The sequence below is a fragment of the Trematomus bernacchii genome, unplaced genomic scaffold (genome assembly GCF_902827165.1).
Source record: "Trematomus bernacchii unplaced genomic scaffold, fTreBer1.1, whole genome shotgun sequence".
Lineage (NCBI taxonomy): Eukaryota > Metazoa > Chordata > Actinopteri > Perciformes > Nototheniidae > Trematomus > Trematomus bernacchii.
Window position 1 is genome coordinate 1,236,516 of NW_022987581.1, and position 60,612 is coordinate 1,297,127.

At 41.7% G+C, this 60,612-nt stretch overlaps 1 protein-coding gene across 4 annotated transcripts; it reads left to right on the plus strand.

Annotated features, from left to right (window-relative positions):
• Window positions 1-477: 477 nt before the first annotated feature.
• pkn1b (protein kinase N1b) lies at window positions 478-57,849 on the plus strand. Of its 4 annotated transcripts, none has more exons than XM_034127091.1 (22): window positions 478-948; window positions 31,083-31,383; window positions 31,544-31,689; window positions 33,045-33,165; window positions 35,164-35,312; window positions 36,337-36,550; window positions 37,181-37,375; window positions 38,904-39,013; window positions 39,898-40,041; window positions 41,071-41,146; window positions 44,354-44,495; window positions 45,651-45,732; window positions 50,698-50,780; window positions 51,490-51,562; window positions 51,800-51,891; window positions 51,985-52,161; window positions 52,311-52,373; window positions 53,616-53,692; window positions 55,187-55,329; window positions 56,029-56,136; window positions 56,259-56,339; window positions 56,971-57,849. In XM_034127091.1, exons 1-22 carry the CDS (start codon window positions 922-924, stop codon window positions 57,172-57,174), a joined length of 2,808 nt encoding a protein of 935 aa, XP_033982982.1. In that variant the 5' UTR covers window positions 478-921; the 3' UTR covers window positions 57,175-57,849. The 4 variants fall into 4 exon arrangements, with proteins under 4 accessions (XP_033982982.1, XP_033982981.1, XP_033982978.1 ...); XM_034127090.1 differs by lacking the exon at window positions 478-948 and adding an exon at window positions 23,916-24,066; XM_034127087.1 differs by lacking the exon at window positions 478-948 and adding an exon at window positions 26,412-26,748.
• The last annotated feature ends 2,763 nt before the right edge of the window (window positions 57,850-60,612 follow it).

A 60,612-nucleotide genomic window follows, 5' to 3' on the forward strand; every position in this document is an offset into this window, starting at 1 on the left:
TAAAAAATGCATTTGAGGCAAATCCATATTTGAGCTTTGATTGATTTGTACATTTTTTGAGCACAGGATATCATTGACTTTATATCTTGATCGCTTCCATAGATTCAAAAGGATTGTCATATGCATAATAAATACAGCGTAGTTTGGCAATGAAAAGTGAACGTGGAGGCTCCTCAAAAAACTGCAACATACAAAATACGTAGATATGATAATGTAAGAAAGTTGCAGGAATAAGGGAAATAAAATCGTCTAAAAAGGATTCCCCATGTTGTTTTTTGTTAGCTAACAAATGATGGATAATGTTTCCATACCACCATCATTTTAAATTGTAAACATGCGCTGTCATTAATTGACAGGTTTTATTTTGAAGCGTGTAACCGGAAGTTGCACTCTTTATTCTGAAACCCACTTTACCACCCCTCCTGTCTCTCTCTCCAGCATCACCGGCTCTCACAGTGACCCGCAGAGCCGAGCAACAGAGCACCTCGGCGGGGAGACATGGCCTCAGTCTCCCGTAGTAACCGGAGCTCAGTGTGGAGCTGAATCCTAGGGGAATATCTGGATTTTTCTAGCGGTGTTTTCCTCCCTAAACTCGGGGAAACAGCCTCCAGCAGCAGCAGCGTCTGTTTCTGACTCCTAAAGGACAGACTGCAGATCAGAGTCCAGGAGTTCCTGCAGGAGGTGATGCTCTCCAAACGTCACCATGTTAACAATTAATCCATCCGACGTTTGGTGCGTCAAATTGCGCATTTACCGGGGCTTTTGATCGGTTTTAATTAACGCTACAGGTCATTTAACACTGGACTTGTTGTATGTAATCCCCGGAGGAGTGTACCTGTGATTTCTACCATGATCTGAGGGCAGTGAAGTGAGACAAACATTTGCAGAAGTCACCTGGCCTCGCCATCTGATTGGCTGTCCATGATGGCGAATAACAACGAGCTACAGGTGAGTTTCCAAACTTGAGCTTTTTCATTACATGCTGTGTTAGTGTGCATATTAGAGCAAACAAACTACATACACTCATGCATGTAAAGATCAATTGTTGGGGAAACATTGGAAACATCGTGTTAATTGATTCTGAAGTGGTGGTAGGAAATATGTTATGGATGTACTTTGATGATGTTCTGAAAAAAGGTTGTTGGTACTTCACTTCCAAAGGCTGGGGAATTTGCAAAAGACAGCTTTCAAAATTATGTAAGGCTCTAAATTGAAGCTGCAGCCTGATTTTGAGTCCTTAGAATGGGTTAAAGTCCAAAAATGCTTAATCCTACAGCTCCCATAATGCAACTGGATAGTGTCTTTCATTAAAGCTTATATGCCTAGTAAATACCAATCTCATTCAAAGTGCACATTTGAGTTACAAATCAGTTCAAAATGTGTGGTCTTCACTTCCACCTTCTCATAATTGGATTAAGCCAGATATGGGAATGGTACTCATGTTTACCAATTACTTAGGAGGTACTATGTCTGAGCTTTTGTCAATTATTTGCTTTTTTGGGACCTATCATGCAAAATGCACTTTTTGATGTCTTTTATACATCAACACGTGTCCCCGGTGTGTCGGGGAACTCACGCAGCGTCAGAAAATAAAACCCTCTCTCTTTTCCTCCGTACCCAAATCTCTAAAAACGGGGCTACAACGGAGCTGATCCAGATTTGCGTCCGATATGACGTAATATCTGAAATGTGGACCCACGGCCCTATCAGAAAGTTGCTATCAGAAACAATGCCCGACTGTTTTGGACGTAATATGGTCGGTGTTTACATTAGCATCGCTAACACTCAGAGCTAACCTGTACTGGAGAGCATGTGTGTGAAGAAGCAGGAAATAAAAAGGAACTCACCTTGTGGTATAACCGGCAAGAGAGAAAGCCTTTGAGCTCCATACTGTTTCAGAGATAATCCTTGATAATCCATGATATGGCGTTTCATCACGGCAGTATTTAGTTTAGACAGTAGCTGCCGGGTCCCGCATGAGCTCAGCCCCCTCCTTTTTTATTTGTATACATTTTTTTTTTTTTTTAAAGCTTTATACCCCAAATCAGCACTTTTGAAACAGGAAGTGAAATAGAGGGATATGAGGCATGGCTAGAATGGGTGATCTGTTTGGTATTTTGAGCAAAACACTTCATAGACATGTTTTTTATATATTTTTATATATCTGAGACCTATGCTATTGCCTCAGAATAGCATGAAAGGTGACCTTTAATTATTTGAGGGTCTCAAAAGTAACTAATACCCTGTCAAATAAATATAGTGGCGTAAAAAGGACAATATTAGGAATATTCGTCGAAGATTATTGACAACTTCACAAAGTGTGAATGCCTAAAATCTTACTTAATATTGCAACTGTAGTACATTTAAAGTTGCTTTCCACCATTAAAGACTATTATTATTATTGAACATCGAGAACATTTTGATAAAACACAGACTAAAACTTTATGAAAGTCTACAGGTTTTCCTTTTCTTAACAAAGCATCAATTAGAAAAATTGTAAAACAGAGTAAATGTGTGTTCCCCAATCATTGATAGAGGTAAACAAACAACTAATGGACAAAACCAACAACAACATGAGCTGTATTTCTTACACAATAAGTGGATAAACTGTTTATTTCACAGATAAAATCACAGCTATAGCCTCCACTTCCTCCACAGCATTGATACAGATTAGATTTCCCAGATGAAATGCGATGATTTCCCGATTGTGACGCAGCAGTTCCCCTCAGGTGGGTCTGAGGTGAGTCACGGACGGTGTTCAGCCTCAGGTAATAATTTAGAGGAGGTCGAGTTACAATTCCTCTGTTGTGGTGTCAGAGTAGCTCAGGACGCATTAGAGGGAAATGTTAAAAACCAAAGGCTGACTGTAGAGAGACTGTGCAGTTGACATTACATTTTTACAGTATAAGTACATTTATTTGGTGAAGTTGTACGGAGCTCAGATGAGACGATTGCAAGACATTAGTGCTGCAAAATTAATAAGAAATGTATAAAAATCGCAGCCCTTCAAGACACCTATTGTGATTTATGTGTGACAGCTTCTAATAACCACCTCAACTCACTCATATCTCCTGAATGTATCTACACCTGTTCACAGCAGCCTAAAAGCAACACGTGTAGAGACAGAACAGACACAGCCATATCTTCATAAGTTGTCTCACACTCCAACAGTATTTTTAACACTATGTCGCCACTGTTTCCTTTGTTATGAGTGAAAACTGGCTTCTTCATATGAGTTTCTCTGAACATGAAGGTGCCTCTAGTGTTTCTTGGAAAGCTGTGTTTCCTATGTGGGTCATCAGTAACATCCGATATGGGCCATAGTTCATACTCATTTGTTCAAAGTGCAAAATAAACATGCTTATTATGCACAAGAGGAACTTCTCCCATTTGTTCGAGACATGGAAATCTTCCTGGACTTTGTTTTTCACGACAAGTGTCATATGCCCACAATTCGATATAGATTTCTCCTTCTCTAAACACCTTCATGGCCTCATAACTGAATATATAACACCTCGATGATTGTGATTGCCTGCAATTGAGCAGTTTCTGCCCGGTCTGTGGTTAGGGTTATTGAGATCAAAACGCTGCGTTGATAATGATCTCAATCTGTAAGACAGACCGCCGTGTGATGACTGAGCTCGCTTGATGATTTCACCTTAGTACCTCATTCTATAGAGCGGTGCAGGGATGATGTTTATTTGTAGGCCGAACCGAAAGTTAGCATCTCCCTAGTTCCCTCAACAAAAAGCCAATGGGATTTTTCCATTGGATTGTGAATTACTGCTGAAAATAATCTGTGTCAAACAAATGTTTATGATACTTACACGTCTTGTTCAGCAGGATAATCTCCATTACCCCACTTTATGATTTTTTTTAAGTTAAAAGCTAACCAATAAAGGAACTACATCACGGTCACATGACCTCACGTCACCACCGCTAAGCTAAAGGCAGCTAATGACCTAACAATCAACATCGGCACCTCTATTGTTTCCCCGACTCAGACTGCAAGGAATCTGGGTGTGACCCTAGATAACAAACTGTCCTTCACTGCAAACATCACTGCAACAACCCGCTGCTGCAGATACACGCTTTAAAACATCAGGAGGATACGTCCCCTCCTGATCCAGAAAGCGACGCAGCTTCTGGTCCAGGCTCTCGTCATCTCACGCCTAGACTACTGCAACTCCCTCCTGGCTGGTCTACCTGCATGTGCCATCCGACCTCTGCAGCTCATCCAGAATGCAGCGGCTCGTCTGGTCTTCAACCTTCCTAAATTCTTCCACACCGCTCCTCCGCTCCCTTCACTGGCTTCCAGTAACTGCTAGAATCCACTTCAAGACACTGGTACTTGAAAACCTGATGTACTTATATGATTCTGTTTTCTTCAAGTTTGTATCTTCTTGGTCGAATGCACTTATTGTAAGTCGCTTTGGATAAAAGCGTCAGCTAAATGCAATGTAATGTAATGTAATGTTGGGCGTGATGACGTTTAGTCGTCTCATTTAGACACTTGTTAGCAACCGCTGTTTTAAAATTCACCAGAGGGGTATTTACTCACATATTTTATGTTAAAATCTCTTCATCTGTTGTTAACCACAGACCTTATTTCAGGCTTCTAAACAACAAGCATTGACGTTGAGGGGGCTCTGAAAGGCTAAAAAGTGCTCATATTTGGGTTTTAGGACTCATTCCTGCACCACTCTTTTAGAGGTCATGACTGCTGGGTCACAGAGGAAAACATCTCTCTTCCTCCCCCCCACCTCCTTTAAAAACACATTATCCATACATGCACATAAACTGACCATCAGTGTAATGTAATGTAATGCTTCTCTGAGCTGTTCGCTAAGCTAACAACATAGCATACACTTTGAAGTAGCTACATACTTAGCGGGCGCCTTCTCATGAATTCTTTATTTCGGTTGGTTTCCTGTAGTTATTATCTGTAGGAGTCGGAGGATCTTCTTTCAGTGGTGAGGAGTGCAAGGCAACTCCTTCTCTTCTCAACCAAATTACTTTTTATTGATCATCAAAGAGAGTGAGGGCAGCTGGGTTAATGTCCTTAATGGCATCTGAGTACAGACAGCAGTACTGGCATGTTATAATACACAGACATATCTTGCATGGCACGCACCGTAATGTGTGTCTCCAGCTGCCACTGCCATGGATAATAGGATTAGAGGAGTGGACTTCACTGGGTCTGACCTCCTATGAGGGTGGCATTAGTTCACACACACACACACACAACCCCCCCCAACATCCAGCCTCCTCCACCCTGAATCCAGGATTACACGGCGTCTGCAGAAATCTGTCTCTGCCCAGACACACGAGATCAAAACTGCTGCATCGATGGGACATCTTAATGACCGTCATCAATAAAACCAACCGGTGCATCGTGCCTGAAGCTTGTTGTTCGGGTGCGAAGCAATCACGATTCACTCCAGAGATGAGTGATGATAAGTAAAATGCCAACCCAGAAAACAAATCAAAACTAGAACGGGAGAGTAGACCAAAGCCGATGATGCCTTCACTTGAGGCCGAATGGTGCCATTTTCCTTAGTTGTTATTCTGAATTTGGTGGTGCAGTAATGAGTCCTAAAATCCGGAAAATACTTGGCGTTAACCTCTTCCGGTTCCCTCGTCTCAAAGTGAATGTTTTTTTACAATTTTCTTTGGTTGTTAGCCTGAAATAAGGTCTGTGGTTAAAACAAGCTGAGGACATTTTCACGCTTTGTTCTACGACATAAAATACGTCAGTAAATACCCCACTGGTGAATTTAAAAATGGCGGTTGCTAACAAGTGTCCAAATGAGACGACTAAACGTCATCACGCCCCAACATTAGCCACTTTTAGCTTAGCGGTGGTGACGTGCAAACCAGAAATACTACAAGTAAACTGGTGAAGGTTAGAAATAATTGCTAGTTTTACTGGTTTTCAGCTACATGAAGTATTTCATGTAGCTGGTTGTGTGAGTATATTAGGGATTGTAGTACCACAGGATTGAAGAATGTGTTGCCAAGAAGGACAAGTTAGAGAAACAGGGTGACGCAAAATAACCTACATTCAGTCTCGATTTGATATTTCTCTCCACATGACTCGGGGGGGATATGAAGGTCACACAGGAAGGCAGCCTTGTGTCCGCATTGATTGGTTGCTAAAGTATTTTAGTAAAGCCAGTGGGCACTGAGGCTCAGCGGTGTTGTGAAATATCTTGTGGTGTTTGGTCTGTGTTTGTGGCTTAAAGATCAGCCAGAGGTAAAAGGGACAAACAAGAAGTAGTTCATCAACAGAATATATTAAAGGTAGACAAAATCAAACTAGGATGAATTGTAGGGCTGCATGATTTGGACAAAACAACGTATTGCATTTGGGAATTATGCATTTTGTAAACATTATTCACATAATCAAAAATATAATAAACTTCGATAGTTAGAATCAGGTTTATTATTATTATTATTATTATTATTATTATTATTATTATTATTATTATTATTATTATTATTATTATTATTATTATTATTATTATTATTATTAAGTAGGTGTACACATATAAGACATTTGCTTTGGTGCATTATGGAGCATACCATTTGTAAAACAGGAGAGAATGTACAACTTCTTTAAAAACTATTATCAAATTAAGAGTCAGGTCAGAAACCAGAGGAGACTGTGAGGTCCACCGTAGACGGACCACTTTTGGACAAAATGTACTTTCCATTAAAGGCAGCTCATTGTGGAACAGCCTCCCAACTGAGTTACGGGATTGTCCCACTCTCAATAGTTTTAAAGGTCAACTCAAAGAATGGTTGAGAAACAAACGGACGTGCAATCACCGCTAAATGCACTTTAACACAGGGGTATCTCCTCTTGCACTTTGTGTATCTCTTGTATCATCTCTTGCACTTAATATGTCGTTGCTGCTATAGTGTACTGCCATGTGGTAAATACTTGTGTGTGCTGCTCTTGCTCTTTTGCATATCATGTATTTATTTTTGCCATATATATAAATGTCATGTTCTTTTCTTTTTCTTTTCTTTTTGCCGCTGCTTTTAATTGAACTATTCACATCTTAAACTGCACTGTAACTTTTAACTTTTATCCATGTATTTTTTCTTTTAATGTTTATTTTATTATCTTTTCTTTTTAATGACTGATTTTAAATGCCATTTTCATAATGTCTTCCATTTTTGTAAAGCACTTTGAATTGCCTTGTGTTGAAAGGTGCTATATAAATAAACTTGCCTTGCCTTGCCTTGCCTTGCCTTATATGTTGTATGTGAGGGACTACGGATGGAAATGAGCTCAAAGCTCAAATCCGGCATATTTACACTTGAAGCATTATTTGTCTAAAGTGTTCATTAATGTGCATTGTCCCTATTCAAATAAACGATTAAATGAAATGTTAAAAATAATTATAAATATTAACAAAACTGAGTGCAATGAGAATAGCACAAATAAAATATGTGCAACATGTCAGGATTTGAAAATGGAGCAATTTTAGAAGCGGTAGCATTGAACAGAAATGTGCAAAATCTATGTGCGAGGTTCACATTATGGAAAAGGACAGCATGTGCTCACACGATGTAACACATACTCAACATATGACGCTTGTCACTACGTCAGTAAGCCTCTTAAACCTGGTATTAATATATTATATAGGCGCCCTGATTGACTTCGCACTTATAGTTATGGTGTGACCAGGCCATCATTCAAGAAGGCAGCTACACAGAGATGTAAAATAAGTTGTACACGATTTTAAAGCATGATGCCTGTCGTTCCTTCCTTCCTTGTTTTTCTATCAAGCCACTAGACGCCTTAAACAGAAATGTTTTAACTCGTTTTCTTTCCTTTATATTACTTACAGTTGAAGAGCTGCTTGGCCTCCGATGGTTTGGATCAGGGGTGTCAAACTCAAATACACAGTGGGCCAAAATAAAAAAATGGGTACTAGTCGAGGGCCGGACTGGTTCAATGTTTATTGCAGAACGTATTGAAATGAACTTATTGCACATATTAAACCTGGAACTAGCAAAGCTTACATTATTGCCTATAAAAACAACATTAAACATTAAATAATCAGTTGCATTCATTTCTTATGGCTCTATCTGCAGATTTTCCAGAGTCATTTCTTATGATTACATTTTTCCAGAGGCCAACAACAGCTTCAAAAAAACAATTCCCCTCAAAGAGAAAACCAAACATGCCCTGTTGTCGTGAGAGAAAAAGTGCAGAAGGAAACATCCATGTAAACTCAGTGTGCTGCTCTGTGATGCTAGCTCAAGCCAGATACTTGGCATCTCATCTTGGGTGCAAGTTCATCAATGTTTGGGCTCAGGCTCTGAGCTGAGGAAACCCTCAGGATTGAGTGAAGGTGTGCGTGCAATATACCGGCGGGCCAGATCTAATAGTAATTAGAAATTATCCTGCGGGCCGAAATTAAATCCACCAAGGGCCTGATTTGGCCCCCGGGCCTTGAGTTTGACACATGTGGTTTAGATGATATTATGCGATGTGTTTGCTCAAAATAAAATAACAAACTTTTACACATGCAACAAAGAAAAGAGGCTTTTACAATATTAAAAAAAAAAAAAGACACAAAACTCAAATAAAATAACAAACAACTTAGGTGTTCTTTCTTTCTTGATGAGGCTTATATAACTTAATAACTTAAAGGGTAATTGGACGGTTAAAAACTGTCTCGACGACGTCTTTCTAGCAGGTTGCTGCCCATCACTGTCACTTTAGCGCAGGCGCCGTGGGAATTGTAGTCTTTTATAGTGTGTTGACTACAGACGTCACAATTAGGTGGCCTTTCTTATAAAAACGAAATACTGGCTCTAACAGTGCCATTGATGCCGTTTGAGTAGAAAGTAGAGGGACATCGAAGAACCTGCACTGTGTGACTGGATGGTTGTTTCACCTGAGGCAGATGAGATGAGGTCATGTGATACCCTGCATGTTGTGGTGTTGGGTTTAAGGGGAGCGAAGGCATGAGGCTTTACGTCCTCAACAGTGGACGGTCTGTTGTGTCAGCCCAGAGGCTTTAGGGAAGAGAAACTGCTATTATTAACCTTATTGAGCAGGAGATACAGAGGGTAGCTCAACAACGAGCTTAGCCTCCAAAATGTAACCCAAACTGGAGCCATTGAAGATTGAAGATTCAAGGCTTTTATTGTCATTTGTACATTAGCTACAGTGTAGTTATGACAATGAAAATCTGAGGTCACAGGCTCCTCCAACAGTGTAACACAATAAAACAGATAATAGTGCAAGTCAATACTATCAAATAGAATATAATAGAAATAGTGCAGAATAGTCTATATACAAGTAATTGGAAGTATATATATAAGTTGCAAACAGATGAATGTTATGGATGTTCTTTCAAAAGTCCAGGTGTTTAACAGTCTTGTGGCCTGTGGGATGAAACTGTCCCTTAGGTTTAGTCTACAACAAGCTTAGCCTCCAAAATGTAACCCAAACTGGAGCCATTGAAGTCTCTGAGGCTGAGTAACTGAACAGTAGCCAGGTGCTATTGTGAGTTTGGCTTCTTTTATTCAGTGTCAATGTGTGGCAGATTATGAGAGTTGTAATAGAAGCTGGAGTGATACTAGTATTACATGGAACTACAAGACCTAAGGAATCCACTACCAACCAGGAAATATAGTGGTAAAGGGATGATGTTTTTTTCGAGATTGATCGTAACGTTAGCATCTCCCTGGTTCCCTCCACAAAAAGCCAATGGGATTTCTCCATTGGCTTTTGGATTATTGCAGAAAATAAGCTCTATGGCAAACAAACGTTTATAATACTTACATATTAATCTCCACATATTAACACCACTTTATGATTTTTAAAAAAGCTCACGTTATGCTTAACGGCTATAAAGGGACTACATCTTGGTCACATGAGTTCACGTCACCACCGCTAAGCTAAAGGCGGCTAATGTTGGTCTATAAAGGAACTACAGCACGGTCACATGACTTCACGTCACCACCGCTAAGCTAAAGGCGGCTAATGTTGGTCTATAAAGGAACTACAGCACGGTCACATGACTTCACGTCACCACCGCTAAGCTAAAGGTGGCTAATGTTGGGCTATAAAAGGAACTACAGCACGGTCACATGACTTCACGTCACCACCGCTAAGCTAAAGGTGGCTAATGTTGGGCTATAAAGGAACTACAGCACGGTCACATGACTTCACGTCACCACCGCTAAGCTAAAGGTGGCTAATGTTGGGCTATAAAGGAACTACAGCACGGTCACATGACTTCACGTCACCACCGCTAAGCTAAAGGCGGCTAATGTTGGGCTATAAAGGAACTACAGCACGGTCACATGACTTCACGTCACCACCGCTAAGCTAAAGGTGACTAATGTTTGGCTATAAAGGAACTACAGCACGGTCACATGACTTCACGTCACCACTGCTAAGCTAAAGGTGGCTAATGTTTGGCTATAATGGAACTACAGCACGGTCACATGACTTCACATCACCACCGCTAAGCTAAAGGCGGCCAATGTTTGTCGTGATGACCTTTTTAGTAGTTTATTTTAGACACTTTGCAACCGGCGATACATAGAAGCTTCAGAAGTGGGTTATTTACTGACGTATTTTATGTTGTTGAAAATCTCTTTAGGCAAACAAGCTTAAAAAACCATTGACTTCCAGGCGAGCGAACAGGAAGAGCTAAAATGCGGACTAATTTCCTGATTTTAGGACTCATTCCTGCACCATCCTATTGCTTGTTAGATATATGAATGGAACTGGGTTCTATAGATATCCACAGTTCTCCCGTTTACAGACCATGCATTTTTTTCCCGGTACAATTGGGTTATTCTAGCCTCTTATAAAATGGTGTATTTGAACATTTCTTCATACTGGGGTCCCTAAACAGTCTTGTAATTGCACAAGTTGGGTACGTCTTGAAAGTCAAGACACCTGTGGATCCAATGAGGACCAATTGTATTCAATGTAAAGATGCACGTCTCGGTAAAAGCCATTTCATTGTAGTAAGACCATTTGAAAGTTGACCTAACTGTAGAAAGGGACCTGTAACATAATCGTAACCTCGTGAAACTTTACAACCACTAACTAGAGACTCGGGGCAATCAGAGAGCTAATCGCTAGGGATAGGCTTTCCTTGGTATATTGACAATAAGGAGTTTTCTTAGCAGTTTGCAGAACAGAAGTTATATCAATCCTGAAACTCAAAACTCTTGTAGTAATGTCAAAAAAAGTTGATACTACAGTAACTCACTGCATGGATTTTTCCATTGTGTTCCTCAAGGTCTTTGTGTCTTAATGTTGCATTTTGGTGAGATTTAAAGGGACAGACATGTTCTTAATGATATTCTAATGGAAGTTGTGATACTTTCCTGCATTCCTAGCCATTGCAACAGTTTTATGAACACTATCTGGATCCTCTTCTTTCACATGACTTTAATTCTGAGCTTATTACATTTGTAGGTCGTTATCCAAAACATTTTTACAGCAGTGCTTCTCTAAGAAATCAAAGATCCAGGACACACCGGGACAATGGGGACTTCGATATTTAACTTTGACTAAAATAACACTTATTGTAAACATTCACCACTTGTCCTCTGTTTATGAGTGCCATGCTATCGTAATAAACGCCATCAGTAACGGGGGATAATCGTCCTCTTATCCTCCTCAGCCCTTCTGCCATAATCATTTTTAATCTGCTTTCCATGTCCATTACCATCATGCCTGCTCAACCCATCCATTACACAGCGGGGCTCTTTCTGCCCCCCCGCCCCCCCCCCCTCAGCACTGTAGGTGACTCGCGGGCATATTGCACGTAGAATAAAACATCTGCCGTAAAGCGTGTAACCTGTTATCTGCTGGATTGATGAAAATCTCAATAACTACAGATTTAAATGCATCATGGGTGGATTTACTGGTCAAAGTCTCCCATGCAGATCGGCGCATGATTTACGCAACATCTGAGTTTGGATTTGTCCCAGAGAATGGGGGAGGTTATATTCTAACGGGTAAAATCTGGAGTGAACATTAGCTTGGTTAGATTTCTTGAAATAAGAAGGGATATTTAGATAAATCAGATCTTGTAATTAGCTGGGAGAACTCATTTTGAAATATATTTGACCAGAATTAGGAAATGTTGTGTTACAATATAAGCCACAAATGCTCAAAAGTGTTCTGTTTTGGTGATTTTCCAATAAATATATATTAAAGGGCCCATGTCATGCTTTTCTGGTTATTACCCACGGTCTGCAGAGTCAAAAACCCTCAAAGTACACCCTGTAGCGAGTAAAACTCTAACACAGAATGCTGCCCCAGAACGCCTCGTTGGAGATTTCTCTTTTTCCATTGTTTGCTTCCTGGGTTCTGTGACGTGTGAACACCCAAATCAACAACAAATGACCGGATTGGCCCAAATGGACCAATCCGCGGAGCACCTCACACACCAGGATCCCTTGGCTAACTAACAGGGAGTCCCCATTGACTTGCATAGAGCTCCCTGAATGCTGGTAATAGACGAGTTGGGATGGCGGAGAAATGCTCTCCGCAGACCCATTCTCACAGCGTTATAAACCTTTTTCTTTCTCAATATCAAGCCACACTTATTGTTTTTACTTCGGCTGTGAGTGTTTGTGTGTGCTCAGGATGAGTTTCGCTTGTTCTCGCTGCATCGCCGACCCAGGAAAGCTGTCCGCTCCTCGCAGCAGATCGCAGCAGCGGCGAGCAGCAACGAGCCTCGCAACGTCCCGACCAATCAGAGCACACTGGGCTCACAGGGAGGGGGGGGCAGGAGCTCCAACAAGCCGTTTAGGACAGAGAGTGAATACCTGGTGAATACACATACTATACAGAGATGCTGTATGAGAAACCAATGTGTGTTTGGAAAATTGCACAATTTAAATCTATTCTAGACCTCAACAATGGAAATATGATCAGTAGAAATGGCCATGACATGGGACCTTTAAAAAAAAAAAAAAAAGAAAAAAAAAGAAAAGTTTCGTCTGAGATGCAACTCAAAATAAGATTATTTGACTCAACAAGATGACGCATTTTCTAAAAACAAGACCCTTTATCTCACTGCGTTGTTACTTCTGAAGTTATTATGTCTTATATCAGCTGTAAAGACACATTCTGACTAGATATTAGACAAATATACTGGGCAAGATTTCGAGTTTTTGTAGTGCACATATAAAAGACATTTGGTACATTGATACGAACCACAAATGTTCAACAGTTCAAAGCTACTAGTGTTCAGCTTAGTCTCTACTATTGTACATCAATTGACAAGCCATACATAGTTGATCTTCAATTCAATATTTAAACAACACAATTATAACCAAAACAGACCATGTAGCCAAAATGTGATTCCAGGGAGGTTTGATGGATGTAAAACACGTGGATCATTCATGAGGAACACAACAAGTGCATCATGTGACCCTTTGTCTTGCTTCCAAAAAAAGACTTCCTCTTACTAAGTGCTATCCTAAAACAGTGTGCATGTTTATGTATGCATGTGTGTCTGTTTACCCATAGAGTGAAAGAGTCAGCTTCTTAGCCAGACAACATAGAATAGAATAAATCTTTATTGTCATCATACAATTTATTTGGCAACTCTCACTGCAGTAAAAAATAGACAATACAAATAAATAAGAGTGGTAAAAGCAGAGGTAGTAGCGATGGCAGTGCAACGAGAAAAAATTCAATGTCAATGTGCATATTTACACTTACAGTCTAAACACGTTAAATGTACAAAACTGTATACATGTAGTGTATTTCTAACTGTGTGTTCATAAAGGGTTATAGTAAGCAAAGGATGCGAGTAAAATAGCCATACATATTTCTAAATAGTCCACCACTCCAACCCTCAGTCAATCCCATGGATGTATAAAGAGAACTGGATACAGCGTTGGAGTCGTAGCCCTTTTCCTACCTTTCCTTGAAGTTGCTCAGTGGTACATGAAGCCAACAATGGGCTGCATATAGGTACAACAAGTACCCAGACTTTAGCCATAAGAGCATGTGTACACTGGTACTTGCGTACCATGCAGTGAATGGATCTGGCCCTTCCTACATCCAGGACATGGTTAAACCATACACCCCAGCACGTGCACTCCGCTCTGCATCAGCCAAACGGCTCGCTGCACCCGCACTGCGAGGGGGACCCAAGTTCCCATCAGCAAAAACACGTGGGTTTGCTATCCTGGCTCCAAAATGGTGGAATGAGCTCCCCATTGAAATCAGGACAGCAGAAAGCTTACACATCTTCCGGCGCAGACTAAAAACCCATCTCTTTCGACTCCACTTCGAGCGATTACTATCAAAGCACTTATATACTAACAAAGGACTGGCTTATCTAAAGCCTGTTGAGTAGCACTTGAAATGTTTTGGCTCTATGAAACCTGATGTACTTATATGATTCTGTTTTCTTCAAGTTTGTATCTTCTTGGTCGAATGCACTTATTGTAATTCGCTTTGGATAAAAGCGCCAGCTAAATCCAATGTAATGTGTATTTGAGTTTTCCTTAAGCCCCGCCTCCCATTATTAGGTCCAGTCTCTGGATTTGTCTTGTAGCACATTTTACAACTTTTATGTCATAAATATTTTAATAAGGGCTTTTCAAGTATTCGTACTAGATAGGTTAATCTAAATAAATTAGATGCTGATTTACAGACATCTTTCACGATGTAAGTTAACGGGAAAACTTTTTTTTCGGCCCCATGACGTCACAAACTGACACAGAAGTTGTAGTACCACCGTTTGGCCACTTGGAACATTTGCTTCAACGCCTGGCGTACTTTTTGGCTGCTCCCTCGATCCCTGTGGGATAAGAAAGAAGTGCAGGCTGCAGGAAAAAAAAACGTATCGTGTCAGTTAGGCTTAAGGAGAAATAACAGCTTGAACTGATATTATCATAATTTTTAAGTCCATTTTATGCCTCTGATATTATGATTTTGTTTGACTTTTTAGACATTGGAGAGCAAAATAACAATAAAAAAGCCAAACACAAACAAATATGCATAATGCCCTAAGTTTGGGTAAACCTTGCTGATTATTCTTGCATCATGTTGGCTTAAATATTGGTGACGTTCTTATGTAAACACAACGGACAGCATTGAAGTTATTTAAAAATGATCGACGTCATGTCCATATATCGTGCTAGAATCCGCTAACAAAAATGATTAAAAGTCATATCGTTATATGATATAAGACAAAAATGTAATTATTCATTATAGTTTCCATATATAATACGATAAATGGATAACGTAATGATCTAGTTTCAGTCTCTGCTGCTCCATCCAGTTCTTATCAGACATCACAGCCCCATCACACTGTGCAGGCCTCACACTTAAACTGGTAGCAACCAAATCTAAAATCACACCATCACACATTTAACATCCTTTCCAGATTACTGTCCTCTCCGTTCAGGCTCCTGTCTTCATGCATTCTGATTAATTCAGGCTGCAGTCACATGTACTCAAATGGCTTCACTACAAGATAATGTGATTCTTTAATCCATTGTGAGCTATTGTATACCTTCATTTTACACTTTGATGTATTCTCTATTCAGAAGCTATGCCTGCAGAGCCTCATTAGTTCTCCCTTTTGTAACGCCCTTATCCAGGTTGACTGTTGTAGGTCAACAACTTTGTTTGCTGCCTTTTTAATATGCAGGTGGTGTTCACTGGAGCATTCAAAGAAAAGTGGGTTATGTGTGTTAGACCGAGGACCTTTTTACAATGTCAGTTTCTAGTTAGTAAAATACTTCAGTAAATACCCCACTGGTGTCTAAATGAGACGACTAAACGTCATCACGCCGAAAAATAGCCGCCTTTAGCTTAGCAGTGGTGACGTGAAGTCATGTGACCGTGCTGTAGTTCCTCTATAGCCCAACATTAGCCTCCTTTAGCTTAGCGGTGGTGACGTGAAGTCATGTGACCGTGCTGTAGTTCCTCTATAGCCCAACATTAGCCTCCTTTAGCTTAGCGGTGGTGACGTGAAGTCATGTGACCGTGCTGTAGTTCCTTTATAGACCAACATTAGCCTCCTTTAGCTTAGCGGTGGTGACGTGAAGTCATGTGACCGTGCTGTAGTTCCTTTATAGCCCAACATTAGCCACCTTTAGCTTAGCGGTGGTGACGTGAAGTCATGTGACCGTGCTGTAGTTCCTTTATAGCCCAACATTAGCCTCCTTTAGCTTAGCGGTGGTGACGTGAAGTCATGTGACCGTGCTATAGTTCCTTTATAGCCCAACATTAGCCTCCTTTAGCTTAGCGGTGGTGACGTGAAGTCATGTGACCGTGCTGTAGTTCCTTTATAGCCCAACATTAGCCTCCTTTAGCTTAGCGGTGGTGACGTGAAGTCATGTGACCGTGCTGTAGTTCCTTTATAGCCCAACATTAGCCTCCTTTAGCTTAGCGGTGGTGACGTGAAGTCATGTGACCGTGCTTTAGTTCCTTTATAGCCCAACATTAGCCTCCTTTAGCTTAGCGGTGGTGACGTGAAGTCATGTGACCGTGCTGTTGTTCCTTTATAGCCAAACGTTAGCTTTTTACTTCAGAAATCATAAAGTGGTGTTAATGTGTGGAGATTATCCTGCTGAACAAAACGTGTAAGTAATTTAACAACTAAACAAAATCCAATGAAATATTCCCATTGGCTCTTTGTCGAGGGAGCTCCCCAGCAGCCTGGACAGAGAGACTGTTTGTTGTCGAGTTCACAAAGGACAAAGCCGGGGACACAAACACATAAATGTTTTCCGAAGTCTTTGGAGAAAATAGACCCTTTCACAAAGATGCCATTCAGGCCGACCTGCTCCTCTCCAGCTGTGGAGCGGACACTGCTGCCACACACACACACACACACACACACACACACACACACACACACACACACACACACACACACACACACACACAGTCAGATGTGCACACAGAGTCAGATGTGCACACACACACAGAGTCAGATGTGCACACACACACAGTCAGATGTGCACACACAAGATACACTTTATCACCTAACCTACTGCACAGTCTTTCTGCTGTTTACAATCCTCTCTCATCGTGTACGTCAGGGGTTCCCAACCCTTATTGTGCCAAGGACCGGTAGATACATTAAAAAAAAATCGCGGACCGGTTGTCAATTTTAACTGATTTTAATATTTACTCACCACCAGCAGGTAGCAACAGAGGCTAATTGTATGTAACAGCCTGAACAAATACTAGAACAATATGCATCCAAAACATATTAACAAAGTTTAAAAAATAACCGGTGTTGTTTTTTGGTTTTTCGGAAAACCAAAAAACCGACGTTATTCAGTTTTTAAACCAAAACAGATAAATCAACGTTTTGGTTTTGTTTGTATGATTTACGGATAATCCAGTGAATGCTGGGAAAACGAGGAGAAGGCGCATTGTGTGTGTGTGTGTGTGTGTGTGTGTGTGTGTGTGTGTGTGTGTGTGTGTGTGTGTGTGTGTGTGTGTGTGTGTGTGTGTGTGTGTGTGTGTGTGTGTGTGTGTGTGTGTGTGTGTGTGTGTGTGTGTGTGTGTGTGTGTGTGTGGTGTGTGTGTGTGTGTGTGGTGTGTGTGTGTGTGTGTGTGTGTGTGTGTGTGTGTGTGTGTGTGTGTGTGTGTGTGTGTGTGTGTGTGTGTGTGTGTGTGTGTGTGTGTGTGTGTGTGTGTGTGTGTGTGTGTGTGTGTGTGTGTGTGTGTGTGTGTGTGTGTGTGTGTGTGTGTGTGTGTGTGTGTGTGTGTGTGTGTGTGTGTGTGTGTGTGTGTGTGTCACTGGCATTTGTTTTCAGAAGATATTATGATAGTGTCGTTCGTTCCGGTGCACTCCCGACAGCATTTAGCACTACATCGAGATTAAGATTAAACTAATTTATTTTGGGAACAGCCGCATATATGCCGGTGTCGGACACATCATGCGCCTTGGTGACTGACTGGACATCTCCTTCATAAAACTAATAAAAGGGGGAGTAATCGGGCAGTTCGATGTGTGTAGATGTGTGTGTGGTTAACACGTAGCAGCCTGCAGTCACTCTTAAACTGTTCTAATTAAGTTAAACACAGCGAAGGCGGTGCGTAAAAAGGCACAGCTCTTTACCGAGTATACGTCCCGCTGCCTCCTGATGTTGCAGCCATTTCATGAAGTGAAGGAGGTTTTCCTTCTATAAAACAGCTGCGGGCAGCAGATCGTGAGAGTCCCGGACATTAATTCATAGATCAAGGCAGACTGGTTTACTCTCCTGTTTTGCCAATCCAGTGCTTAAACAAATAGCTCTACACCCCTGGCCGACATGTCCTTAAAATGAAGTCCGAGTTTGAAATATATCTCAAATAATGTATGCACCACCATTTCCCCACATAAACATAACAGTCTGCAATCAAACGGTTGTCTCCTGTGCGCTCCTCTTCCTACTTGGCGCACCGGTAACATGCTCGTGCGCACAAGAGGCTGAGACCTTAGGCTGAGCCGCCGAAGCCCTCGGAACATCATAAAAGCCATTTTCAACGGTTTTCTGGTGAAAGATTAACTAGCTACTGGATGAAATAATATGACTGGTGGCATAGGTGCGAAAATTAAACACTTTTTGAAAAAAATATTATGATAAAATATTTTTATATATTTATAATTCTGCAAATATTACGATAAACTCACAGCTATTTCGCGGCCCGGCAGTAACACCTCCGCGGCCCGGTACCGGTCCGCGGACCGGGGGTTGGGAACCCCTGGTGTACGTGACTGCCTTATGAAGCTCAGTTGATATACTTGCAGCCATGTTGCATTGTAAGAGGAGATTTGGCAACTCTGGAATATTACGGATTTTAAGAGATTACCGAGCAACACACAGAGTCCAAAGTAGGGATGCCAGCGATTATTCGATTATTCGATTATTCGTTACAGTCTCCATAATCGAATATTATTTTTAAAAATCGATTTTATTAATATATTTTTTTATTAATATTTATGTTTTTCTTTTTTTTCCTGGTTTGGTTTCAACCAAAATATAGACTAATGCTAATAATAGTAATAGTATTAATAATTGTAAATGACCATTGATCACACCACCAGTTTGTTTTACTGTAAACTTGGAGGAAGCCAGCAGCGCAGAGTGCAGACTGCTGCTGCAGCCTGGTACACACCGACCCCGCCCCGCCCCCTCCGTCGTGGAAGGAGGCGGTTTCCTTGAGTTTATGGCAAGCGTGGAACCAGATTACAGGGTCCCGGGCCGTACTCTTATCAACTGTCTCAAAGGTGTCGATAACCACCGACGGGTGGACGGCACTTACAACTAAATCCTATCTTACCATAACCTGCCATTATATCGATAGTGAATGGGAGATGAAGAGTGCGGTTAATTTAGCTGAGGGGCTCCGCAGTGCTCTGTGCCCTCGGAAAGGGTTTTTTCGGCGGCAGGACTAATCCTTAACCGGCTGCGCTCTCGCCTACACCCATACATACATACACATAAAGTAGGCTATTTATTTAATTTATTTCAATGATGCTATTATTAATACTGTTCTACCTGAAGAGCCCTTTTGTACCATGTACACGTTCCAGTAAAAGAAAACAACGGAATACCATTTGTCAGTGTTTTTTTTTTCCTCCTCCCGGGAGGGGGGAGGGGGAGGGGGGGTGGCGATTAATCGATTAATATTCGCCAGGGCTGTCCGATCTTCGATTTTGGTCATGGTCAGTTTCTGGCATCCCTAGTCCAAAGTACACGCTGTAAGCCGTGAGAGAGAGTTCAGACAGGGCCAAAGTTTAAATCATAATATTAGCTGGGAATTTCTCTGGTAATTCTTTGATTTTATTTATTTGTTTGTCTTTCATGGAGAACTGCAGAGATTTAGTATTTCACTTTTGGACTTGGACTCCTTTGTATACTTCCAGAACATAATGACACCACTATGTAACACTAGCGTTTCTATTGGCTTCCAACACATTGTACGTGATAGGCTAAGGGGCGGGACATCTCTAAGCGGTTGACCAATCACAACAGAGCCGGCCAGCTAACCAATCAGAGCAGACTGGGCTCTGGTTTCAGACAGGGGGTGAAAAGAGGTGCTGCAGCACAGGCAGTATGAGAAAAATAAAGAGCTTTTTGAACATTTAAGCATGGAGACATGTCCCAGTAGAGACACTACATACTGATATACACCTGAACATCAGCAGGAGAGGACTCTTTAAAGGAGAGACACTACATACTGATATACACCTGAACATCAGCAGGAGAGGACTCTTTAAAGTAGAGACACTACATACTGATATACACCTGAACATCAGCAGGAGAGGACTCTTTAAAGTAGAGACACTACATACTGATATACACCTGAACATCAGCAGGAGAGGACTCTTTAAAGTAGAGACACTACATACTGATATACACCTGAACATCAGCAGGAGAGGACTCTTTAAAGTAGAGACACTACATACTGATATACACCTGAACATCAGCAGGAGAGGACTCTTTAAAGTAGAGACACTACATACTGATATACACCTGAACATCAGCAGGAGAGGACTCTTTAAAGTAGAGACACTACATACTGATATACACCTGAAAAGCAGCAGGAGAGGACTCTTTAAAGTAGAGACACTACATACTGATATACACCTGAACACCAGCAGGAGAGGACTCTTTAAAGTAGAGACACTACATACTGATATACACCTGAACACCAGCATAATATGTCCTCTTTAACAAGACATATTTATAAGCTAAACAAATCTTAACACTAACCAAATACCCTAAACCAAACGGTGCCAAAACATTTATTTCAACAGTCTTAACATTGAGTAACGGTGTCCTGAAGTTAACTCTGGTGTGTGTGTGTGTGTGTGTGTGTGTGTGTGTGTGTGTGTGTGTGTGGTGTGTGTGTGTGTGTGTGTGTGTGTGTGTGTGTGTGTGTGTGTGTGTGTGTGTGTGTGTGTGTGTGTGTGTGTGTGTGTGTGTGTGTGTGTGTGTGTGTGTGTGTGTGTGTGTGTGTGGTGTGTGTGTGTGTGTGTGTGTGTGTGTGTGTGTGTGTGTGTGTGTGTGTGTGTGTGTGTGTGGTGTGTGTTGTGTGTGTGTGTGTGTGTGTGTGTGTGTGTGTGTGTGTGTGTGTGTGTGTGTGTGTGTGTGTGTGTGTGTGTGTGTGTGTGTGTGTGTGTGTGTGTGTGTGTGTGTGTGTGTGTGTGTGTGTGTGTGTGTGTGTGCGCTAACCCCTCCCTCTTAACCCAATCCACTGTCTGCTGCTGAATGAGGCTGTGTGCAGACATCAGGATGTGAGGGGAATTTAAAGTTGTTCCTCCTAGAGTCTGTCTGTCTCACTCTGTCTTTCACATGTTTTTTTAAACATAGAACAAGTGGGGACTGGGCCAATACAGTACAATCAGTGAAAATATATTTGAAGAAAACTCAAATATGCAAAGTTTACAATGCATAAAAAAGAGGTCAGACAAGGAAATAAGACATTGTTAAGATCCTAGAGGTTCAGAACAATCCCAATTCTCCCAATAGTCCCAACCCTCTCTCCTTTCGAGTCCATAGGGTTAAATATGTTGTCGTATTTTTGTAGGTTGACCTTGAAGTTAGCATCTCCCTAGATCCCCTCGACAAAAAGCCAATGGGATTTTTCCTTTGGATTTTTGCAGAAAAATAAAATCTATGGAAAACAAACGTTTATGATAGTTACAGGTTTTGTCCAGCAGGATGATCTCCACATATTAACACCACTTTATGATTTTAGAAGTAAAAATCTAATGCTGGGCTATGAAGGAACTACAGCACGGTCACATGACTTCACGTCACCAACGCTAAGCTAAAGGTGGCTAATGTTGGGTATCGGTACATTTGGGTATTTATTGACGTATTTAATGTCTTCAGCTTGTGTTAACCACAGACCTTATTCCAGGAGTCTAACCAAAAACGAGTAAAAACAAATGTTGCCTTTGACAGAAACCGATCCATACAGTTGCCAAAACCAACTTTTTTGGCTTTCTGGTTGGAAGTGAAAAAGAAACTTGTAAACATGCAGTGTTTTTATGTACCACACACACACACACACACACACACACACACACACACACACACACACACACCGTAAAAGGGATGAATGACCCTATTTATTTTAATCCAACCTCTTAACTCTCCTCTTTCTCTTTTCGTTTCTCCCTCTCTTTATGCTCATCTGTTGGCGCTGAAACAAGAATTCAGTTCGGTCTGCTGAAGTCATCTTTGCCTTTCTTTGTCCCTACAGCTTCCCACAACATCTACACTGCCAAAAAAACACCCATTTACATGCACTTAATCTCACACCATGACCTTTTGTTACACTGTTTAAATCCTACAATAAAACGCTTCCAAGTAATATCCTGGAAATCCCAATCCCTGTTTCTCCCCCCTGAAAAAGCATTGCTCCATGCTAGCTTAGGGTGCATCTGTTAAATTACTGCTATTTTTGGCAACACTATGCTATAACAATTAGGTTAAAAGTCCGGTCTCATTGATATTGCTGCGTGTGAAATGCAGGTGTTGGTGAGTAATTGATTGAATGAGTTATAAAATGACTGGAGAACTTCCTCACTGTCCCCACGTTACCCTCATAATATGGACTAAATCTCTATATATAGAATCAGATCAGAGTCAGAAACAGTAGGTTGACATGTACGAGGAATTTTACTTGGTGTTGTGGTGTATACATAAAAGTAAAACAAACATTTAAAACACAGAGAAATCTATTTTAAGAAAACTATAATAACATTACAAAATATAGTAAAATATAGCAGTATTTACATTGAAGTAGAATTGGTATAAAATATGTGCAGTAATGAAAAACATAACGACACAGATGAGCCAAGTTGAGCTGACTTAATCAAAGGGAAGGCAGATGATACGGTATCTTTGAAGGCAAGTAAGCATCGCAAAGGTTCCCTTGACAAAAGCCAATAGCCGCTTTCACACCAAGTACTTTGCCGCACTTAGTTCCCAGCACTTAGTTCCCAGCACTTAGTTCCCCCATGGAACTAAAGAGCCGATCGCGTTCACACCGGAATAAGTTCCCTGAGGGAAGATTACGCAAATGAAGCCGCTGACGTCACTTCTTCTTCTTCTGCTTTGGGTTTACTGGCAGGCCGCAATTAACTTCACGGCGTATACTGCCACCCGAAGTCCCCGGAGTTGGGGACTGGCTTCAGTAGAAGCTGCTGGGACTCCCAGCAGCTTCTACTGAAGCCTTCAGAGGAAATCGCCAGAAGCGCCGACACCTCCTCATCACTCCACCGCTCCCATGTTTTTTTTTTGTGTTGCCATAAGTTAGTCTCTCTCCGTTGGTGCGCGGGGCTAATGCTAATAATGCTAATGCCAGCAAATACAATGGCGGCAAGTTTTACGGGGCGTGGTTTGCAATTCGCCCAGCCAATCAGAAATTGGTACTTTTTTCTCCCCAGGAAAGTACCACCTCTCTAGCAGGCACTGAAAAGGGGGTACAAGTTCTCATGAACTAAGTTCTCTTTTTGGTGTGAACGCAAAATCCCAGGAACTATCGGAACTAAACGGGAAAAGTACGGGTAAAAGTACTAAAACGCCTATTGGGATTTTTTCCATTGGATTTGGAAATATTGCAGAAAATAAGATCTGTGGCAAAAAAAAATGAACTGAAAGTATCAAAAGTAAAAGTTGCCATTATGCAGAATGTCTCTTTCTACAGTCTTATATTATTTTCTAATATCATAATGTTCTGTTAAAGGACAAAATAGTTTGTCGTGAGTCAATGTACTTATAATTGTACTATAAGAATTGTTCATTACTCGTCAGCCGTAACCAGGTGAACTGTGACTTTAAGAGCTGTACTTTTACACCGATATGATCTTAGTTCCTGATACTGTGGTCAGCACGCTTTTAGAAAACAGCCTCTCTTTCACCGGACACAATGACAGCTTGGCATCACAGCAGCTCAGCTTTAGGTTAGAAATGTTGAGTTTTCAATGACAGCCGAGCCGTGTTTATAGAGGGGAGAAACGGTATGGATGCATGGGGGCGGCCAAATCTGCAGCCACCAGTCCACAGCTCTGCGACTGCTCGGTAAGAAACACTCAGAAATATAGATATTGGAGCTGCAGAGTGGTGCAGGAATGAGTCCTAAACCTGGAAATTAGCACTTCCTGTTCCCTCGTATCGAAGTCAATGTTCTTTTGGATATGTTTTTGGTTTCTTAGCCTCAGTAAATAACCCACTGGTGAATTACAAAACTGCCAATTAAACGTCATCAGGCCCATCATTAGCCGCCTTTAGCATTGCTGACGTGAAGTCATGTGACCTGGATGTTTTTAAGTTAGCTTTTAACTTCTGGAGATAGAATTTACGCTTCTAAATAAAATAAAAAGTGGTGTTAATATGTGGAGATAATCCTTCTGAACAAAGTGTGTAAGTATAAAAAAATTAATATTTTCTGCAATTTTCCACAAACAGCCAATGGAAAAATCCCATTGGCTGTTTGTGGAGGGAACCAATGAGATGCTGCCTTTAGGGTCGGACTACAAAAGTATTTCATCACTGCACCGCTCAAAAACAACTGCCTGTGTTTTGCAGATATTGGCTTTAACTTCCTATTATAGCAGTGTGGGAGAATAAGGAAGAACTAGACCTGGTGTGTGTGTGTCCTTTGCCCCCTGTGTGTGTTCTCCTGTGAAAGTGTGTGTGGTACGACAGAAAGGGATACTGTGCCATCTGCCCACACAGCGTGGAGTGTGTGTGTGTGTGTGTGTGTGTGTGTGTGTGTGTGTGTGTGTGTGTGTGTGTGTGTGTGTGTGTGTGTGTGTGTGTGTGTGTGTGTGTGTGTGTGTGTGTGTGTGTGTGTGTGTGTGTGTGTGTGTGTGTGTGTGTGTGTGTGTGTGTGTGTGTGTGTGTGTGTGTGTGTGTGTGTGTGTGTGTGTGTGTGTGTGTGTGTGTGTGTGTGTGTGTGTGTGTGTGTGTGTGTGTGTGTGTGTGTGTGTGTGTGTGTGTGTGTGTGTGTGTGGACCAGTGTATTCATGTCTCAGAGGGGACGACTGAGCTGGTTTTGTGTATTTAGATTTTGTGAATAAGCACCGTTAAAAAAAAAAAAGCCAATTTATCTTTCAGTCTACTTAATTTTTTTCTGAGAGGATCTGTACTTAACAATTAGGTCTGTAGAACATGATTTGTAGGACTGGATTTCTCTGCAATACTTGATTCACTATTTTAACACATATTTAATCTTTAACACTTGTGCAGATTGTGCTTCCTGTTTCCTGCGATTTAAAGATTGCACTAGACTAGTCCATATTGCATTTACCACCAAATGTATTGTGCAGCCCTAGAGTCCACTCGCTGCGTCCAGTTTGTCTTCATACTATATGTCTTGTGATCTTTAAGAGGATTTTTGCCTCATGTTATGCATTTCTTTGTTGCAGAGCATTGAATCTCTTACACACGATTTCTCTTATTCCTGACTCAGTGCCCTCGCGAGAAATGTTTGGCTATAGCTCATAGCATAACTCATTCTCATGTGTTCTTTTAAAGTCCATTTAGATGTCAAGTCCCTTGGAGCAAAAGGTGTTTCTAGTGGGGATGCTTAATAATTCAAATCCGTCTCTAAGTGGAACATTTTTAAGATTCTGGCTTTTACCTTCATGTCTGATTGCATTAATTATATGTTGCTGTAGATTAAACTGTCAGATATGGCTCACAGGATTAATTTGCAGATCTATCAATCAGAGGGTCAGTGGTTGAATCCCACCCTCTGCAATCAATAGAATAGAATAGGGAGGGATGAAACCCTCTTTAATGGTCACACATGCAGAGCACACAGCACACACAGTGAAATTTGGCCTCTGCTTTTAACCCATCCTAGTACAAGGAGTCTAGTACTAGGAGCAGTGGGCAGCTATTGTACAGCGCCCGGGGAGCAATGGGAGTGGGGGGGAAGGGGGGTGTCCGGTGCCTTGCTCAAGGGCACCACGGCAGGGCAGGAGGTGAACTGGGACCTCTCCAAGTAGAAGTCCACACTCCATATTTAGGTCTGGTCGGGGACTTGAACCAGCGACCCTACGGCTCCCAGTCCAAGCCCCTACTGACTGAGCCACTGCCGGACTAGTCGATCAAGTCAAAAATGTTGTAACCCCAAACTTCTCCCATAGGCACATGTAAACAGTATTGAAGTGAATGCAAGATACATTGTAATTTAATGAAATGTAATGCTGTGTCATTTCTTAATTCAGCTGCATATAAATACTGCACATGTTAGCGGACGTTCACACAAAGACACACACTCTCTGATTAATGGTCCCTTAAAGATGACCACACTCTATGACAGCAGGAAGCAGAGCGGCTGTGAGCTCTGTCACTTACAAAACCACCCGTGTGTGTGTCTGTGTGTCTGTATTTGTGTGTGTGTGTTTGTACAAAGTGCATGACGCCTCGCTCTCTCTCTACAGAACAGGAAGCAGTGAGGTGGGGCTCGGCCTGATCTCTCTTCCTCTCCTCGTTCAATTGCTCTGGGTTTTACAACTGGCTTTTGATTCCTGAGCAGGAAGCACATCCTGGTTTTTTTTTTTTAACAGGAGGCAGGAATATTGCTCGGTGAAGCCTGATTGGTGCTGAGTGAGTGTGTGAGGGAGGGGGGGGATCGGGATTGAAGCCAGAAGGAGGCCCAACATGGCCAGTGAGGACGGGCTGGAGGACTTGGCGGGGGATCAGCCGGTGGATTCCCCGGTCCAAACTGAGCAGAGTGACACCGAGTCAGCGGTAGGCATCTGTCCCCACAGCAGGCCTTAATCTCAGCCGCCTTTTAATGTTCTTTACATCCATTATACTCTGTTCTGTCAGCTTCCTCGTTCACTTCCTGTAAAAACATCTCCTCTCTGGCGGCGAATTCTAATTCCGTCGTGATTTTTTCGCCCTGCGTTGCGAGCTTTATTGCACTTGTTTCCGAGTTGTTTGTTGTAAAAACACAAGGGATAAAGTTGTATTGTGTCATGGCACAAACGCTCACTTCCTGTTGTTCATGGTGCGTTTTACTGCCTCTGCTCTCTTTTCTGCCTTCATTAGCACCTGCTACTGCTCGCACTGAGACGATCTCAGGCCTTCTCCCCCAATGGGCCCTATCATTCTCATGTTCAGGTGTATATTAGTATGTAGTGTCTCTACTTTAAAGAGTCCTCTCCTGACGATGTTCAGGTGTATATCAGTATGTAGTGTCTCTACTTTAAAGAGTCCTCTCCTGCTGATGTTCAGGTGTATATCAGTATGTAGTGTCTCTACTTTAAAGAGTCCTCTCCTGCTGATGTTCAGGTGTATATCAGTATGTAGTGTCTCTACTTTAAAGAGTCCTCTCCTGCTGATGTTCAGGTGTATATCAGTATGTAGTGTCTCTACTTTAAAGAGTCCTCTCCTGCTGATGTTCAGGTGTATATCAGTATGTAGTGTCTCTACTTTAAAGAGTCCTCTCCTGCTGATGTTCAGGTGTATATCAGTATGTAGTGTCTCTACTTTAAAGAGTCCTCTCCAGCTGATGTTCAGGTGTATATCAGTATGTAGTGTCTCTACTTTAAAGAGTCCTCTCCTGCTGATGTTCAGGTGTATATCAGTATGTAGTGTCTCTACTTTAAAGAGTCCTCTCCTGCTGATGTTCAGGTGTATATCAGTATGTAGTGTCTCTACTGTGAAATGTCTCCATGCTTTAATGTTCAAAAAGCTCTTTATTTTTCTCATACTGTCTGTGCTGCAGCACCTCTTTTCACCCTCTGTCTGAAACCAGAGCCCAGTCTGCTTTGATTTGTTAGCTGGCCGGCTCTGTTGTAATTGGTCAACCGCTTAGAGATGTCCCGCCCCTTAGTCACGTACAATGTGTTGGAGCACTAGCCAGTAGAAGTGTGAGTTACATAGTGTCCAATATCAAAATGAAACTACATGCAATATGTATTAAAGGCTAAATATGTGTTAAAATACCTATATATCATATTCTAATAACTAAACTAAACATTTGTTTGGTACAGATCCCCCAGATTTGTATATATTTTCAAATGACAATGAGAATAATGATGCTAAAATGATCCATACATCTTATTTCGTAATTGCAATATCAGTCAAAATAACCACTATATATCTATTATTTCTAATGATGCAGCACAAATATATAAATGTACCAACATATCAGTCAATGCAGTGTATATCGCTTCATATCTTTATTGATGGGATGTTGTGTGACGATGTTCCAGGACTAAACACTTTGACAGAATTGTTGCATTATTTTCAGTCTTCAAGACTTTGTTGCACATCCTTCTACACACCCAATCACTTTGCTTCAGAGTTGTGCAACAGCATAACGTTGCAGTTGAAATCCTTCCACCCTCGCTCTGCACTGTGTGGTTATTGTGCTGCAGATGGATTATGGCTTTACTGTAGCTGGAGACCTGAGGAGTTGTAATCAGATCTGCTAAGCTGTGTGGCTCCACAGTGAAAGGCCCCGAGCCACTGAACTGTAGCGTGTGTGCTGATGTCGCCTAATGTCAGAACATTGAATTAAAGTATGACATCTCTAGGCCTTTGGGGGTTAGAGATGTCCTGCATGATGGACATAATAACATTTAATGCTATAGAGCGGAGCAGGGAGGATGTATTTTTGTCGCAGACCATGAAGTTAGCATCTCAATGGTTTCCACGACGAAAAAAGACAATGGGATTTTTCCATTGGATTTTTTGATTATTGTAGGAAATAATCTCTGTGACAAACACACGTTAACGATACTTACACGTCTTGTTCAGCAGGATAATCTCCACATACTGTATCAACACCACTTCATGATTTCTGAAGTAAAAAGCTAATGTTGGGCTATAAGGGAACTACAGCACGGTCACATGCTCTTCACGTCACCACCGCTAAGCTAAAGGTGGCTAATGTTGGGCTATAAGGGAACTACTGCACGGTCACATGACTTCACGTCACCACCGCTAAGCTAAAGATGGCTAATGTTGGGCTATAAGGGAACTACAGCACGGTCACATGACTTCACGTCACCACCGCTAAGCTAAAGGTGGCTAATGTTGGGCTATAAAGGAACTACAGCACGGTCACATGACTTCACGTCACCACCGCTAAGCTAAAGGTGGCTAATGTTGGGCTATAAAGGAACTACAGCACGGTCACATGACTTCACGTCACCACCGCTAAGCTAAAGGTGGCTAATGTTGGGCTATAAAGGAACTACAGCACGGTCGCATGACTTCACGTCACCACCGCTAAGCTAAAGGTGGCTAATGTTGGGCTATAAAGGAACTACAGCACGGTCACATGACTTCACGTCACCACCGCTAAGCTAAAGGTGGCTAATGTTGGGCTATAAAGGAACTACAGCACGGTCACATGACTTCACGTCACCACCGCTAAGCTAAAGGTGGCTAATGGTCGGCGTTATGATCTCAGTCAAAAGCTGAATTGTTTTAAGTTGAAGTAAGAAATCTGTTCCTTGTGAAAGATCTGGCTTTCTTTGGGTGAAAAACTACAAACACTGCATTCATAAGTAAGGCTTTACTCATCTACGTTACATTTGTATACATATGCCCTCACGTGTGTTTGTTTACTTGAGACCCATCCAGACACAGATAGATGTTCTGATCTTCAGTAACGCGGTTAGTGTTGATCAGGAGGAGATGTGATGTCAGCTGTTTACACACTTTGACTCACATGCTGAGGATTCTCTGGGATTTGCTGCTTTCTACTCGAGTGCTATGCAGGGTTACTATTAGCAGCCTTTTAATCAACTCAAACTGTATAACCCCTGATTGCAGTTGGCTAAGCATAGTTTCACTTTCTTTTGCATATTACTCTATGCACCAGCCTTTCCAACGAGAACAAAGATATATATAAGCCAGGGGTGTCAAACTCAAGGCCCGGGGGCCAAATCCGGCCCGCGACTTCATTTTTTGTGGCCCCACAACAGCTTGCAAAGAATATAATATGTTTATTATACGGTTACATGCTACTTTACAGAAGCACGTTGCCCATAAACTACATGTCCCACAATGCATCTCAAATTTGCCTTTTTTTCTCAGAATTTGACTTGTTTTCTTCAAAATATGCTTTTTTTCTCAGAATTAGATATTTTTTTCAAAATGTTACTTTTTTTTCTTAGTTTTTCCAGAATTTGGCTTTTCTTTTTAAATCATTTTGTGACATTCTCACTGAAGAGACTTGCAATTATTTGCCCTAGACTTCTGCTTTCAGACGTAGTTAATTATGAAGTTATTACCCTATCCCATAATAATCCAATGCAGAGGCAATCATGTAATATAATACATTATTTTATATATATTAAATATTTATACATGTATTTTTATATAGTCTTAAAGTTACAACCGGCCCTTTGAGTGCAACCATAATGCTGATGTGGCCCGTGATGAAATTGAGTTTGACACCCCTGATATACAGTAAGCGAATAAATATTATGCAATAACAAAACAATGATGTAATTAATTAATTAAAATAAATAAATATTATGCAAGCCAAAGTCAAACCTCGGCTTAAGGCCTTCATATTCTTCAATAAAGCAAAATGTAAAAACGTTTTACAAACAAAATCAAATGTAAGTGTTTCTGACTTTTTCAAATACTTTTATATAGGGTATGTCATCATTGTTACAACCATAAAAGTGATACAGAAGATTACTTTAGCACTTTCAGTGTAGATATTTCTTCAAATGTGAAGTTTTAACAATTAAAAGTGAAGAGAAATCTAATGTTTACACAGTCTGCTGAATCTGGAGACACATATCCCACCAGCTATTTGACTGATCACCTCAAAGCTTTAAGACACAGTAAAACAAAAGTGTGGCTACCTCTTTGTAATTTGCCGCCTTCTCCTAACGATCTCCATAACATTCATCTGTCTGCAACTTACAAGTTATTTATCTAATATATCATATTCCAAGTACTTGTATATAGACTCTCCTTGCACTATTTTATCAGTGTTATTGTGTTGCACTGTTGGAGGAGCCTGTGACCTCAGATTTTCATTGTCATATCTACACTGTAGCTCATGTGTAAACATGACAATAAAAGCCTTGAATCATCCTGCTCTTCAGGGCGATCCCGGCGGGCTCTCTGTGCTCCAGCAGCTCGGTCTGGACCAGAACTCGGACTTCTCGGACTCCAGCGTGCAGCAGTGTCTGGACGAGCATCGGGAGCGGATCCGCAGGGAGATCCGTAAGGAGCTGAAGATCAAAGAGGGGGCGGAGAACCTTCGCAGAGCCACGACGGAGCGGAGGAACGCCCAGCAGGTGGACTCGCAGATCCGCAGCTCCAAACGCAAGCTGGAGGCGCTGCACGACCAGCTGCAGGAGCTGGACGCACACATCGTGGTGAAGGGCCCCGACGAGAACGAGGGTATGTTATCCATAACTGATACATTTTATAAGCTTCTGTGATAGATAGATAGATAGATAGATAGATAGATACTTTATTGATTGGCCGAGGTACAGAAGACAACAATGATGACGTTGCTCCACCAACATATGACCTCTGACCTCTCCCTCCTCTCCCCCAGATGCCCATAGATCTCCGGGTTCGCTCAACCGGACGTCGGCCATCCAGCGGAGGATCGCGGCTCTGGAGCGTCAGCTGAACATCGAGCTGAAGGTCAAACAGGGGGCGGAGAACATGATCCCGATATACGCCAACGGAGGAACCAAGGTATCAGCTCTGACCTAACCATAACCCTGGCCCAGGTATCGCTGTTATGCTCTGATGCTTGAATGGTTCTTATTTCAATCAAAAAGCAGATTTTCTAAATTTAAGAGGTTGTATTTGGACGATATATTGCAAACATGATTTTCTATTCAAACGCTTTTCAGGTTTGTTTAAAAATAATTCACTTAACAGCCTGCTCACTATAGTGCTACATGTTCCCTGTTACAGTCCGTTGTTACTGTCTTAAACCTCATTTTATCAATTGTAAGGTGTCCTTGGGTGCTTTGAAAGGCACCTCTAAATAAAATGAATTATTATTATTATTATAACTATTATTATTAATGATCAAGTGTCCTTGCTTTACCGAACACCACCTACACCAGAGAAAGCGTTAATTTGCATGTTTAGGAACCGATAAGAATTAGAATTGGAGGATGAAACCTTCTTTAATGGTCACACATACATGCACACAGCACACACACTGGGTGCGTCTCACTTCGGTTATTTTTCATTTCCCCGCTCCTCGGGCTCGGTATCACCGGAAGTTGATTTGTCCGCGCCATCTTGAGTACCGTCCCAGTGGCCTTATTTTTGCCGGAAGATCGAGGAGCGATAATCGAGGAACTACCAGACCATCCTCCGGTGAAATCCTCAGACACTCGCCCCGCCCCCTTACTGTGTATCGCTCACTGATTGGACGATGCAGCGCATGCACTGATCTGGCTGCTGTCAGACGATCAGCTGTACGTCGCTTCACGTGACGCTCCGGAGGAAACGACGTCCCGTTGCTCTTAAAACTCATTTCCCTGCTTCTCGTGGTTTCCTTGCGTCTCTCCATGCTTCCTTGGTGGGAGGGATTAGTCGCAGGGAAACCACGCAAGTGAGGGACGCAAGGAATCCATTTAACCGAAGTGAGATACACCTAGTGACATTTGACCTCTGCTTTTAACCCATCCTAGTACTAGGAGCAGTGGACATAGCAAAAGCCATCATTTTTCGGGTCTTTTTTGGGACTTCAAATCGAATGTCAGCTCTCAACCCAACTCAGTATGTTCACCTCTCTATCCACTGAATACAGATTTCAGCTTACTGTAGAAGTTAGTAGGGCACATGTTCACTACTGGATGTATAGTAATACATCCCTAATAGGTGTGAGAGCTCCTGTCTGCCACCAGGAGTTACATGTGGTGAGGAGAAATCAAAGCAATAATAGATTTGAACAGCTTATAGTATATCTGTGTAGGTATATAGAGCCGATGTTGAATATTGCCTTTTCATAAGAGGTTTTGTGAATGGGGGAAATAGAGTGATTTATTGTGACACATCTCCTCCTCCTGTGTTTCTCGCCGTCCCTGCAGGACAAGAAGCTGCTGCAGATGGCTCAGCAGATGCTTCAGGACAGCAAGACGAAGATCGACATCATCCGAATGCAGATCCGAAAAGCCATGCAGGCCACGGAGCAGTCGGAGGAGAACCAATGTATCTATCATCTGTCATTCATCATTTAGTTTTGACCCTCTTCCTCCAAATCCTGCTTTCATCCCTCCTTCCCAAAGCTGATAAACACACTGCATATTTTATGATGCAGTGTGGTAATGGATCGATTCCTGCCTCAGAACTCCACGGTCTTCCAGTCACACACACACACACACACGCACACGCACACGCACACGCACACGCACACGCACACGCACACGCACACGCACAGTCCATTACACTCACTTACACACACACAGGCACACACACGATTACAGCCCCCTCTCAGGTTAGAGCCTTATTGATGTTCCTGCATCCCCTTGATGTTGCCCAGACAGACACACAGACAGACAGACACAAACACACACAGACAGACAGACAGACACAAACACACAAACACAGACAGACAGACACAAACACACAAACACAGACAGACAGACAGACACAAACACAGACAGACAGACAGACGGACACACAAACACAGACAGACAGACAGACAGACAGACAGACAGACAGACAGACACAAACACACAAACACAGACAGACAGACAGACGGACACAAACACACAAACACAGACAGACAGACACACAAACACAGACAGACAGACACAAACACAGACAGACAGACAGACAGACAGACACAAACTCACAAACACAGACAGACAGACACAAACACACAAACACAGACAGACAGACACAAACAGACAGACAGACAGACACAGACACACAAACACACAAACACAGACAGACAGACAGACACAAACACAGACAGACAGACAGACAGACACAAACACACAAACACAGACAGACAGACAGACGGACACAAACACACAAACACAGACAGACAGACACACAAACACAGACAGACAGACACAAACACAGACAGACAGACAGACAGACAGACAGACACAAACTCACAAACACAGACAGACAGACACAAACACACAAACACAGACAGACAGACACAAACAGACAGACAGACAGACACACAAACACACAAACACAGACAGACAGACAGACAGACAGACACAAACACACAAACACAGACAGACAGACACAAACAGACAGACAGATACAGACACACAAACACACAAACACAGACAGACAGACACAAACACACAAACACAGACAGACAGACAGACACAAACACACAAACACAGACAGACAGACAGACAGACACAAACACACAAACACAGACAGACAGACAGACAGACAGAGACAGACAGACACAAACACACAAACACAGACAGACAGACAGACAGACACAAACACACAAACACAGACAGACACAAACACAGACAGACAGACACAAACAGACAGACAGACAGACAGACAGACAGACAGACACAAACACACAAACACAGACAGACACAAACAAACACACAAACACAGACAGACAGACAGACAGACACAAACACAGACAGACAGACAGACAGACACAAACACACAAACACAGACAGACACAAACAAACACACAAACACAGACAGACAGACAGACAGACACAAACACAGACAGACAGACACAAACACACAAACACAGACAGACAGACAGAGACAGACAGACACAAACACACAAACACACAAACACAGACAGACACAAACACACAAACACACAAACACAGACAGACACACAAACACACACAGACAGACACAAACACACACAGACAGACACAAACACACAAACACACAAACACAGACAGACAGACAGACAGACACAAACACACAAACACACAAACACACAAACACACACAGACAGACAGACAGACAGACTCTGTTCAATCTCCTTTATTTGTATTCAAACCCTTTCTCTTTCACCCTGTGCTTTAAAGCTGCTATGATGCATGTGTGTACGCCAACAAGGAATCAAATGACTAATTGAAAGTGAAATGTGTCGCCTGTTTTTAGCTCCATGTTGATAATTTTCTGGCTTAAACTAAAACTTTAAAATGTAAAAAATGAAAAGCACTTGATGTGTTGTTGACCTCACCTGTGTTTGTGCAGCAGGTAAGCCGGACATGTGTGGAGCGGAGCTGCGGGTGGAGGAGCTGTGGCATCACTACAGGGTGGAGCACGCCATGTCTGAAGGAGCCAAGAACATGCTGAGGCTGCTGGGAGCCGGGAAGGTGCAGGACAAGAAGGCCATGGCCGAGGTCAGAGGGGGGTTTAAAACACATGTGATATTATTGTGATATGTTATGCTCTGATGCTGGAAAACGTTGGTACACCAAAGAAGCACTTAAAGGTGGGGTATTTAATTCACTTCAGAAACACTTTTTGTTATATTCCATGGAATGCTCTTAACATCCTGATAGCAATGAATATATTAAATGCTTTGACAATAAATACATAAAGAAATGTCATCTGTGGAAGCCTTGGCGCTGTAAAAAGCACGACCAATCATCTTGAGCCGGCCCGGCTAAAATAACTGGATGGCCTACCTGCCTGTCAGCCTTCCATCTGTGCACAAACTTATCTCGTGCCCTCATTGGTCATGTGCGCGTCCGTGTGTGTTGGAGGAGGGGCTCTGTAAGGAAGTCTGAAGGAAGGGGCAGATTTTTTCCGGCTGCGTACTTTCAAATTCTAGCGCACTCGAGCTGGTTTCTCCAAAATTACATACCCCACCTTTAACATAGACTACTGTAAATGTGCATGTAACAGGTACACATTTAGATGTATTGGTAAAAACATTGTTTTTCTAGTTTCTATGTACACATCTTTTATAGTATTATTTTTTTTTTGTTGTTGAAAAAGTCTGAAATGTTTTCAGATTAAAACTCTCTGGTTTCCTCTTTGGATTCACGGGAGTAAATAACCTTAAACGTGGCCATCTTTTATCCATATTCACAATATTCAGAGACGTTACAGTGATGTCATGTGTGATGTCATACTGCCTGAAAGGAACTGGGCATGCTGGGAGAAAAAAAGACTTGTATTTGCATTTGAGAAAAATTAAGAGACCATTGAAGCATTATCCGTCTCTCTGGTTTCACTATTTATAGGTATGTGTTTGGGAGGAAACTGTCCCTGAGTCTGGTGGTTTTAGACCTGATACTGCGGTACCGCCTGAGTGTGTTGCTGGGGTGATGGGGGTCTTTTGTAATCATTTCTCCATTTAATTTCCCCATTAAGATCAATACATATTTAAAGTTGAAAGTCCCTGTGTGCTGTGTGCAGGCTCAGTGTGGTCTGGGGGAGTCCTCTCAGCGTCTGGACCTCCTGCGGCTCTCTCTGGATCAGAGGCTGCAGGACCTCCCAGAGGACCACCCTAAAGCCTGCCTCATCAAGGAGGAGCTGCTGCTGGCCGCCTCCTCCGCATTCAGTGCCCGCACCAGCACGCCCTACGTCCAGAACCAGTACAGCACCATGAGCAAACCCTCCCCTCTCACAGGTACACAGAGGGGAATATTTACTGTTTCAGGTGTAAAGGCTGTGTGGCAGTTTGGATACTCTTTATTAGTACACTGCCATGTCGTAGTTTAACATTACAGTACATTTCATTTAGCTAACGCTTTTATTCAAAGTGACATACAGTAAGAAAGATATTAGCCCAGAACAACAAGAAAAATGCTGATATATTTGCTTCAAGCAAGACAAACTATTGTAAGTGACGGCTCATTGGTTTCAAATTTACTAAACTCTTATATATTTTTTACGTTTTTTAATATTATTATTTTTTAATTATGTATTTATTTTGTAGATTTTAATTTACCAATTAATATTTTTGTTATATTCATTTATTTTTTGTGCTTTGTGCTTATATATATTTTTTTTAATTTGATCGTTTATTGCATTTTTTAATTATTTTTATGTATTTATTTTGTAGATTTTATTTTATCATTTCAGATATTTTTTAGATTTTATATATTTTTTTTATCTTCTTTTAGATGTTTCTATGTAAATGGCCATGGTACAAGTGAAACCGGCTGCTTTGCTGCGTCGTCCTTTTTTCATACCTGTGTGACTTTTTTTGGAAGCGCTTATCAACTTATTTTAATCTCCATGTTCTCCCCCCCCTCAGGCACCCTGCAGGTGCACCTTCTGGGCTGCGTGGGGCTTCTGGAGGGGGTCCCGGGGCGCAGCAGAGGGTCTCCGCTCTCTCTCCCCTCCTTCACTGCAGGAGACGGACGGTCCTCCTTCAAACTGAGCGGGCTGTACAGCCGCAGCTCCTCCAGCCTCAGCCTGAAGATCCCCGGGAAGAACGACGAGCTCTCCTGTGAGTGGGGGGGGGGGGGGGGGCTTTTATTGTCATTTGTACATAGCTACAGTGTAGATATATTAATGAGAAACTTAGGTCACAGGCTCCTCCAACAGTGCAACATAATAAAATAGTGAAATATTGCAAGGAGAGTCTATATACAAGTCATTGGAATATGATATATTAGATAAATAATGTGTAAGTAGCAGCCAGATGAATGTTATGGATGTCCTTTCAAAAGTTCAGGTGTTTAACAGTCTGATGGCCTGTGGGATGAAACTGTCCCTGAGTCTGGTGGTTTTAGACCTGACACTGCGGTACTCTGTGGAGTTTAATTTGAGGAAAAGTAGCAATACATTGTAAATATACTCTGTTACAAGTAAAAGTCCTGCATTTAAAATCTGACTTAAGAGAAACTACAAAAGTATTGGCATCCATATATATATTTAAAGGGGACCTATCATGCAAAATGTACTTTTTGATGTCTTTTATACATAACTATGTGTCCCCGGTGTGTCAGGGAACTCACGCAGCGTCAGAAAATAAAACCCTCTCTCTTTCCCTCCGTACCCAAATCTCTAAAAACGGGGGAACAACGGAGCTGATCCAGATTTGCGTCCGATATGACGTAATATCTGAAATGTGGACCCACGGCCCTATCAGAAACGTTGCTATCAGAAACAATGCCCGACTGTTTTGGATGTAATATGGTCGGTGTTTACATTAGCATCGCTAACACTCAGAGCTAACCTGTACTGGAGAGCATGTGTGTGAAGAAGCAGGAAATAAAAAGGAACTCACCTTGTGGTATAACCGGCAAGAGAGAAAGCCTTTGAGCTCCATACTGTTTCAGAAATAACCCTTGATAATCCATGATATGGCGTTTCATCACGGCAGTATTTAGTTTAGACAGTAGCTGCAGGGTCCCGCATGAGCTCAGACCCCTCCTTTTTTATTTTGTAAAGCTTTATACCCAAAATCAGCACTTTTGAAACAGGAAGTGAAATAGAGGGATATGAGGCATGGCTAGAATGGGTGATCTGTTTGGTATTTTGAGCAAAACACTTCATAGACATGTTTTTTATATATTTGTATATATCTGAGACCCATGCTATTGCCTAGAAATAGCATGATAGGTGACCTTTAAGTATCAAAAGTAAAAGTACTCGTTAATTGTAATTGCCCATTTCAGAATCTAATTTCCCCGGCATAAATAAAGATTCAGAAAGCTTCGGCTGGATAATTTATCCAATCAGAATCAAGTTTATTGCTTTGGTATCTGGTGGTGCGAACATAAACAATAATACAAAATAATCTTTTATCTGACGTCCAGCGCTCCGTCTTTTCACCTCTGTTCCTTTCTCTGTCTCGATCCTCCTTAGCAACGGTCATTACAGTCCTTGACAGCGGTCTGTACTACTGTATTAACAACGTGTCACATGTTCCGAATTGACCAATCAGAATCGAGTATACAACCAAGCCGTGTAATATATTGTAATATGGACTGATCAGCATGTATTTATGTGTATTTCCTGGTGTGTTCCAGCGGAGGTGAGCGCGGTGCTGAAGCTGGAGAACACGGTGGTGGGGCAGACGCTCTGGAAGACGGTGGGAGATCAGGCCTGGGGTCAGACCTTCACCCTGGACCTGGAGAGGGTGAGACTCAGCACACACACACACTGTGCATAGTCAACAAAAATAGGTCCTATCGTCTTCTCCTAACCACTCTCCTTAACCTCAGTGAGAAATGTATTAGGAGAGGTGAGAGGAGAGTTCATCAGGACTTGAGAAAAGAGACTTCACTGAAACTGGGAGACTTGTGCAATGTTTTTAGTGTTTGTTGATTGTTATGTACCTGGAAATTAGCTATTGGCAAACATCTGGCATAATTCATCTCTTCTCTTTTCTGAGATTAATGTATTTGTATGCATGGTCCTTGTTGAAATAAATACATAATAACATTGGGAGACTCTGATGGAGGTTATTCAGTCTGCCATAAGGAAACTATCATTTTCTATCTATTCTAACTATCATATAATTTTAATGGACTAAAAGCATCTACACATTTCACAATCAGAATAACTTTATTAGTCCCACAGAGGGGAAATGTACATTTGTTACAGCAGGAAATATGTTGGTTTCCTTGGCAGGTTATGGCATAATTTGTAAAATACTGAATAAGCAGAGTAACATGATCTGTGTTTCTTGGCCACAATCAGTTATTTCCACTAACGGCCAAATGGTGGTCACTTTAAATGTTGCTGCCACAAACAAATATTGCGGGATTACATTATGTCCTTTCCTTTCGCAAAGGATGGTCCATTGTATCCTTAAGGCAATAACAAAGGAAGCATTGAAGCTCATTTCCTATTACCTAGATAATTCAAATCTCTCTTATCATGGCTGACACTTCCTTGTCATTTCACACCGTTAGGAACATCCTTAGATTATTCAGCCTGAGAGATTCACCGTATGCAGCACCATCGATCAGACCCTCATGTTGTGTGTTGTTGTGCTGTTTTTGTTGTTGTTGTGATCAGTCCAGGGAGATGGAGATCGCGGTGTACTGGAGAGATTTCCGCTCCCTGTGTGCTCTGAAGTATCTGAAGCTGGAGGAGTTCCTGGACAACCAAATACACCGGGTGCAACTGGAGCTGGAGCCTCAGGGGGTGCTGCTGGCTGAGGTACACGCACGCACACACACACACACATGCACGCACACACACACACACACGCACACACACACACACACACACACACACACACTGACAGACACAGACACACATGCACACACACACTGACAGACACAGACACACACGCACCACACAGACATGCACACACACACACACTCACTCACTCACTCACACACGGACACACACAGAGACACACACAGAGACACACGCACACACACACACACAGACAGACACAGACACACACACACCACAGAGACACAGAGACACACACACACACACACACACACACTCACTCACTCACTCACTCACTCACTCACTCACTCACTCACTCACTCACTCACTCACTCACTCACTCACTCACACACGGACACACACACACAGTAAACACACACACACAGACACACAGACACACACACAGACTCACTCACTCACTCACTCTCACACACACGCACACACTCACTCACACACGGACATACACACACAGTAAACACACACACACACACAGTAAACACACACACACACACAGTAAACACAGACACACAGATGCACACACAGACTCACTCACTCACTCTCACATACACGCACACACACACACACACACAGTAAACACACTTAAAAAGGCCATAAAAATGATTTTTTAAAACTGTATAAAAAGTCAAATGTAAAAAATATTGACCTGCAGGCTCCCTCAACAAAATGGTTGTCTCCGTGTCAAACAAACGTTTATGAAACTTACTAGTACTTATGTATTTGATGTCGTAGAACAAAACGTCATTACCTCTTCAGCTTGTGTTAACCACAGATCTTACTTCAGAATAACAACCAAACACACATTCAGAAAACCAATGACTTGGAGACGAGCGAACAGGAAGTGTTAAAATGTCATTGTTTTAGGAATCATTGCTATTACACTTTAGGGTATCCTGTATTTGCATGAAACACACTGGTAATACAAAGAGACAGGAGTTGTGTTTTTTAACTCAAACAAACACTTTGTTGAACATATTGTTTTTATTTCAGGTGATTTTCTTCAACCCTGTAATAGAGAGAGGCCGAAGACTCCAGAGGCAGAAGAAAGTTTTCTCAAAACAGCACGGTAAGTTTACACACACTCTTCACACACTCTTCACACACTCTTACCAAACATTTTTCTCTGCTGAGGAATTTGTCTCCTCTAGAGTTCCTGCTGGTCTCATTACACTCAGAGACAGATTCAATAAGACCTTAGCATAGTCCACATTTAAGTCATAAAGTCTCTACTTTAAAGAGTCCTCTCCTGCTGATGTTCAGGTGTATATCAGTATGTAGTGTCTCTACTTTAAAGAGTCCTCTCCTGCTGATGTTCAGGTGTATATCAGTATGTAGTGTCTCTACTTTAAAGAGTCCTCTCCCGCTGATGTTCAGGTGTATATCAGTATGTAGTGTCTCTACTTTAAAGAGTCCTCTCCTGCTGATGTTCAGGTGTATATCAGTATGTAGTGTCTCTACTTTAAAGAGTCCTCTCCTGCTGATGTTCAGGTGTATATCAGTATGTAGTGTCTCTACTTTAAAGAGTCCTCTCCTGCTGATGTTCAGGTGTATATCAGTATGTAGTGTCTCTACTTTAAAGAGTCCTCTCCTGATGATGTTCAGGTGTATATCAGTATGTAGTGTCTCTACTTTAAAGAGTCCTCTCCTGCTGATGTTCAGGTGTATATCAGTATGTAGTGTCTCTTCTGTGACATGTCTCCATGATTTAATGTTCAAAAAGCTCTTTATTTTTCTCATACTGTCTGTGCTGCAGCACCTCTTTTCACCCTCTGTCTGAAACCAGAGCCCAGTCTGCTCTGATTGGTTAGCTGGCCGGCTCTGTTGTGATTGGTCAACCGCTTATAGATGTCCCGCCCCTTAGCCTATCATGTAAATGTATTGTGGTGCCATATACATCCACAGAAACCTATATAACACACTACAGGAAAGCCCAAAAAGCACAATAGGGCCTTTTTAAATGATATTCAACAACCATATATCTGTCATGCTAACATAAACAGTTTTACTCAAATATCAAAATGTGCTGAAGTGGCTCGTACACAGTGTGTTACTAGGAAGAGGTCAGAAAGAGGATGTAATTATGCTAACCTCAGCATCAGTATCCTGTAGCTTTAATGATGTAATTGCGCTGAGCTGCAGCATGACCTGTTTGCATTTCCTGTTAATGTTTATATTCCCACTTCCAGAAAATACCACAGGCCATTAACACTGTATCTGCTGCGGCATCTCAACATCTGTGGCTTCTGAGTACTTTAAATAAGAAGGGAATACTTATACAGTATATGTAAAGTACTTCATGTAGGTTGTCCGATTCGAAGAGGCCCAACAGGCTGGGATAACTCCATCAAATAGTAGAAAGAAAGCAGATAAGATAAGAAGTACTTTATTATCCCAATTAGGGAAATGTTTGCGTTGCAGCAGCATTGTACATAAGAGAAATTAAAAGACTCTCAAATAGAAATAAAATGGTACATCGAGTAATGGTCTTTAATACGCGTTAAGGATTCCAGATTCAACCCCAGCGACGACTGTTTTAAATGTTTGACCATTAATCAGAGAAGGCAAAAGTACACACATCCTTTACTCAGGTAGAAGTACAGATAATCGTGTTTAAAAATGCTCTGGTGAAAGTAGAAGTACTGACTAAACTTCTTTACTCAAGTAAAAGTAAAGAGGGCTTTGAAATGTACTTCAGTAAAAAGTACCCATAACTAGCAGCTGTTTTAAAGAGTACCTGACCTCCCTTTATATTAATAGAACAATAATGTCATTGTTAGCTAATGAATGTTTCCATGCTGAACAACGGCAACATGACAACGTTTTCATTGGTCCCTCTTCTTTAGAGAAGACCAGGAAATGATGGATACACGGATCGTGTTCAAATCAATAGGCACGCAATGACTCTAAATAATAATGATCACGCCACCAAACACACATTCAAACTAAAGGAACCAGCCTGTTTGGAAAATGTAAGAAGTAGACAGTACAGGTATTTGGGTTCAACATGTAAGAAGTAGAAAGTACAGGTATTTGTGTTCAACATGTAAGAAGTAGAAAGTACAGGTATTTGTGTTCAACATGTAAGAAGTAGAAAGTACAGGTATTTGGGTTCAAAATGTAAGAAGTAGAAAGTACAGATGTTTGTGTTCAACATGTAAGAAGTAGAAAGTACAGGTATTTGGGTTCAACATGTAAGAAGTAGAAAGTACAGGTATTTGAGTTCAAAATGTAAGAAGTAGAAAGTACAGGTATTTGTGTTCAAAATGTAAGAAGTAGAAAGTACAGGTATTTGGGTTCAACATGTAAGAAGTAGAAAGTACAGGTATTTGGGTTCAACATGTAAGAAGTAGAAAGTACAGGTATTTGGGTTCAACATGTAAGAAGTAGAAAGTACAGGTATTTGGGTTCAACATGTAAGAAGTAGAAAGTACAGGTATTTGGGTTCAACATGTAAGAAGTAGAAAGTACAGGTATTTGTGTTCAACATGTAAGAAGTAGAAAGTACAGGTATTTGTGTTCAACATGTAAGAAGTAGAAAGTTCAGGTATTTGTGTTCAAAATGTAAGAAGTAGAAAGTACAGGTATTTGGGTTCAACATGTAAGAAGTAGAAGTACAGGTATTTGTGTTCAACATGTAAGAAGTAGAAAGTTCAGGTATTTGTGTTCAAAATGTAAGAAGTAGAAAGTACAGGTATTTGTGTTCAACATGTAAGAAGTAGAAAGTACAGGTATTTGGGTTCAAAATGTAAGAAGTAGAAAGTACAGGTATTTGTGTTCAAAATGTAAGAAGTAGAAAGTACAGGTATTTGTGTTCAACATGTAAGAAGTAGAAAGTACAGGTATTTGTGTTCAAAATGTAAGAAGTAGAAAGTACAGGTATTTGTGTTCAACATGTAAGAAGTAGAAAGTACAGGTATTTGTGTTCAACATGTAAGAAGTAGAAAGTACAGGTATTTGTGTTCAACATGTAAGAAGTAGAAAGTACAGGTATTTGTGTTCAACATGTAAGAAGTAGAAAGTACAGGTATTTGTGTTCAAAATGTAAGAAGTAGAAAGTACAGGTATTTGTGTTCAACATGTAAGAAGTAGAAAGTACAGGTATTTGTGTTCAACATGTAAGAAGTCAAAGTAAAAAGTCGTCAGAAAAATAAGTAGTGGAGTAAAGTACTGATACCAGAGAAATGTACTTAAGTACAGTAACGAAGTATTTGTACTCCACTACTTCCCACCTCTGCCATTAATTGATCTGTTTGTATTCCTCTGTGTGTTTCAGGTAAAGCGTTCCTGCGCGCCCGGCAGATGAACGTGGACATCGCCACCTGGGTCCGCCTCCTGAGGAACGCCATCCCCAGCGGCAGCAACGCCCCGTCATACACCCCCAACTTCACCAGCAACACACACACTCACAACTCAGGGTGTGTGTGCCTGCTACTCTGGGGAATAAAGGGATTTAAAGAACAGTTAATTATTACATATTATATTAAGGCACCATTTTCTGGTGAGAAATTAGGCTTTAAGTTGAACAAAATAGATAAACAAAAATGCTGAAAAATAATAATGATAATAAAAAATGATTGATAATTATTATTGATGTATAATAATATGCATCTAATAATAATAATAAATAAATATATTTGATATTACTTTCAAACACTTAAAATATACAGGATAAATTCCACAAAAAAAATGAAAAACAACTCAATTAATATATAAAATACACAATATTGATTACCTATTAAAGGGTTTGAACAGGTGTGTTTAGATTTGTAATAAAGACAGACAGGTGCATTCCCCAGGGGCCTCCCTTTTTATATATGAAAACATCCTAAAGAAATGTTATTATAATTATCTGTGACATGTTTATGCATATTTAAGTGAAGTTAAATGAAGAAACACCTTTGTTTTATGGTTGCTTTCATTACATTTGCCTCGGATTTATAAGGCAATATATTTTAATGTTTTCCTTACACGTGTACGTACGATATTCCCAGGAGAACCGTAAGTGAATTTCGTCAACAGTAAACCAACATAGTGGCCACAAAAGTTGATTTAATAGTCTGAATATCTAGTAATCACATTAAAACCTCTGCTATTGGCAAAGTGAAAGCCTTATTGTGCATGAGGAATGACACATTAATTAATCTTCCACAGCGTTGAGTTAGTTTCAGCAAAAGCCTTTTAATCTGTTCCCTGCAGCAGAGAGTCTGATTTATTTCTGTGTGTGTGTGTGTGTGTGTGTGTGTGTGTGTGTGTGTGTGTGTGTGTGTGTGTGTGTGTGTGTGTGTGTGTGTGTGTGTGTGTGTGTGTGTGTGTGTGTGTGTGTGTGTGTGTGTGTGTGTGTGTGTGTGTGTGTGTGTGTGTGTGTGTGTGTGTGTGTGTGTGTGTGTGTGTGTGTGTGTGTGTGTGTGTGTGTGTGTGTGTGTGTGTGTGTGTGTGTGTGTGTGTGTGTGTGGTGTGTGTGTGTGTGTGTGTGTGTGTGTGTGTGTGTGTGTGTGTGTGTGTGTGTGTGTGTGTGTGTGTGTGTGTGTGTGTGTGTGTGTGTGTGTGTGTGTGTGTGTGTGTGTTTTCAGAGAGATCTCGGTGGAGAAGCTGAGTCTGGGCGGCGACTCTCCTCCCAAAGCGGACCAGAGAGACGTGGTGGACGCTGCCTCGGTGAGTCTGAGACGGAGGATCTGGCATCTTTTTCTTAAACAATACATACAGTTTCAATTACAAAGAAAACAGGTGTGCAGGATGTCCATTTTTTAACCCCCCCCTACAGAATAAGTCAAGACTAATAGTACAATTTTTTTTAAATGATAGACAAACAGACGGTTGAAATCACAGCACAAAAAACTAAAACAAAACAACAACAACAAAAAAGACATAACAAGGTCGAGATAATTGTTAGTCATGGTTGACTATTGTAAATCAGTTGGGGAAGAGTAGGCAGTTTCAAACGTTCCATGTACGTTACAAATGGTTGCCATGTCCTATAGAATTTACAAGTGGAGCCACCCAAAGTACACTTTATTTTCTCCATGTGTAGAAACTCTCCCACTGGACATGAGAGTGGGAGACGCCTCCTGCTTCCACCTCATAAGTATAAGTCGTCTAGCAATAGAGCGGAGCAGGGATGACGTATTTACCCTGAAGTAAGCTGCTGGTTCCCTCGACGAAAAAGCAATGGGATTTCTCCATGGGATTTTGGAAAATAGCTCAAAATAAGATCTGTGGAAAACGAAGCTGTTTGATAAATGCACGTTTTGTTCAGCCGGATAATCTCCACATGTCTACCCTACTTTTATCATTTTCTAATCATAAATCTAATCGCCAGAAGTAAAATGATAACGTTATGCTATAAAGGAACTACAGCCGAGTACAGCTGCACGACTTCAACGTCACGCCAACTTAAAATCCATATTCAAACATACAGATTCTAAATGGAGTTGAAGCGTTTGTTTGAACAGTTAGCAGGAGGCAGGTACTTGCTTTCAAGCAGAACAGGGCAAACAAACTTAGAGGAGTGTTTACGTGTTCGGCGTAATGACGTACAACGTCCTCCTCAACTTCTGTAGTCCTATTCAGCCACTTGGTAACAACCATCGTTTTTCAGACACGTAAACTCTTCAGAAATCACCAGTGGGGTCACTGCTGATGGATTTAATGTCGTAGAACAAAACGTGATCCGTCTCTTGACTTTGTGTCAAACACAGACCTTATTTCCAGCTATTTTCCAAAACCCTATGGAGAGATCCCATTGGCTCTGAGACGAGGGAACAGGAAGTGGTGAAATGCTGACTCACTTCCGGGTTTTAGGACTCGTCACGGCACCACTCTATTAGGGAAGCAAAAGCAACAGCGTTTGAATAATGTCTGGAAGGCCCAATCCCAAACCACGCACTACACCCTACCCCTACACACTACCCCTCCGTTTGCGCGTTCACGCGGAGGGTCCGCCACATTAAGTGCTGTTCCAAACCAACGAGTGTGGAGCGGTGTGGAGGGGGAGTGGGCTATCAAGCCCTCAAACAGCGAGTCTGCAGCGGTGCTGACTGGAGACCGGTCTCTACCTGACCGGAGTCACGCTGTGTGTGTCCGTCAGGAAACACGCTGTTTACAAGTAGTTCCAGCAAACATCCACTGATAAACTGCGATGTTAACAACCTCATGATAACCTCATATTTTTTTAACTTAGGATCATACCTGTGTTTAGTCTAGAAAAAGGTAAATGTGTGCATTTTATTATAAAGTTGTGTATATTTACAGACTGTTGCAAAAACTAAGAAGCTTATAAACATCAGGTTTAAAACTAAAAGAGCTTTACAAAAAAGTAACACAATGAAAGATGTTTGGAGTTTTATTTGAGTTCTTAATTTACATTTTTTGTCTAAGAGAAGCTGATTTGAAACCGTTGTTACATACAGTTACGGCATTTCCTGTTTCTGCCGGAGAGAGGGGAGTTTGTCCCAAAGCTTGCCGCTGTATTTACTCCCTCCATCTGACAGGGGGGAGCCTCGTTGAGCTACGAGGGTCACTCCACGGAGTTCACTCCGTCACGGAGGGGTAGTGTGTAGGGGTAGGGTGTAGGGGTAGGGGGTAGGGTGTAGGGGGTAGTGGGTAGGGTATAGGGGTAGTGTGTAGGGGTAGTGTGTAGGGGTAGTGTGTAGGGGTAGGGTGTAGGGCGTGGTTTGGGATTGGGCCGAAAGGACAATGTCGTCCGGGACGACTGCAATAATTGCAGTAAGAGGAGAAGGGGTACATTTTACTCTAAAGATCTTAGAAAACGTATCAAATATAGATGTCCAATAATGATGAAGATGTGGACATGTACAGAAAGTATGAATGAGGGACCCTGTTACTGACTTACAGAGATGGGCATCTTTAACTCTCCTGTTACCGCTCTGTTTCTCCTACCTGCCTCAGGAACAGAGATCCAGTCTGTTCTGTGAAACCTGACACTGGCAGAGCGGCAGGAGGAGGAATAATTAGAGAACAGGGAGGCAGATTTAATGAGACATAATGAGACATAATGAGACATAATTGGACGGAGGGGAGCTTTAATTTGATCAAGGGCCAAATCCGTGTTAGTATCCCCAGTGAGGAGAACACAAAGTCCAGAGGGTGATGAAGTGAGGGGAGTGGAAAGGTTGTTGTGGCTTCCTTCCTTGTTCATCTATCAAGCCACTAGACGCTTTAAACAGACATTTTTTACTCGTTTTCTTTCCTTTATAATACTTACAGTTGAAGAGTTGCTTGGCCTCCGATGGTTTTTAGATGATGTTATTCGATGTGTTTGCTCAAAATAAAATAACTAACTTTTACACATGCAACAAAGAAAAGAGGCCTTTACAATATTCAAAACAAATAGGCAAAAATAAAATAACAAACAACTTAGGTATTCTTTCTGTCTTGATAAGGCTTATATAACTTAATAACTTAAAGGGTAATTGTACGGTTAAAAACTGTTCCTCGACGGCGTCTTTCTAGCAGGTTGCTGCCCATCACTGTCACTTTAGAGGAGGCGCCGTGGGAATTGTCTTTTATAGTGTGTTGACTACAGACGTCACAATTAGGCCACGTTTACACGGAGACGAAACGGAGACGAAACGGAGACGAAAACTAACCTTAGTCCATATAAAAAAAAAGTCTTCAGTCCAAACGGAATCGGCTCAAGAAACGTGTCCGTCCGCACGAGACCGCTCGACCCGCTGGAGACGCTGTAGTACATATGCCGGGCCTGTAAGTGGCGCTGTACTCCCGCCACAAAATACACCAGAAGCAGCGAAGAAGACCCCCCGAGCATGGTTGCCATGGTTGCCTGGTTGCCCTTCTGTTTAGTCTCCGCGGTAGATTTTAGCAACATGTAGTTCATGTAATTCTCCATGTCCACTTGTTGCTGATGGTTGTGGTAGAGGAGCTGTAGATTTTGCACTAACATCTGTAGCATGGTCAGTAGCGTCTGGAGCACGAAAGCAACCCTGTGATCCGCCATTGTTGTTGTTGTTGTTGGCGAAACACATCAGCAATGACGCGGGTGACGCGAGGGTGAGCAGCAGAGGTGGGGAGAGGAGGGGCTATGGCGTCATCGTTATCAGGAAATGATCGTATAGGACGTAGACACGGAGCCATTTGGCCCCCCAGAGCGCTCCGTCCGTAGATCTACCCACCTTGGGAGCCGTTATCGTTTGAGGGCTCCGTTTCCGCGGTTCCGTACCCAAATCTCTAAAAACGGGGGTACGACGGAGCTGATCCAGATTTGCGTCCGATAAGACGATCAGAAACAATGCCCGACTGTTTTGGACGTAATATGGTCGGTGTTTACATTAGCATCGCTAACACTCAGAGCTAACCTGTACTGGAGAGCATGTGTGTGAAGAAGCAGGAAATAAAAAGGAACTCACCTTGTGGTATAACCGGCAAGAGAGAAAGCCTTTGAGCTCCATACTGTTTCAGAAATAATCCTTGATAATCCATGATATGGCGTTTCATCACGGCAGCATTTAGTTTAGACAGTAGCTGCCGGGTCCTGCATGAGCTCAGCCCCCTCCTTTTAGATTTTGTATCCTTTTTCCTTAAGCTTTATACTCCAAATCAGCACTTTTGAAACAGGAAGTGAAATAGAGGGATATGAGGCATGGCTAGAATGGGTGATCTGTTTGGTATTTTGAGCAAAACACTTCATAGACATGTTTTTTATATATTTGTATATATCTGAGACCTATGCTATTGCCTAAAAATAGCATGATAGGTGACCTTTAAATGAGAGTAACCACAGCTTATTACACCTTACTTTTTTTTAAAACAGACCAATTTGAATTATCGTCAGACTAAATGTCACAATTCACTGCACCCTCCTAACGCCAAAATGCCCTCTTGATTACATATTTTTTTATTTGTCTAATAGATTATTGTCTTAGTGTTACTCGCGACCGTAAGGTCAGTTTAATTTGAATTTTGTAGACCGCAGCCTCAGAGCAGTTTGAGCTCAGAGAGTCGGGGATCAGAGGAACAGATGGCGTGTTCAGTGGGGTCGAAGTATTATTGGATTAATTACTCTGATATTTTTGAGAGAGCTAATTAGAAGCGAGCGGGGGATCGAGTCTGTTTGGCCTGAAGGTCGTTAGAGATGTCAGCAAACCACTTCTCTCCTTAGTTTTGTTATTTTTCATGTTCAAACGTTCAAAACAAACACGATAAAAAAATTCCATAAGTAGGACCGAAAAGGACAAAATTGTAAAATTCAATAAAACACAAACATATGATCATAATCTGTTTAAAACATATAAAAATAACCAAACAAATAAATAGAAGCATAAGAAAAGACCAATAGAAGGGGAAGGGGGTCAACAGACATTTGCTAAATTGAATACTAGGTCTTCCTTTAAAAAATGTCTACAATGGATAAAAGCTGCTTGTCCTATTGTCCTTCCAATGCAGTGAAGCTAGAACAGGAGAAATAAGCCCTTTTTCGCTAGATTTGTTAAAAGATTAGCGTGGTAGTTCTGAATACGCTGTAGTTTCTCTGTTGTATATTAAATAACCCGTAGATGATCACAGGAATGAGCCTTTCAGCGTCTTGTTTATTTAAAAACTGAACAATATTTTGTATTAATTTGTCTCCTTCCTCTTCGTCAGGAGCAGACGCCCGTCATCGAGTCGACGCCAGATATCCACGCTCAGCAGCCAATCAGATCACTGTCACACAACTCTTTACGCAGGTAGGTACACACACACACACACACACACACACACACACACACACACACACACACACACACACACACGCATCCATATAGTCAATAGCAGAGCAACACATAACACACACGCACACACACACATACACACACACACATCCATATAGTCAATAGCAGAGCAACACATAACACACACGCGCACACACACATACACACACACACATCCATATAGTCAATAGCAGAGCAACACATAACACACATTGCACACACACACATACACACATACATACACACACACACACACACACACACACACACACACACACACACACACACAGAGATTGGAAGCACACCTGAACCTTTATTTTTGCATCTTGGCCAACACATCTTGACTCCAGCAACACACACACACACACACACACACACACACACACACACACACACACACACACAGACACACACACACACTATGCTCCTGTGTTGTAACCTGTTCTTTCAGCATGTGGTCGCAGAGAACTGCTGAGTCATCGTTAATTTGGATCACAGCATATGTTGCCCTAAATAACAAATACTCGGCTCTGCTGGAAACACAGAATAATCACTGTAAGAGTCACATGATGAACAGAATTAGCATTTTTTTATTACAAAACAGGACATTTCGACATGTTGAGTGTATGAGAAACATTTAAATATGACATTATGTTTCATGCAGTGCCTATAACCTCTGTTTCAGAACAAGCAGAGACCCTCTCTCTCTCACAGACTTCAAACTGGTTGCAGTGCTCGGCCGGGGACACTTTGGGAAGGTACACTTTATTTTTTTAAGCAGTTTTTCTCATTGAAAAATCCCTGCTTAACCCACTTTACATACCTGCTCAGCACCAAATAGCAGACATAGCCAGTAATCATCCAGCCAGTTAAACTTAAGTATTTGTTCTTAAAGTTTTAAATCTTCAGTAGGAACAAAAGGGCAATGTGGAGAAATGAACTAGCATGTTGTCTTTTTCATTTGTTGACATTTACTCAATTAAAAACCTCCCCAGGTGTTGCTGTCAGAGTACAAACAGACGAGCTCTCTGTATGCCATCAAAGCTCTGAAGAAGGGAGACATCGTAGCGAGGGATGAAGTGGAGAGGTAACAAATCTCTCAGTGACCTCCAGCAGTCTCAGCTATCCCATAATAACATCTCACTGCAGTAACCTCTGCCCCTCCCCTGTGTTTCCTCAGCCTGATGTGTGAGAAGCGGATCTTTGAGACGGTGACCGGCTCGCACCACCCCTTCCTCGTCAACCTGTTCGCATGTTTCCAGACGCCGGAGCACGTGTGTTTTGTGATGGAGTACACGGCGGGGGGGGACCTCATGATGCACATCCACGCAGACGTCTTCTCCGAGCCTCGCGCTGTGTGAGTCCAGTGTGTGTGTGTGTGTGGAAAAGAGGAAACTAGACGAGTGTGAATCCATGTATCTGTGCACGCATTAATGTATGAGGCGTCAATATGTAGTAGTGTAGTAGTATTTCATTGTGTGTTTGTGTGTGTTTTTTATCCAACAGGTTCTACTCTGCGTGTGTAGTGTTGGGTCTGCAGTTCCTTCACGACCATAAGATTGTGTATCGGTGAGTAGAAGCATATAGAACGGTGCAGGGATGACGTATATTTGTCGGCAGACCCGGATGCATTGCAAGGGCTTCCTTTGACAAAAAGCCAATGGGACTTCTTCATTGGATTTTGGATTATTGCAGAAAAAAAGCCAGAAGTAAAAAGCTAATGTTAGGCTATAAAGGGACTACAGCACGGTCACATGACTTCACGTCACCACCGCTAAGCTAAAGGTGGCTAATGTTGGGCTATAACGGAACTACAGCACAGTCACATGACTTCACGTCACCACCGCTAAGCTAAAGGTGGCTAATGTTGGGCTATAAAGGGACTACAGCACGGTCACATGACTTCACGTCACCACCGCTAAGCTGAAGGTGGCTAATGTTGGGCTATAAAGGAACTACAGCACGGTCACATGACTTCACGTCACCACCGCTAAGCTAAAAGTGGCTAATGTTGGGCTATAAAGGAACTACAGCACGGTCACATGACTTCACGTCACCACCGCTAAGCTAAAGGTGGCTAATGTTGGGCTATAAAGGAACTACAGCAAGGTCACATGACTTCACGTCACCACCACTAAGCTAAAGGTGGCTAATGTTGGGCTATAAAGGGACTACAGCACGGTCACATGACTTCATGTCACCACCGCTAAGACGTCACCACCACTAAGCTAAAGGTGGCTAATGTTGGGCTATAAAGGGACTACAGCACGGTCACATGACTTCATGTCACCACCGCTAAGCTGAAGGTGGCTAATGTTGGGCTATAAAGGAACTACAGCACGGTCACATGACTTAACGCCACCACCGCTAAGCTAAAGGTGGCTAATGTTGGGCTATAAAGGAACTACAGCACGGTCACATGACTTCACGTCACCACCGCTAAGCTAACGGTGGCTAATGTTGGGCTATAAAGGGACTACAGCAAGGTCACATGACTTCACGTCACCACCGCTAAGCTAAAGGTGGCTAATGTTGGGCTATAAAGGAACTACAGCACGGTCACATGACTTCACGTCACCACCGCTAAGCTAAAGGCGGCTAATGTTGGGCGTGATGACGTTTAGTCGTCTCATTTAGACACTTGTTAGCAACCACCGTTTATAAATTCACCAGTGGGGTATTTACTTACGTAATTTATGTGGTAGAACAAAACATTAAAATCTCTTCAGCTTGTGTCATTCAGTCGTTCCTGCACCACTCTGCATTGTACAACACCTGATATCTGACAAAATCTCTTCTTTTTCTTTCCAGGGATCTCAAACTGGACAACCTGCTGCTGGACACACAGGGCTTTGTGAAGATCGCAGACTTTGGGCTGTGTAAAGAAGGTTAGTGTCTAATATGTATTTATTTATTTATTTATTTATCATACTGGCCATCTACAAACCCTGATAAAGAACATGTAAACATTAATTTGATGTTAATCAGAATACTTTATTCATCCCGGGGGAATTTGGGTTTTCTTATTATTATTCTATATATCTTTTGTTTATCTTTACAAAAACACAAAGAGTTTCCAGTGTTTGTGCTAAGCTAAGCTAACCGGCTGCTGATTGTAACTCCCTGACATTTTGGAAATTATGCTTTATTGCAAACTGTTCCTGCAAGTCAGAAAGATATTGATCTTCAGTAAGAGAAAATAAGGGTTTACTGCTGATGGTCATTTCTTCTGTAAGAGGGAAAGAAAACAAAGATGTGAAAAAATATCTGGAGGGGGGAGATAGACAGCCTCCTCTTTGTATCTGGGAACAATGGGCTTAATGGGAAATGTTACAGTTAATAATAAGAATAAGTAAACTTGACTTAATGAAAATGTACGGTCCCACTTTCTTTAGATTAGATTAGATTCCTTTATTGTCACTAGTACACAGAGTTCAGCGAAATTCCAAGCATTACCGATGGTGCAATCCCACATAACAGACGGTATAAGTATCATTTTGACAATACAAGCTAAAAACTTTTAATATATAAAGTGACTATAAATTGGACCTATGATACATTGAACAGTACGCTTACAAAACAATACAACATTACCATACAAATACAAGAACAATACGGTCAAGGCAGTAACAAATGTACACAAGTCAATAAGTAAGCTATTGTTCATGTATTTATCAGTGCAGTTGATAATTACAAAACTAGAAATAAATATGTGTTCTATAAAAACGGTATGAGGTAGATCACATGTGTCAAACTCGAGGCCCGGGGGCCAAATCAGGCCCGTGGTGGATTTAATTTCGACCCACAGGATAATTTCTAATTATTATTAGATCTGGCCCGCCGGTATATTGCACGCACACCTTCACTCAATCCTGAGGAGCTCCTCCGCTCAGAGCCTGACCCCAAACATTGATGAACTTGCACCCAAGATGAGATGCCAAGTATCTGGCTTGAACTAGCATCACAGAGCAGCACACTGAGTTTACATGGATGTTTCCTTCTGCACTTTGTTTCTTGAGACAACAGGGCATGTTTGGTTTTCTCTTTGAGGGAAATAGTTTTTTTGAAGCTGTTGTTGGCCTGTGGAGAAATGTAATCATAAGAAATGACTCTGCAGATAGAGCCATAAGAAATGAATGCAACTGATTATTTAATGTTTAATGTTGTTTTTATAGGCAATAATTTAAGCTGTGTTAGTTCCAGGTTTAATATGTGCAATAAGTTCATTTCAAAAAGTTCTACAATAAACATTGAACCAGTCCGGCCCTCGACTAGTACCCATTTTTCAATTTTGGCCCACTGTGTATTTGAGTTTGACACCCCTGAGGTAGAATATAAAGTGCAGTCTCTTACTTGTTACTCTCTCACTTTCTGTTCTTCAGGAATGGGTTTTGGGGACAGGACGAGCACTTTCTGTGGGACCCCTGAGTTTTTGGCCCCGGAGGTTTTGACGGACACGTCGTACACCAGAGCCGTGGACTGGTGGGGGCTCGGGGTGCTGGTGTATGAGATGCTGGTGGGGGAGGTGAGAGGACAGAGATGGAGGAGGGTTTTTTTTCTTATAATTTATTTTTCACAGACATTACCTAAATAGGACATACATGGAGATGCTTACATAACTGCAGCTGTTGTACATCAGGGTTAATCATTCATACCCTCATTGGACACTAAAAAGACATTACATTTCCTGATGCTATTCATATTGTGCAAACATTATCAACATATTACAGACATCATCATTCCCCCGGAGGAGTTTTTTTTTTAATAACTATTTACCTTGAGGGTCCAAGGACAGAGGGGGTCGTGTTCATATTCTGTACAATCTTTAAAGTCCTCTGAGAGAGATGTAACATTTGTGATATTGGGCTATATAAATAAACTTTGATTGATTGATTGATTGTCTATCAAATATGCTGAGGAAGGGATTTATTTTGTGTTTTCATCCATAGTACAGCAAGCAGGTGGTTAGCTTAGCTTAGCATTAGACAATGTCTTTCATTTTTGTAAATCACTTTGAATTGCCTTGTGTTAAAAGGTGCTATATAAATAAACTTGCCTTGCTTAAAGGATGGAAACACTCTTGCAAAGGCAAAAAGAAATCCACCAACCAGCTCCTTTTTGAAGCTAATCCATTACTTTGATAGATCTTTGGTATGCATCCCTACAAAAGCACAGAGTCTACAATATGTGCTGCACTCCAGACTAATGTGTGTGTTTCCTTCAGTCTCCGTTCCCAGGGGACGATGAGGAGGAGGTGTTCGACAGCATAGTGAACGATGAAGTGCGCTACCCTCGCTTCCTCTCCACCGAGGCCATCGGCATCATGAGACGGGTCAGAACTAACACTCGATTTCATTAGACAGTTTGACTGTTTGTGCTTTTAATTGTGAAAATATCCACATTTAAGTCACTCATAACGGATGGATTGTTACTTGTTGTTTCTCTGTTGTTTAGTTGTTGAGAAGGAACCCTGAAAGACGTCTGGGCTCCGGAGAGAAAGACGCAGAAGATGTGAAAAAACAACCTTTCTTCAGGGTGAGTTTGTCTCCCACACTACATACTGATATACACCTGAACATCAGCAGGAGAGGACTCTTTAAAGTAGAGACACTACATACTGATATACACCTGAACATCAGCAGGAGAGGACTCTTTAAAGTAGAGACACTACATACTGATATACACCTGAACATCAGCAGGAGAGGACTCTTTAAAGTAGAGACACTACATACTGAAATACACCTGAACATCAGCAGGAGAGGACTCTTTAAAGTAGAGACACTACATACTGATATACACCTGAACATCAGCAGGAGAGGACTCTTTAAAGTAGAGACACTACATACTGATATACACCTGAACATCAGCAGGAGAGGACTCTTTAAAGTAGAGACACTACATACTGATATACACCTGAACATCAGCAGGAGAGGACTCTTTAAAGTAGAGACACTACATACTGATATACACCTGAAGATCAGCAGGAGAGGACTCTTTAAAGTAGAGACACTACATACTGATCCCACCTACAGGAATCATCATGTCGAAGTGTCTCTTGGGTAAAGATACTAAACCCCTAAACTGCTCTCATGTCTGCAGGATTGAAGTGAATGTAAGTCAGTTTGTATAAAAGCATCAGCTCACTAACATGTCTTCCTGTCCTCAGAGTGTGGACTGGGAGTCTCTCCTTCAGAGGAAACTCCCGCCTCCATTCCTCCCGACCATCGGAGGGAAAGAAGACGTCAGCAACTTCGATGTGGAGTTCACCGCGGAGGCTCCGGCCCTCACGCCCCCCCGAGAGCGCCGCACGCTGTCCCTCAAAGAGCAGGACCACTTCAAGGACTTCGACTACGTATCTGACCTCTGCTAGGGGGTCAAGGTCAGCTGAAACAGACCTTGAGGACTCTGAGAAGTGACTCTTGACGGACCCTCTGGAGGCAAAGGGTCTCTCTAACTTCATTTGTGGATCACGTGGCGTTTATTTCAATGTGTCACGGATCTACTGACCTCCAGAGATCTGCAGAACCGTGACAGGAAGCTGTGACGACACCGGAGAATAATCCAGATTAAGTAACAAATGGAAGATGATGGTGGATCCTGCTGAGAGCCTATGAATCACTGAGTAAAAAAGAGATGTTTCTGAGTTTCTCTTCTCTCTTTTTGTCCCTTTTATCATCGCTATGTGTTGCTGCTAAGTGTGTTTCCCTGCCTCAGTGAATGTATCAGCTGCACCACCTGGACTCAAACACAAGGGGGAACCAGAGGGAAGAAGAAGTGCTGATTTCGCACAAATAAGAGTGAGTATTACCACAGAAGGAGGGTGCTCATCGTCGTCTCCTCGGTCCACTCTCTTTCGGTACAACACAGATTTTTAACTACAATCATTTTTCAATGACTTTTACAGTTTCCTTTTTTGTGATTTATAGTTTGTATTCCCCCCCCCCCCCCCCCCCCCCCCCCCCCCCCCCCCCCGTCTGTGTTCCCTCCTCTGTCATTTGCTGGTGAAATATGTTGGACCTGTGACTCAGTAAAGATGTGAACCCAACACAGAAGCAGTGGTCACTTTATTGTCATATTTTTGCAGTTTTTCACGCAGTCATAAATTATATTTTGAGCTCGATTTAACCCAATATATGTCAGGAGGGTAAAGAGCTGATCCCCTGACTTCTGAAGCTCCACCATGAGGTTGAAATGTGGGTTTTTAGTGAAATGTCTTGTCGTCTTTTGGGGTGGATTTCTGGTTCAGACATTGACGTTAACCTCACAAAGAACTGATCGCCATCATTTAGTAAAAAATTTCAATTAACAAATACTTTGCTTTATGATAAATCTCCTGCAAAACTATTTTAGACCGACAAAAACAAGACATTCAAGGACTCACTTTGGCTTTTCAGAAACTGGGATGAACTTTTTTAACGTTTTCTGTCATTTCATAATGCAGGCAGGTAATTTGATACTGAAAAACAATATTTATTTGCAGTATCTCAGAGAAGGGCATCTTATAATTCCTGATTTTATCTCAAACATTGAATGGGCCATAGAATGCTTTTTGGGGTTTTCCCTTAACTGTAGCGTGTTATATAGGTTTTTTTTATATAGGGAGTTTTTCTCCCACACTGAACTGCCTCCATTGGACTCCTTTGTTTACTTCCTGAACATAATGACATCACTATGTTACACTTGCGCTTCTTTTGGCTTGCTCTCTAACAAATGATACGTGATAAGCCAAGGGGCGGGACATCTCCAAGCATTTGACCAATCACAACAGAGCCGGCCAGCTAACCAATCACAGCAGACTGGACTCTGGTTTCAGACAGAGGGTGAAAAGAGGTGCTGCAGCACAGGCAGTATGAAGGTTTCTCATTTCTATAATTCCCCTCCTCGACTCCTATCCTCGACTCCTAGTCCCGCCCACAGGAGATGCGAGCAGAGGAGTCGAGGAGGGGAACCGAGGAGAGAGGAGGGGAAGCAGCAGGCGGTTAGAGAAATGAGAACTCCTCTCCTCTGAGCGGTCATTTTAAAGAGACGTCCGTTAATGATGACAGGAGGCACAGCACAGAACTGTGTTCAACTTATAGATTTACTTTTAATTCATTCACAGTGCGGTATAATGACACAATAACAGGCTACAGATGTGGACATCTATACACACACACACATATATTTATGATTCTGAAATTGTATATATATATTTATATAAATATATATATACAATTTCAGAATCAAACAAGTATAGAGAGCAGAGCACTCTCATAATAACGTAACACTAGAGACTGGATATACCCCCCCTCTGTGTTCGCTACAATGGGGAACTGAAATTACGGGCCAAAAGTTGTATTTACAAGTATTAAAAGTAAGCATATAATCAGGCTACAGCCGTTGTGTATTTTATTTTGTGAAGCACTAAATGGTTTTAGAAAAATATCTCTTTGTTTGTAGATATCTACTAATCTAAAGCAAATAAAGAGAGTAGCCTGTTATACTGAGTGATATATATGATACACACTGCTCTGCTTTCTGCACGGACCTCACAGCTGTTCTCTCTGTAAACATCGCGTCACGATGAAAGCAGTTACTAAAATAATATCCAGGGGATGCATGCAGAGCTGTCATTGGCTGAGATCAGTCCGGCCGTGCGTCACGTCTCTTTTAAACATCTCTGTTGCCGGAAATACATCCGTGGAGGACCCATTAGTGTATCCTCGATCATAGCTCCTCCAGAGAGCCTCCTCGATGCTCGGTCCTCAATGTGCATTTAGAGAAATTAGATGTCCTTCAACATGGCGCGCTGAAATCCATTTCCGGGTCACTACCGGAGGAGTCGAGGAGGGGAAATTAGAGAATTGAGAAACCTTCTATGAGAAAAATAAAGAGCTTTTTGAACATTAAAGTGCTGAAGATGAGCACAACATGGCCCCTTTACATTCTTGAGGAAAGTTTGTTTTTCTTGCGTGCCTCCACAGTGAACAATTTATCAAGAAATTGAGATTATTCTTGATTATTTAGTGTTTAAATCCCAGGAGTCAACATGTCAAAGTGTCTTTGGGAAAGATACTAAACCCCAAATTGGCAGTATGAGAAAAATAAATGTGTTTTAAATCAGTATTGAATACCTGGATCATAAATATGTACCCAGACAACATGCAGCCTGTATCACCATAGAAACACATTAATTTTGACTGATGACTAAAAAAAAAATCCAAAGTTTATTATCATATTTGGAGACAGAAATGAAAGCTGATGTTCTGCAGGTCAGCCTGGCTTCAAACCTCAGCTGATGTCCGTCTTATTTACGTCTCAGATGGGCTCAATAAAGGGGTAACATGTAATATAAGTGCCAACAATATCTGTCCAGTTTTGCAGCACTGGGTCAAAATATGTTCCATCTGAGAGTGGATGGATGGAGAGCCGGGGCCCAGCTGTTCCCTTTAATGTGTCCTGAAACGCTCATCATTAAAAACATTTTTGGACGTATCGTTGGGAATAAATCTGCAGAGAAAAACAAAACTCTCAAAAAGCAATTTAGAAAGCATTGTACATGGGTACATGAGTGTGTTTTCCCCCTGAGTTATTAGTGGACATGTCCCTAAAAACACTGAAATCTGAATTGTAATGCTGGTGTTTTTTCCATTAGCAGAAGCCTAAACCTAATGTCGGTCCAATGTTTTTGTGAATATTTTAAACAACTGTTAATGAAAAAAATAGGTAAATTAGGATATGTTTTAAGCACTGCCAGTCTCTGACATGCAGTACAAGTGAATCTGGGTTATTTTTGGGTGGGTGAGTGCGTGTGTCCTCTCTTTACTTC

Coding starts and splice junctions, on each gene's coding strand:
- pkn1b (XM_034127087.1), top strand. CDS start 26,659: ATGGCCAGTGAGGACGGGCTGGAGGACTTGGCGGGGGATCAGCCGGTG. Junction 37,376..38,903: donor GAAGAACGACGAGCTCTCCT/GTGAGTGGGGGG, acceptor GGTGTGTTCCAG/CGGAGGTGAGCGCGGTGCTG. Junction 50,781..51,489: donor TCACACAACTCTTTACGCAG/GTAGGTACACAC, acceptor CCTCTGTTTCAG/AACAAGCAGAGACCCTCTCT.